Here is a 72,089-nt window from a genome sequence, read left to right as displayed (position 1 = left end):
GTCCGTAGACATGACACGTTACATAGTCCTAGGTTTGCCTTATAAGCCATTTTTTTACCTTTTTCTTAAAGTGACAAGTGCAAAATAAAACGCAACGAAAGTCAACATGAAAGAGTTACTTATACACAGGTAATGCATTTTTTTCTGTTTTTTCTATCTCACAAATAAATATATAAATATATAGATAAATATACATATATAAATATAGATGTTTTTTAAACATCTTTCATCAAGAGTTTGCCTGTGTTTTGCATTTACCAAACGGGACATTTCAGTGATAGACATGAATCACTTATTAATAGCTATGCTTTGCTGTTATCAACGTAGACAGATTTGGAAAGCAGAGCTGATTTGAAGACATCCTGGTATGAATATCCAACTGCTAGCAATAAAATTGTGACCTGTCCTATTTCTGGAGAGACATCTTTGCTTAAATGCTTAATTGCAACTGATGTATTTTCGCTATAGTTGTTATGCTAAGTGGTCCTCATCTTCCACCCTTAGATATGTTGAACTTGTGGTTATCCCAGTTTGGTAAAATATGTATGACAAGCCTTTGCGTTGTTCTGTGAAAAAGTGCAAGTGCAAAAGAGTAAATTTAAGAAAATTATGTCTTTGAGCCACCTTTGTGTGGAAAAAGCTAACATTGATTTACAATCCAACTATGATGGACATATAGGGAGGCCAGTAGGTAGTTATAGTTAGGGCCAAGTTTCCATAGGAAGAGCATTTTTTGTTTTGCTTATTACTTTGTAGTCTTTTGATGAATCTTCATCAAATTTTCAAAACTAATTCTTTGTTCATATCAGGTCCTATGTTGAAAGTGTGGGGGGATTCATCAAGGGAGGCCTGGGGGTGATTCATCAAGGGAGGCCGAGATAAAATGGGGTCTCAAATCATGTTTTCTCCATGTTAATTTCAATAGGAAACGTTAGACAAGGCTACAGGTCCAATGGCTGAACGGAATTACCCCAAATTTGGCAGGTAGAAGGGTATTGGTTTAGAAAGCATGCTTTTGTTTATTTGGTGTAAATCCATTCAGTAGTTTTGGAGAAATATCATAATTTACAGATATCGATATTTGGGAATTCTGCCATCTGATTGGCTGAGGCATTACGAGCACGAGCTTGCTGCTTTTTGCCCCTTTTCTGAATCGTTTTGTCCACCATAAGCGTGGAAGGTTATACTCAGATGTGAGTCCCTTGCTTATTGCACCATCAGGATTCAAGCAAGCCGGGCCAAAGACGGCTGTAATGCACACACCGGTCCCCGGATGCTTGTTTCCTTCCCAGTATAAGAATTGGCTTGGTAGTTTGGTCTGCCCTGTTCCCATGATGCACTGGGCCAGGGACAGACTAATTTGCAAGTAGCCAGGTTCTGAGCTGGGATGGTGCAGTGAGCTAAAAAATGGTGATGGATCAAGCCCTGATCTGTTGACTGGGTACAAGTGTTCTGTTTAATTCAGATACTCTGTCCATCACCACCCCCTTTTCTGAATCGTTTTGTCCACCATAAGCGTGGAAGGGTATACTCAGATGTGAGTCCCTTGCTCATTGCACCATCAGGATTCAAGCAAGCCGGGTCGAAGACGGCTGTAATGCCAGGAACCGGTCCCCGGAAGCTTGTTTCCTTCTCAGTCTAAGAATTGGCTTGGTAGTTTGGTCTGCCCTGTTCCCATGATGCACTGGGCCAGGGAAAGACTAATTTGCATGTAGCCAGGTTCTGAGCTGGGATGGTGCAGTGAACTAAAAAACGGTGATGGATCAAGCCCTGATCTGTTGACTGGGTACGAGTGTTCTGTTTAATTCAGATACTCTGTCCATCACCACCCCCTTTTCTGAATCGTTTTGTCCACCATAAGCGTGGAAGGGTATACTCAGATGTGAGTCCCTTGCTCATTGCACCATCAGGATTCAAGCAAGCCGGGCCGAAGACGGCTGTAATGCCAGAAACCGGTCCCCGGAAGCTTGTTTCCTTCCCAGTATAAGAATTGGCTTGGTAGTTTGGTCTGCCCTGTTCCCATGATGCACTGGGCCAGGGACAGACTCATTTGCATGTAGCCAAGTTCTGAGCTGGGATGGTGCAGTGAGCTAAAAAACTGTGATGTATCAAGCCCTGATCTGTTGACTGGGTACGAGTGTTCTGTTTAATTCAGATACTCTGTCCATCACCACCCCCTTTTCTGAATCGTTTTGTCCACCATAAGCGTGGAAGTGTATACTCAGATGTGAGTCCCTTGCTCATTGCACCATCAGGATTCAAGCAAGCCGGGCCGAAGACGGCTGTAATGCCAGAAACCGGTCCCCGGAAGCTTGTTTCCTTCCCAGTATAAGAATTGGCTTGGTAGTTTGGTCTGCCCTGTTCCCATGATGCACTGGACCAGGGACAGACTAATTTGCATGTAGCCAGGTTCTGAGCTGGGATGGTGCAGTGAGCTAAAAAACGGTGATGGATCAAGCCCTGATCTGTTGACTGGGTACGAGTGTTCTGTTTAATTCAGATACTCTGTCCATCACCACCCCCTTTTCTGAATTGTTTTGTCCACCATAAGCGTGGAAGGGTATACTCAGATGTGAGTCCCTTGCTCATTGCACCATCAGGATTCAAGCAAGCCGGACCAAAGACGGCTGTAATGCCAGAAACCGGTCCCCGGAAGCTTGTTTCCTTCCCAGTATAAGAATTGGCTTGGTAGTTTGGTCTGCCCTGTTCCCATGATGCACTGGGCCAGGGACAGAATAATTTGCATGTAGCCAGGTTGTGAGCTGGGATGGTGCAGTGAGCTAAAAAACGGTGATGGATCAAGCCCTGATCTGTTGTCTGGGTACGAGTGTTCTGTTTAATTCAGATACTCTGTCCATCACCACCCCCTTTTCTGAATCGTTTTGTCCACCATAAGCGTGGAAGGGTATACTCAGTTGTGAGTCCCTTGCTCATTGCACCATCAGGATTCAAGCAAGCCGGACCTAAGATGGCTGTAATGCCAGAAACCGGTCCCCGGAAGCTTGTTTCCTTCCCAGTATAAGAATTGGCTTGGTAGTTTGGTCTGCCCTGTTCCCATGATGCACTGGGCCAGGGACAGACTAATTTGCATGTAGCCAGGTTCTGAGCTGGGATGGTGCAGTGAGCTAAAAAACGGTGATGGATCAAGCCCTGATCTGTTGACTGGGCACGAGTGTTCTGTTTAATTCAGATACTCTGTCCATCACCACCCCCTTTTCTGAATCGCTTATTGGTTGCAAGCGCTGCGAGCGGTTGCAACTAGGATGTGTTGGCCACCATTTTGTGATTCCGTTGAAGCAAGTAAGGGGAAAAAAGGGAGTAAAAAGTAGGAAAGGACGGTAGGAGCACTGTAAGCTCTGTGGGGGAGTGCAAAGCAAAGTAGTCACTCCTACAGGTCTGAAAGTGCAGTGTTGCTCAAAGTGAAATGGTGATGTGATGATATGCTGCTACACTCAGGTATGAAACCGAGAGCCTAAACTGTGAGCTCATTACTGTAAAGTGATGTGCTCTGGTCTGTGTAGCGTAATTGTGCAACTAGTGTTAATAGGCGTTTATACCATACAGGGAGTGGGAAGTGAACTACTGACGGCTATTGTGCGTTTATACTATACCGGAAGTGGGAAGCAATGTACTCACACCTACCAGTGTGAAGACTTGGGGATCAAACTGAGGTGAATGCTGTAAAGGAATGGGCTCTGGGGGCTGTAGTATACATGTGCAAGTAGTGTTAGTAGGCATTTATACCATACAGGGATTGGGAAGCAAACTACTGACCGCTACCGTGTGTTTATACTATACCGGAAGCAAAGTACTCATGCCTACCTGTATGAAGACTCAGCGATGAAACCGAGCTGATAGCTGTACGGTGATGGGCTCTGGGCACTGCAGTATACTAGCCATTGTAGTATAACTGTAAGTAGTGTTTGTATGTGTTTATAGCATATAGGGAGTGGGTCGCAAACTACTTTCTCCTACTGGTCTGAAGACTCTGGGATTAAAGCGTGAGTCTAAATCGGGAGCTCATTGCTGTAAAGTTATGTGCTCTAGGCACTGTGGTATACCTGTGGAAGTAGTGTTAGTTTGCGTTTATATAATACAGGGAGTGGGAAGCAAACTACTGACCCCTACCTGTCTGAAGACTCCTGGATTAAACCATGAGCTCATTGCTGTAAAGTCATGTGCTTGTGCAGTATTCCAATGTAAGACATAGTAGAGTGTTAGTATTCAATTTTACTAGAATGTAAGTATGTAATGTTAGAATGTAAGGCTATCATGAGGGAAACCTTGGGGAGTTTGTACACGGTGCTGGAGAAGACGGTTGCCTTGCTGTCTGCTCCTGTTGGTGGGTGTTTAAGGTGTCTTATTTTCCTGCAATAAATCTACTTATTGGATCCACTGCTGTCTGCCTCTTCACTACATAAATTTGGTGTCAAGAGGAAGAAGGTAAAAAGAACACAGCACTCACCAATATTTCAAAGTTGTTTGCGTTGTGCTGAAGACCTGTTTTCTTCGTGCAGCTGTTTCTACTCATCCCAGGGTTGTCGGCTCATTGAACTATGTCATCCGACCTCTGGTAGGATTTATATTTTGAGATTTTGTGCTTCCTCTGCCTCTTCACTACACTCTGGTTGCTGTACTACACATGTGTAAGTAGTGTTAGTATGCTTTTATACTAACAAATGCATCGTGGTCCTAGGGAGCACAGCTTCCCAGGCACAGCTCACACAATGTACTGGGGTGTGCATTTGCGGGACATTTATGTTTGCTATTAGAGGGCGGGTGCATGGCTTTCACTCTGTGATAGCAAATTCTTGTTTGACTAGTTGAAACGAGGGGAGGAAAACCTTGTATCGCTGTAATAGAGAGGACCCGGATGATAAAAATGGAGAAAAAAAATCTGGGTCTCACGCGTTGATTTAAATGAGGCTCCTGGTGGGTAATGTTCTGTGGCTAATCCTAATATTATATTGCGGGGTCACTGTAGGGCTGGGGATGTTAATGTCACATGTAAATTAGGCGCGGAAGGGCACAGAGACGTTTTGCAGCCTAGGTGACCGCCATCTTTGAGGGTATTGTTTACTAATTGCTCGGGGGCCTTCGAGGCCAACTGAAGTCCGGGGATCGCCGCCCTCCAAGGCTTTACTTAAAAATGCAGGGTGGGCCTTGCCAGTCCCTGAAGCCTCTATGGCCCTAGGCAGTGCCTTATTGGTTCTGTAATGACACGGACAGTACTGTTGGCAATATAACTTGATACACTCATAGAACCCTTGTAGTTGTAGAATTATCCAGGCTTCATTTTGTAATAGTCTGTTTGTTTACATCTGGTAGGTGCACCGCAAATTTACAAATGTTTTCCTTTATAACCTCCTATAAACAGACGAGTTTCCCAATAAACTACAGACAAGTGTTGTCAAAAAAAGAAGACGTATACACTCACTTATTTATTGGAAAAAAAGAACCTTTATTAAAACAACACAAATAAATGGAAACGTAGGTATATTAGAACAAACAACAGTATAACAGGAAATACGTGGGTGGGACTCCTCCGGAAGCAGCATGCAAAACCTGAAAGACAAAAATAAACATAAGTATGTGTGCAATGTGGAAGAGGAAAAGAAAAGTAGTCTGAATGAAGGAAAGATAGCGAGAATGGGAGGGAGAGGGTTTGGGTGGAAGGGAAATGGGGAAGGAGAGTCAAAAGAACAGAGGGAGGAGGAGACAGACCGTCGGCCTACTGCACCCAGGCCTCAGTGTTTACGTCCCATGAACGGTTTGTCTAGGATGCTGGGGTCCGCGAGAAAGAGTATGGTCCAGCAAGTCCTTAAAATGAAACATATGAATGAGGCCAGAGATTACATTATTAGCTACGGGAACATCGCTTGTCTGCACCTGTGCATCCAGGGTGCTGAACCCCAGCACCTCCCCCCCAATGTGCTCAATTGTACGTCCTGCACACCGAGGCTTTACTGCTCACCTGACACCACCAGTGTGTCCAACGAAGTGCCGGTGCAAGCTCAGACTCCGGGGTACGTTTGTAGGGTAGGAGAGCGGGTCTCCGGTCGGGGACAATGTCTTAATACCACGATGGAAGGCGCCAGAATGCCGAGGGCATCATGACAGGGTGAGCACCCACTCTGCCCATTTTGGCTCAATAAATTCAGTGTCTAAAAGGGAGAAATAATTTAATGGTGGAAATATCTGGAGGTAAATGAGGGTTTATTTCAAGGTTAATAGAAAGCACCAGTTGAGTGCATCCTTCGTTTTTGAAGTACGATCTACCAACTGTTAGTGGTAATCGTGGTTTAAAGAGGAGTTGGAGTGCACGACAATACACAAGGTTCAATAATAATATGTTATGCCAACATTTACCTACAAATGAACAGAGCGCATGCAAGAAGCATAATATGCTCGTGTAATACAGTGGCGGAAGCCTGTGTGCATGTACACTTAGTAATGAGCTCACTACAGTGCCCTAAAAGCCAATGCCACGTGTCTGTAGTGCAGCTCTGCCCACTGGCTCAGGCCTACAGTACGGTCTAGCGGGTCCTTAAAATTAGACAGAGATGAGAACTAAATCAGGTCAGAGATCACATCATTATGCACAGAAACATCGCTTGTACGCACCTGCTCACCCAGGGTGATGCACCCTACCCCTCCTGCAGCACCGCGCTCTACACATGTCTGTAGGGTAGAGCTGCCCGCTGGTTCAGGCCTTCAGTCCAGTCCAGCAGGTCATTAAAATGACACAGAAATGTAAGTGAATGAGGTCAGAGATCACATCATTACGGACGGCCACATCGCTTGTTCACATTTACGCACCCAGGCTGATGCACATAAGCCCTTCTGCAGTATGGCCAGAGATTAGATTATTAGCTATAGGAACATCACATGTCTGCACCTGTGCCCCAGCGAGATGCACCCCAGCACCTTCTCCCGCACTTGGCTCAATTGTAGGGCCAGCTCAATTGCCAACATCGGTGTGTCCACCGACGTGCCGGTGCAAGCTCCGAGCCCTGACTACTTTTGTATGGTGGGAGAGCAGGTCTCCGGTCGGGGACGGTGTCTTGGTTCCACGATGGAAGGCATCAATTAATTCAGTGTCTGAAAAGGGAGAAATTATATAATGGTGGAAACGTAGGGAGGTAATTGAAGGTTCATTTCTGAAGGTTTATTTCAAGCTTAATAGAAAACACCAGTTGAGTGCATCTTTCGGTTTTTAAGTACAATCTACCACCTGTTAGTGGTAATCGTGGTTCTGAGAGGAGTTGGAGTGCACAACAATACACAAGGTTAAATAATAATATGTTATACCAAGTTTCACATACAAAGGAACAGAGCGCATTCTAGAAGCAGAATGTGCGTGTGTAATGCAGTGGCAGTAGCCTGTGTGTATGTACACTTAGTAATGAGCTCACTACAATGCCCTAAAAGCCAACACCACGTGTCTGTAGGGCAGCGCTTGCCTGCTGGCTCAGGCCTATAGTATGGTCCAGGAGGTCCTTCAAATGAGACAGACAATGGACTGAATGAGGTCAGAGATCACATCATTACGCACAGAAACGTTGCTTTTTCGCATCTACGCACCCATGCTGATGCAGCCCACCCCTACCGCAGCACTCCGCTCAAAACGTGTCTGTAGGGCAGCGCTGCCCACTGGCTCAGGCCTACAGTACGGTCCAGCAGGTCTTTAAAATGAGACAGAGATGTGACCGAATAAGGTCAGTGATCACAACATTACACAGGACAACTTCGCTTGTTCGCATGGGTGAACGGGGAACTCCCTATAGTACTTTGAGGTCTAGAGGAGGGAGTGACAGTCTACAACAAGAAAAAGGGGGGGAACCTCTATACTGACCTATATTTCTTTACGTCTGAGCATTAAAGTCTCTACAGTCAGTGGCAGTGACATCGGCCGAAGGCGCCCGTGGATACGAGTGAAATCTCTGCGCACAGGTCCCAAAGAAATAACGACCGACCAGTTGGTGCCAGAGAAATCACATTACAGCTTCTAATTCTAACCACAGATGCACCCTGTGCATCCATAACTCTGCGGAATTTATTTTTATTATTATTATTATAGGAGCTTATAGAGCGCCTGGTGACGTCTCTCGACGTGTCCCCGCGCTATGGAGAAGAGTGTTGCTTGTATGGAGCAGAGCATCAGACAGTTTAAGTGGTGAAGAGATATGTTTTTAGATGTTTCCTAAAGAATGTTTCACTTTTTTCCTGTCTGATATTCATAGGAAGGGTATTCCATTCCTTGGCTGCGAGAATTCGAAAGGATCTACCTCCAAGTCTGGCTTTTTTTGGGCGCATGATCTTAAGCAAACCTGTTCCCTTCGAGCGAAGGGATCTGGAAGGTTCATAGGGTGAGGCTAAGTCAAGCAAATAGGAGGGGGCTCTGTGGTGAACAATTCTGTGGCACCAGAGAAGGGCCTTGAATATTATTCTCTTTTTTATGGGCAGCCAATGTAGAGCATCCAAGGAAGGTTTGGAAGGAGCTCTTCGCGGAAGTCGTAGCACAAGGCGTGCTGCTGAATTTTGTAGGACCTATCCACACAGAGAGTCAAAAAAAAGATTGCCCACAAAGTCTATATCGCTAAAAGGGTCTAAATAGTGTCATCATAGATACAGATAATGAGAACCCCTTGGTTTTAACTGTATGTATGCACCTGTCTGTTGTCCAGTTTCATGCTGGCCCTGAAGAAGGTGAAGCAAATTAATGACATCACCGAAACGTATGTAGGCCGTACGCATCAGAGACCCTCACATTAAATTAAAAATCAAAATTTGAAGAAAGAGAGGAAATGAGTACTAAAGACTGCTAACCCTCAAAATAAAAAGGAAGACTTAATACAACGGGTTCTAGCCACATTCTGAGGAGTCTTTCGGAGGACATTATACATGTTTTTCACTTTTTTCACTGTTGTGTGTTGTTGTTAGCAATGTTAGGACAATTAGTATGAAAGTTTGAGTATGTATGAATGATGGTATGAGTGAAAGTCATTTTATATGTATTGTTTAGGGGTTTCTGTTAAGACATGATTCAACCTTGCATTTTTTAAAATTATATTTACATTTATTACCATGTCACTGTTTTGTAATTTTGATAAAACGATCACCAGAAAATGAGAAAAATAAACTGTTATGAAAAAGATATAAAATAAATGAAAGAAATCAAATACAAATTCTATGTCTAAATTAATTACTTTATGTTTTATGTAGCATCCTATATGTCATTTTGTAGAGACTTTAATGCTCAGACGTAAAGAAATATAGTTCAGTATAGAGGTTCCCCCCCTTTTTCTTGTTGTAAACTTCGCTTGTTCGCACCTGCGCACTCAGGCTGATGCAGCCCACCCCTCCCGCACCACCTGCACCACCCGCACCACTACAATTCTATTTTCAATGTTCTGCTGTTTTGCACTGTTTTGAAATGAGCTGTAGTGCTGCTGGAGGTAAGACAAGTAGTTGCAGTGCAGGTGCATGGAGTTCAATATAGGGACTGCATGGAGTTCAATATAGGGACTGAGCCTGCCTTACAATCACAGATGCAGTATCTGAAACTGATAGGAAAAAGCGCTACTACGGTCCAAGGTATTGGACCTATTAAAGGACTGTGTTTTTGGTGAGCCTTTACTGCCTTTGACCTAACGTGTAGACTATATTAACCCTTTCCTAAGCCTGACAGAATTTGCTTCCCCTATATGTTTGAGATGTTTCCATTTGGTCTATTTATGAAATACCGATCTCGAGATATTAAATTCTAAGTACCAATTTAATGCAAACCTAAAACACTGCTTTTGCCAGTTACCAATTTGAACCAGAGAATCCTGTGAATCCCTGAGGTCGCATGGATGCTCTCATCACTTGAAAATGTTATCATGACCAGAAATTCTTTGAATTTGGGATGCTAATCAATCTTCCAGTTCATGTGACTCTGTACACATTAATTATGGAACTTTTGAATATACTGCTTCCACTGGAATTGTGTGTTGTTCCCGTTCGTTTTTTGCCCCATGATTGGTGCATTTCCAGCAAAGGTACATTGAGCAATCTGTACTGAAGCTGTAGGTGTGTCTGAAACATAGCCTCAGATGTATCATATCAGCAGCAATACATTATAGAAAACCAATGACTTGATTGATACACACACGTTTTGCAGAGTCAATGGGAACACATTAAGAGAGAACATTGAACCTTTGCTGCTCCGCAATGATTATGCAGGTGATTAAATAATATTACTTTTTCATGTATTGAAAACATTTTAAATAAGCCATCTATACTCTAGGAACCTCTAGTGAGCTATGCCTCAACTACTGATGTTTCTATGATACTCTGGCTTTCTTTGCTGTGGTTAATTGTAACTGTCCAACTTTACATACCTGAAAAAGGAAGAACTCTTACAGGATCCTAAGGGTTTTATGGGGGATTCCTACGTTACCCAGTATCTAAATGTCAAATGTATTACAACCACCTGCAAAAATGCAAGCAGAATGTTTGGCTAACCATTTGGGGTGCTGTAGTACCTATTGAATGGGAGGCCACTTGATAAGAATGCTGGTTGCCACAATCACTACCCTATACCTACTTATTCACTAAGGGCGTAGATAAAAAGCCATACAAGCATCATGGAGAATGAGGAATGTCGAGCTCAGGGCTGTGTTGATACATTGTGTCCAGGATGACAGCATTGGATGGAGCAAGGCATTTTGACTGCACAGTGTTCCATAGAGGATGGAGCTGTTCATGGAAGCTGGTCACATGAGATTGCTTTGGAAGAATATTCCCCTTTCCAACATAAAGGAAACAGCTATAAGAATGGATAAACATATGTAAAGACAGAATGCTCAGTGTGGATTATTAGTTGAAGTTCTATATAATGAATGAGGGCATATTATGGAGGTGCTGGATGTTTAATAACAGGTCAACGTAATGAGTGTGTTGGAATGTTGAACCTAAGATCTAATTTAATGTAGAGTATATAGTTATGATTAGGAGTGCCATGTTTTAGGGCTCAAAGGAATATAGGAATTTCAGTGCACTGAATAGGTGGTTTAGTCTGACATACGTAGTTAAATATCGGGGGATTGGTAGGATAGGATTACTGTTAGTAAGAGTGAACCTTGAGTTCATTGAATCTGAGCAAGGAGAGACAGAGATTGAGGATGATTGTGCATGGTAATTTTAAATTGAGACTAAAACCACTAAATTCTGGGGCCCAATCATTAGGCGCTTACAATGATCAGGGAGACTGAATACTTAAAAGGTTACCAATGAAGGTACATTTCTCATGTATTTAGTTACAAACCACAACAGTGCAAATTCACAGATCATGCTTTTGTCAGGGTTGCATTCCTCCAAAGTGTATCAGACCACAAAGTTTGCTGGAGCAAGGGTGTTGCAGTTCACTATTTCTTAACCCTGAGCTCTCATTAGGAATTAAACAGGAGCCACACTAGTATAACAGTAACGAAGGGGATTGAAAGTTGCCATATAGATGAGGGTTTCAGGGTGAGTGGGACAGATACCATTTACTGCCATTAGTTCATTTACTATGGTATAAAAATGCAGAGTTGGAGAATGATTGGTATATTTAATATATGGTGAGGTTCCTATAATTCACATTAATGGTACACTTTTCATATACACAAGAGCAACTGTTAAGAAGTAGGCCTGCAGACACTGCTTACCACTTGGGGCCCAATTCAGATTATGGCAGTCCACGAACCGCCAGATTAATGGGGACGTGGCAGTGGTGGTCTCCTCATCGCCCTATTATGATTTGGGCAGTCAGACAGCCACGCCACAGCAGTGCCACAGCCGACACGGAACCGCAGTTCAGTGGCAGTCTTGCAGCAGTCAGGAGGCTGTAATATGCTTGGCATAGCCTGCATGGTTCTGTCAAGCATGTAATAAGTTTCCTCCCTACCAGCGGTGTCAGGTAGGTTCTTACTCTATGAACACCATGGCAGGGAGGAAACCAAAGGGGCCCTGGAGGGTACCCTGTGCCTATTCCTCAGGTAGATGAACACAAGGGGACACAACATGTGCCCGTCTGCATGCATGCACACTTGTTCGTTCACGGCATGGGCTTTTCAGTCCATGCCGTACAGGAACTGTTTTTGATATTCTCATTGATGTGCCCATTTTCTGATGCACCACCGGGGGGACGTCAAAAATCCAGGCCGCCAGACATGGGAAAATGCCTAATCTGGCAGGCGGTCTGTCCACGGCTTTGGGTGTGCTACGAAGGGGCAGACCCGGCGCTGCATGCCAAAATTGTAATCAGGCCCTCAGTGTTGTTAGAGCTCTGTGGAACAGTACACTAAACCGACTTGATCTACATTCTTCAGTGAGGGAACGTTGGCAGTGATCAAGGTCTGCAAACACTGTTTGGACTGAGCCTGGCAGTTCCAAGAATGTATTATAGAGCAACATACTAACAATGAACCACAGTTCCCAACAGGCCACAAACTCTTCAGAATTCTTGAGAAATGGCAGCCATCTTGGATTATCAGGTTTAACTTCCTGTGTGTTTCACAGCAGCCTTTGCTAAGCAGTCTTGCTCCAGCAGAACCTTAATACATTAGTCTTGGAATTCCTTTGACAAGTCCTGTGCCTCCTAAGAATTTGTATTGATTGACATTCGAAAATACTGAGAAGTATTCTGAAAAGTCATGTTGTTGGTGAAATAACTATTTTCTTGAACATTTACCTGAACTTTTCTAAAGACTATTTTAGCAATATACTATGGGTTTTGTGACGTAACAGGAAGTGTTCTTAGAAGGCTACATATGCATGCATGACGTTCATTACACGGTAGTAGAGTCCTATTATACTCATATGAACTGCAAAGAATAGACACATGATAAATTGTTTACATTGTCAAGTACAGAATCCACAAGATGGCATAAAGTGGCAAAGCTTGATGTACTTATTTCCATCATAAAGTGAACTGCTAGTGTATATGTATATTTATAGAGGATACAAAATGAACAACCTTGTAGTATGATCCAGTATGTCCGAAGATGGATTCTGATGACATCATAAAAAATTTACGCCAGGACCCTGAGACAGCAAATTAGTATGATGATATTACAACCAGTTACCCATATGTGTTTTTATATTACATGTTTATTTTGGAGCAGTGAAATTAAACAATATGATTCCTTCAAAGTGCAGTCAGCAATGGACACTGATAGGTATTACAATACTTAGGTTTACCTTTCCTGAATACACAAAGCCAGTGTATGTATTCTTCTCTGTGAATTTATACCATTTGCCACATTATTTGCTGATTCCAAAAATAAATAAATCTAGCTGAATAGATGAAAATAATGCTGTCAGAGAATGTGCTTCACAATTTACCTTTTTGCTGAACAATTGAAGGATCCTTGCCACATAACTCTAGTGGCCCTGGCAATGGCACAGCTCTGCAGAGTGTTATGGGTGATACCATTACAATGATGAAACCTATATTTAACAGGGGACCATTAAATATTTCCTATATTTCATGGTTCCCAGTGAAATATGGATTTTTATTACACTGCATTCTGTACAATACATTCAGTCAAACATGACAAATTACATAAAAATATCTTTTGTCTTGTAGAAATCTGCCACATCATGTAGACATTCTTGACTAAGAGAAGAGACAAGTCAGGGCATTGTAAACCTGATTTTCTGTTTTCTCTCTTACCCTATTCCACTTTCACAGTTCCTAGCACTGACTCTCATGTTGTCATGTATGTGGTTGCTGGTGTAGGCGGTGAGAAATGAGAGAGACATTTGCTCCTATTAAATCCTTCACACAAGATCAGTGCATCATGCCAGCATCAGTTAGAGAAATTGTGTTTTTCACATTGTTGCATGGAGTTCTCTTTGTACATATTGCATATTTCATACAATGCGCACACAGAACCATTTGAACAAATGCCACAGACAAAACTGGGGTCGCTTTTGGCTTGTTTTGAGAGTTTGTGATGTGGTCTCCTTAGTATTGGAGGACCAATGTGGTGACACGAGACCATGAAATGACACAGTCAAATGGTGTAATAGCATGGCACTTTGCATGCTTTTATAATTTCCCACATCATTATGATGTTATGCAGTACAAAACCATATGCAGGTCATTTGGGGCATGCACATATGTCAGCAAACCATTGATTCCTGCTCGGGATGACTGTTGTTTGGTGCTTCTTCCAAGTTTACTGTCCACCATAACTTGGTCATTGCTGTAAAGAAGCTCCAGAGTGCTGACATACCTGAAACTGACTGCTTTCTCATGCACACATGCGAATTTCTAATCTTTACACCCTTAAAAACACCTTATTCCTGGTATAATTGTTGCATTAGAGCTTCATGAAGTTGCTGGGATTGCCTTCATCAAAATTTTCGATATTTCAAAAACAAATTAATGGACTACAAACCCCAGAAAAAAGGTCTGGAGGGAAAGAAAACTGGAATAAATTGCCACACATATTTTGTGGACTCCCTTTCTAAGATGCTTCCAAGTTCAGTGTTTGTTTCAACTTGAAGTACAATTCAATATGGGAGCTGTAATATTTATTAGCCAGTATACTGACCATCCCTGGAACTTCCTTCTAGACCATGGACTTTACTGCTTTCCTTGTTTCCGAGGGTGGTGTAGCACCTTTTCAGTATTTACAAGGTGGCGCTATGCCACTTATCGTGGCTTAATGTCACCTTGTAAATATGCCACTTTCTGCTGCAGTCCTCTGCGATAAAGGGGTGTGCAATGGGTGTTGCGCCTGGTGTTCCTCCGCCCCAGATTTACAAGGAGGTGTAACTCAATGGCAGCGCCAAAAACTAACACCATGCAAGAGCAGTCATTAGAATGGTGCATAAGGAGAGGCATGGATTGACGCCCGCGGGGAATGGCTGCGTCTGAGTGAGATAGGAGTTCCGCTTTTCTAAGAAGGCTCAGGCGAATTTCTATGACAGCACAGGATGTTGGAATATGTGGTGAGCGCTTTAACTGCTGCGGCGCTCATGTAAGCAGCATGAAAATCCCTCTTTTCTTCAAATAAGCCCCTAGGGTGGAGATGCAATAGCGCGGCCGCCATTTTGTGATCCCTATGATCGGCAGTTTCTCTGGAAATAACGCGCTGCTCCCTGTATTGTCGACCCAGCTTTTCCTTCTATGAAATACTCCTCATCACTGCAGTCTGCTGATACAAACAATATGAAGCATTTGAACTACAGCGCTCATTCTTTAACTGGTATTTGTGAAGAAAACTCTGTCAGCCTATCTGTCTCATGTGATTAGCAGCTTCACATAACTGCTGTGCTTTCGCTTCTCTTGCTGCTCAGGTCCTCCTGTATATTTCCCCTGAACATTTACTATGTTTTTGCATTTTGCTGCAAATACTGTGGATTAATTTGAATATGTTGTTTAATTGGCCTGCATTACTGAAGGATTCCTTTGGCAGTCATTCTGGTGACCTTATAGACAGCAGCTTTCATCAGGACCATAGCGCTACTGCCTTTTCTGTCACTCAAGGTCGCCTGTATATTCCTCATATTTACATTTGGGTGCAAACAGTATGGAATGTCTTGAGCTGGAAGCTGTTTGCTCTATTCATGTGACTGCAAAGGAACTTTGGCTCCCGTTTTGTGTATCCCTCTATACACCTATGACGTATTTATCTTCTCAGTACATTCGAACTGTTAAACATTTGGGTGATTCACACATTACAGCCTCCTTTCTCAAAGTTTGAACTAAGCGAATTCTTTCCCTCTATGTTTTTGACTATGCATTTTTAGGATTGCAGTTTGTTTCCAGTTTGACTTTGTTTTCCATTGTGCACTATGGATTTGTCTCAACTGCCATACCTATGCATTGAATATGCCTCTCATATAATTAATCTTCTTTTTTTGAATTTTACATCATTATGAAATATTTCACACCTATTTTTATTTGGTGGCCGCGTTGGTATATCTATGGGCACAACGAAAGGTGCTCTATCTATGAAACTGCAACAAAACAAGTGTTTGTTAAAAACTCTAAGGTTTTTACTGCTTATTCAAAGTTGGAATATTCTATGCAGTCTACACTACAAATCCAGGTCATAGATATGGATCCTATACCGACACCATCTGGGAAGGTGCTCCTTCTCCTCCTAAGCCAACCTCACCAGTTTCCATGGAAATACTGTTGGAACGAATAAGGGCCCTTCAACCCTTTATGGAGGAAACTAATTCTAAGCTTCAGATCCTCTCGGATAGTAGGACTCAACTTGACACAAGAGTTACTGCAGTTGAACAGAGTCTCTCTTCCTTCAAGGATACAAGTGCAAATGTTTCACAACTCCAGTCTCAAGTCTCAATGCTCGAAAAGCAGGTAGAGGACCATGAAAATCACAATAGAAGAAATAATCTACGTATTTACAGGCTGGCAGAGGGAGTCGGGGGATCTGACCCTCTTACCTTCTTTACATCTTTTCTCCCCAAAGTGTTACACCTAGCAGAAGGCACAAAACTCAACATTCAAAGGACACACAGACTTGGTCGCCCTTCTTCTAACATGTCATCTCCACAACGTCCAAGAGGAGTGATTATATGCTTTCTGGAATACACAGATCTACTAATGGTACTATCGGCGATTAAATCTGCTCATCGTATTACTTGGTCTGGTTCAACCTTATTTTTCATGCAAGATTATGCCAAGGCAACTGCCAACAGACGAAAAACTTTTCTTAACACGAGACCAGCTCTCCAATCATTAGGTGCCCGGTACGGTCTTTTTCATCCCTGCCTGTTTAAGGTTACACACAACAACAAAACAACAACTTATGAGGACCCAGTACATTTACAAAGCTTTATTAAGTCATGCAATCCACATGCTATGGATACTCAACGATCTTCCTCATCGAACATTACTTGACAGTGATTTCATTGACACAATATAATGCCCAATTCCTAACGAGTGGATGGTTAAAAATCCTTGTTGATCCTGTGTTCTGAAATGTTAAATTTCTACATATCATTCTCAAATTAATCAGAAGTCAAGTTCTATTTAGTGGACTCATTGCATGCAAGCAATTTGTTTAGTTTACCCAGAATGTGTTTATAATTTTTCCTTCACCTGAATATGCCTGTTTTGTTGATTTACTATGTTTCCACTGTTCTTAATTTCCTTATTTATATTACTTTTTTTTAATTTCCTAGTTAATAGTTGCCCTTCAACTTCACAGGTTGTATGTTGATACTTTATTCTGTCTAGCTTACATGATTGTTGTTGATTTCTGATACTGTTTAACACAATATGCTCTCTAATTGTTTTGTTCTCATGCCTATTCTAATCCTTGTTCTTCATCGCCCTTGCAGAGTTTTTGTTTCCTGTTTCATGGTTTCTCCTGGATCCCCTGTTTAGCTGATCCTAGATGTTCCGCTACCTCCATGTAGTTTCATCCCCCCCTCAAGTACTTCCCTGAGTCCTCCTTGTAGGCATGTTTTTTGTAGATGTGTTGTTTGTTTTGTCTTTTGTTATATGGTCTGCAATACTCTCTTCTATCTCTTTCCGTTATCATCTAATTTTTGTACTACTTTCTTCTAATGTGACTCCATTTTATTTCTATCCTAGGACATAGATCCTGAGGGTAGATGGCTTATTGTTAAATTGTTACTAAAAGGTGTTCCAGTTTCTTTTCTGAATGTTTATGCACCCACAGGTGGTGATACCTCTTTTTGGTCTGACTTAGCCAAGCAAATTTCCCATTGTATTGAGGACAATTTCATTATGGCTGGAGATTGTAATCAAGTATTAGACCCCTTCATAGATAGAAATTCTACCACACCTTTTTATTTCCAATAAAACACATTAATCTTTTGCTCACACTGTTTCTCAACATAAAATGCTGGACGCTTGGCGTCTTTGTAACCCAATCACCAGAGAATACTTATTTTATTCCTCAACATATCATACTCAGTCACGAATTGACTATGTCTTTGTTTCCCACAATATTTGACAATCCCTTACATTTGCAGATATCCGCCCCATTCTCTTATCAGACCACGCACCTGTCTCTATTGGCTTTGATATATTTCCTAGGACTAATGCCCCTAAGAGATGGCGTTTTAATAACGCTCTCCTTTTAGACCCCAAATTTTCTGCATCTTTTACTTCCTTATCTACTGACTACTTTGAGAAAAACCGCACCGAACCTCTATCACTCGCAACAATTTGGGATGCCTTTAAAGCTTCAGCAAGAGATTTCATTATAAGTTATGTTGAAAAAAAAATGGAAATCTGCCCGCAAGATTACTACAGACATCCTTCAAGATATTAAGGCATTAGAACACTCATATTATACGTCTCTCTCAGAAGATTGTTTAAAAGCCCTTATCAATGCTAAATTGAAATTTAATAAACAATCAACGGACGACGCAACCCTCTACTTATTAAAATCTAGCGAGAAATTTAACGGTGGTAAAAATAAAGCCGGAAAAATGTTAGCCAACTATTCAAAGGTACGCCAAAATAAGTTAAACATTGATTCTATCTTTAATGAACATTCAGTCTTAAAGTTTAAAGATACTGAAGTTCTAAACGAGTTTTCTCTTTTTTACAAATCGCTATACTGTTCAGAAACTCAACCTACGGATGACTCATTATTGCAATTTGTCTTGAATATCCAAAAACCTCATAAGACACCTCTTGACCTCTCTCAATTAGAATCTGATCTTTCCCAACAGGAACTCTTAAATGCTATTCAACATCTCAAAAAAGACAAGGCGCCTGGCCCGGATGGCTTTTACTGTTGAATGTTATACTCATTTTTCAAAACTTTTGTTGCCCAAATTTTATTCACTTATACATTTTTTCTCCACCTCTAATAGTTCTTCAGGCTCTTTCTCTGAAGCCCATATCTGTCTTATCCCTAAAGAAGGTAAAGACTCCAAATATTGCAAAAACTAATGGCCTATCTCATTTGTTAATATTGACTATAAAGTCTTTTCTAAAGCCTTACCGTTACGTCTAGATTCCTATTTACCAACTTTACTAGGGAAAGAACAGTCTGGTTTTGTTAAGGGTCGCATCATCACAGATAATACTCTGCTTTTTGTCGATGTTTTATTCAAATCATCGCATCTCAATCATTCTTTGGCAACAGTAGCGCTAGATGCCTAAAAGGCTTTCGACAGAGTTGAGTGGAAATACTTATTTTATACTCTCCAATGGTTTGGATTTGGCCCAATTTTTTTATATTTATTATCTCTCCTATACTCTAACCCTCGTGCAGCAGTATGTGCTAATGGCCTAATATCTCCATTTTTTAACTTAGGCAGAGGAGTACACCAACGATGTCCTCTCTCGCCTTTCCTATTCAACTCAGCCCTTGAACTTTTTTTAACCAAATTACGTCAAAATTCCAACATTTCTGGGTTTCAAACATCGGATGTTCACATCAAACTTGCAGCATATGCCGATTATATTTTACTTTTTTTGTCCAAACCAGAAGAATCAATTCACGCTTTTTTGCAGAGGTAAAATCATACTCTCTTATCTCCAGATACAAGTTAAACAACGATAAATGTGAAATACTACCTTTAACAAAATATACCTTTAGTTCAGAATTTCAAGCTTCCCATTTCAAGTGGAGCCCAAATAACATTAAATATTTAGGCATACATTTCACTTTCTCAATCTCAGAAACGGTAACATCATGTTTAAATAAATGTATTCAGAAGATCTCGGATTTGACCTTTAAATGGCATCCTCTGTATTTGTCGTGGTGGGGCCGTTTGGACACCATAAAGATGATGTTATCGCCTATAGTTTTATACACTATCTCAAATATTCCAGTCCCAATGACCAAACTCTTTAAAAAAGTTAACTCCATTTTATCCTCTTTTTTGTGGAGCAATAAAAATCCCTGAATGTCTTTGCTAAAAATGAATATGTCCCAAATCAGAAGGAGGAGTCAATTTCCGAGATTTTTTTTTTTTTTAAGTTTGAAGTTTATTGAAATATAAAGAAACAATGACAGAGAATGAAAAAACAATCAAGAGTTATGAGAAAATGAGATCAATCTTACATATTAGCGAATTACATTTAGGAAACTGAAGCATAAAATATGAAAAAATAGGTAATGAGTATGAGGAATATAGGAGGATGAGGAGATATCTTAAAATATGAAAACAGATTAAAAATATGATAAAACATTAGCTGTAAATGATAATATGGTAATCGAATAAATTGAGGTAATGCATTTATGGAGGTTTACAAACTTCAACCGTACGTATTGGAAGTGGTGAAGGAGGTTTAGCAACTGTGGATAGATAGTCAGTGAGGGGAAGCCATAAGAGATCACGTTTGATTGCTAAGGAGATAGGAGAAACAAAATTAGTGTCAAGTCGGTGATTAAAGCAAACTGCATTCCACCATGCATTAAAAGAAACATCCTTAGCTTGTTTCCAATGTGATGTGATATGGTGGAAAGCAATGGCTATGCATAAGTCAAGTAATTTGTGGTTGGAGCTGGAATCAACAAGGGTGGGAGATAGGGAACCTAAGAAAATGTGTGAAATGGAGAATGAAACCGTAAATTTGAAAAAATTTTGTAGCTGGGACCAAACTAAGTGCCAGAAACGTAATATAGGGGGACATTCAAATAGCATGTGTTTCAAATCAGCTGAAAGGGATGTGCAGGACCAACAAGTAGATGGAGTGTCTGGGGAAAAGGAGGACAGGAGTAATGGAGTGAATAATATACGATTATAAATAAAGAATAAGGTTTGTGTGGTATTTGCAGCTCTGGATGTACTGTGAATCTTGGACCAGATTTTGTCCCATAAAATAATGGACCATGTGTGAGAAAAATCTTCTTCCCAAGCCAACTCAACCTTAGATTTTGAACGATCAGCAGAGGATTGTAGAGATTTATAAATAAATGACGCAGAAAGAGATTGATCAATAGCATTAGAAATCGACAAATGTGTGGTAGGGATAGAGTTAGAGGTTGGGAGTGAAGAAAGATATTGAGTAAGGGATGGAAGTATCGATAAATATTGTTTACGGGATGAGGCAGGTAGTGAGAATTGAGTTTGAAGGTCTTGGAAAGAAATAGGCTGATTATCTGAGATAAGTTGTGAGATCCATTTTAGACCAAGGGAATGCCAGGATTTCCAATATAAGGACCGGTTGCGAATTTTGAGGAATTTATTATGCCAGATAGGTTGAGCGTGGGTGGAGGAGGCAGATGGGTAGGTGGATACTAAGTATGGACGAAGAAGAGAGCAAGAGTGAGAAATGATGGGGGAACATATGGATGACACCTTAGAGGTAAAGGATAGGACTTCTCGAAAATCGTAAGGATGCAGAAGAGAAGATTCTAATGTGAGCCATAGGGGAGGAATGCGAGGAAGATCTGAAGAGAGCCATCTCATAGATTGTTTTAATGAAAATGCGTTATGATATGACTTAAAGTGGGGGAACTTGACACCACCAAGGGATTTGTCTTTTTTCAGGGAGGAGAGTGCAATCCGAGATTTTTTGCCTTTCCATAAAAATTTTAATAGAAGGGAGTCTATCGATTTGAAGTAATGATCTGGAATACGGATGGGAATCATGGAAACAGAATAGAGGACTAGGGGTGCTAGCATCATTTTGATGGAATCTAGTCGACCCCACCAAGAAAGGAATAGAGGATTCCAACGTGTTATTGATGTATTGATTTTGTTAGAAAGAGATTCGAAATTAAATTTAAGAGTGTCTGGAATACGGGGGGCAAACCAGATACCTAAGTATTTAATCTTTATGGGCTGCCAGGAAAAACCAGAAGAGTCAAAGAGATGTTTTTGGCATAAGGGGTTTAAAGGTAAGATTTCACATTTATCTATGTTAAGACGATATCCTGAGACGGTAGAGAAAGAAGAAACTTGACGAAGGAAGGAAGGGAGAGTTGTTTGAGGATTTGAGCAATAAAATAAAATGTCATCAGCGTATACAGATAGTTTAGCTTGTTGGTGAGGACCATATTGGAAACCAGTAATCGTGTCATCAAGTCTAATCTTAGTTAAAAATGGTTCTAAGGCTATAATAAACAATAAAGGAGATAGTGGGCATCCTTGACGAACCCCTCTTTGGAGAGGAAAGTAATCGGAAATCATACCATTTGCAAAGATTGAAGCATGGGGGCTAGAGTATAGTAGAGATATTAGAGATATGAATTTAGGGGGGAAGCCAAACCATTGGAGAGCTTGGAACATAAAGTCCCAACCAATTCTGTCGAATGCTTTTTCAGCGTCAAGGGAGATAGCAGCAAGGGGGGAGGAAAGGGATGGAGCTTTACTCAAAATATTAAAGAAGACACGAGAATTATCTGATGATAGGCGACCCTTAATGAAACCGGATTGTTCAGGACCTATAAGTTCTGGTAATAAGGGATCTAGTCGGAGAGCTATAATTTTGGCGAAAATTTTATAATCAGTGTTTACTAGTGATATGGGACGATAGTTCTTACAAAGGGTATGATCTTTATCTGGTTTAGGTATTAAACAAATCAATGCTTCTTGGAAAGTTCCTTGAGAGGATCCGGAGGCCGCAAAAGATTGGAATAGGGAATGCAATTTTGGGAGAAGAAGGGAGGAGAAGTGATTATAGAATTCAATGGTGAAACCATCGGGCCCTGGGGCTTTACCTCGACGAAGAATAGAAATTGCATGAGAAATTTCCGATTGGCTAATGTCCAAGTCTAATGAGTGAAAGTCAAGATGGGAAGCTTCTGGAGGAGGGATGTTTTGAAAATATGAAATAAGATCTTGAGGGTCGGGAATAGATTCGGGGGTGTAGAGATTTTGGTAAAAGGAAACAAATTGAGCAAGTATGTCTTTATCTTTAAAGAAAGATACTCCATTTGGGTTTTGCAAGGATTCAATTTTTGTACGTTCTTTACGTATCTTAAGGTAATTGGCTAGGAGCTTGCCCATCTTGTTTTGTCCGCCGTAATAGCGGGAATTGCATTTTAGAAGAGAGTTAGAGGCGGCGTTGGTGGTGAATTTATTGAAGTCAAATTTGGCTGCGATTAATTCACGTAAAGAAGATTCAGAATTTGAGTTATAGTATGCATATTCCAATTTCTTAATTTTATCCAAGAGTTGAGTTGACTTGGAAATTGATTGTTTTTTCTTTTGGGAAACAAAATTAATGATAAAACCTCGTGCAGCTGCCTTAAACGAGTCCCAAATCATAACAAAGGGGGATTCAGGAAGATGGTTATGTGTAAAAAATTCAGTGGAAAATTGCTTAAATTGGGTGCAAAACTTAGAATCAAGAAGTAAAGAATTGTTAAATCTCCAACGGCCTGAATGAGGGGAGTAGGGAATAAGATCAATGTCTACAAAAACGGGAGCATGGTCTGAAATTAGAATGGAGCCTATATCTGAGTGAATGGCAAGTTGAGCCAATGGTTTGCTAAGAAAAAGGTAATCAATTCGTGATTGGGAGTGATGTGTAGGGGAGTAAAAAGAGTATTCTCTAAGGTCAGGGTGACAAAGCCTCCAAATGTCAACTAATGCATTATTCTGTATAGAGGAGATAAACTGGGTGTGCATCTTGGAAGGAACAAATTTAACTTTTGAATTTCTATCAATAAAGGGGTCATAAACTTGGTTACAGTCACCGCCAAGAATAACATATTGGTCATTGAGGGTAACAAGTTTGTCCGAAATAGCAGGCCAGAACAGTTTATCAACACCAGTTGGGGCATAAACATTGAAAATAACTAGAGGTATTTTATCTATAAGCAGATTAACAATTACCCAACGACCACCATCGTCGCACTCTTGAGATACAATTGAAACATTTAACTTTTTATGACAGAGTATAACTGTACCATTTTTCTTACCTACAGCAGGTGAATAGAGAACATGACCCACCCAACATCGTTTAAGTTTAGAAGCCTCTGAATCTGTAAGGTGGGATTCTTGAAGGAGGGCTACATCTGCTTTAAGTCTGGTTAAATGCGTTAAAACTCGTTGACGTTTAATGGGGTTATTTAACCCCTTAACATTCCAGGTGACTACTCGGAATGTACATTAGCATGAGAATGATATAAGAGAAAAGATGAAGTGGAATAGAAAGGTAGTTGAGGAGTGTTGAGAGAAGTAGTAAGATTGCAAGAACAGATGTATGAGAGAGATAGAGAGAAAAGGTGAGAGTAAGAAAAAGAAGAGAGAAAGAAAAGAGTATAAAAGAAGATAAGAGAACAAGGCAAGAGAAGAGACATAACAACAAATACAAATGAGAACTGGGGGGGTGACGACGCCAGAAGAGGACGACATCAACAACAGAAACTCACGTCATCGAACACCGGAGGAACCAGCTTAGGATCAATTGAAGGGAGCAGAAACTACACCGGGATGGGGAACAGAAGGAGAGAATCTGTGATGAGACAAAAATGGAGAAGAGAAGTTAGGAGTACATAAGAACGCCAAATGTAGGAACTACGCAACATTATAACGAAGTAAACAAGAGATATGTGTAAACAATAGGATAAGGGAAGTCGATACTAGGCACAGTAGGGAAACAAAAGGATAAATAATTAGTCAATCAGGAAAACACATAAATTATTAAACTGGTCTTGCAGTGTCCATGTTGATGGTTTCATGGTGACGGAGGAATTCTTCAAGGACTCGTGGATCTTCAAAAGTCGTTGTCTTTTCTTTATACGTAACCTTGAAGAGGCAAGGATGTAGGAGACCGAATCTGGCACCAAGGTCTCGCAATCGTGGTCGTAGATCAAGAAATTGTTTCCTGCGGTCAGCTGTCACTTTGGCTACATCTTGAGATAGATACAGACGGTGACCTTCCCATATAATCTGTTTCTTTGCTTTGGCTGCCGAAAGTACCTGAAGTAGATCGGTATATTGTAGGAAGAGCATGATGACTCCGCGTGGTTTGGAGGAAACTCTCGGACCCAGTCTATGAGCACGTTGAATGTTAAGAGTGACAGAAGATGGAAGATCTAAAATTTTTGGTAAAAAGGTTTGGAAGAAGGAGGTTGGATTGGACCCTTCTGTGAGCTCTGGAAGATTATAAAGGCGTAGGTTATTGCGACGATTTCTATTTTCCAATTCTTCTGTCTGTCGTCTTAAGAGAGAGACATCCTTCTCCAATGTAGAAATTCTAGAACAAGAAGATTGTAGAGCCTCCGTTGATTGTTCCACTAACAGGACTCTGGATTCGAGAGTGGACCATTTATCATGAAGAAATTGCAGTGTTTTAGTAGTTTCAGCCATGAAGGGTTTAAGTGCTCGGAGTTCTTCAAGAATGAGATCCATGGATGCGGATGATGACTCAGAACCTGGAGATGGAGGATCTTTCTTGTGACGTTTCGTGGAGCCAGGTTGTGGAAGTTTACTGGTGACAGTAGCCTTAGGAATTGCCCCACGAGTGATATCCGCTTTAGAAGGAATAGTGTCCTCCATGGCCTGCGTCGTCGAGTCAGAGTCAGAGGAAAGAGGCAGTTTGGTTTTGGAGGCCGTGAGCTTGAGAGTGCGCAGTTTCCCCATATATGGTATGGGAAATAAATAATAACGTTCCTGTAGACTCCGTAGATATAAGTTGTGTGAAGAAGGCACCCCTCAAACTGACAAAATAGCAGTGTTGTGGAAGGTAGAGCTCAACACATTGATGTCAGGACCGTGTACGCAGATGAAAGAAAAATGCGTCACACAAAAGAAATCAATAAAATAAAGGTGCACGCAAAACTGGAATTACACTGCATATGGTGAACATGAGAAGGGAAACCGTCTGCATCATGTGGAGGAACAGATAGAAATTGTTAAGGGTAGCCAGAAACAGATGGTATCCTGTTCGGTGAATTTCATTGAAGAGCGGCGCCCAAATGATGAATTCAGCTTGAAAATAGCATTAGCGTGAAGAAAGCGTGAGGAAAAAGGGCATCAAAGGCTGAAAAAACGCCAACAGGAGGAATCAGCTAATAAGGAACAGCAACATTGCGTATTTCATCTTTGCTGCATTAATTGCGTATCACAAGGAGAGCAACGCACCGTGGCGCAGGTTCTCCGCTGACAGAGATCGGAGACGCGGCAGAGTTGAAAGAAAATGGCGGCCGCTGGAAAGCGCGCCGCGTCAGTCACTGAGAAAATGCATTTAAACGGAGTAGAGGGTCGCAGGCGATATCAGTCTGCTCACCTCATGCTCCGATGCAGGAAAATGAATTCGGCGTCTAGAAAGGTGCAGTAGAAGAGGAGAAAGCCGCTGGTTTCGGCGCTCGATGTCCGGAGCTCCGCAGTCAAGTCGCCATCTTGTGCGGCGCTCAAGCCACGCCCCCAATTTCCGAGATTTTCAGGCCTATCACAAAGCCTTCCTATTGCGTCACGCTTCTATTTGACTGCTTGATTCTGTAGATGATTGGCCTCTCTGGACTTCAACGGAACGCCTCTTCCTAGCCCATTTTTCATTTCATGAGTACCTTTCCTTTTCTCGCAAACCACAATCTGTCTCAACTCCCATAATTAGGCACACTTCTAAACTACTTGACTTACCTTCACATTTTACTCATGATTCCAGAGACTCCTTTTTGAATTCAACAATTTGGCACAATAAAAAGTTGCTGACCCAAAATAGACCTTTTTATTGGAAGACTTGGAGGCAAAGAGGATTAATATTGACATATCAATTATTTTCAGATTCACAATTCATACCTTTTGCTACACTCTCGTATTTATTTAACTTGCCAACATAATTTACCAACAAATATAACTTACTCAAAAAAACTGTGTTAGAAACTCTATCCCACCTTCCTTCCGTATCAGACACTTCTAATAGTTTACACCCTCATACTAGTCTAGAAGAAATGTTAAGCACCACACCCACGGCTTCCACTATTTACAGATTTCTCCAAGGCAACGGTACTAACAGACAAAAGCCAGATATTGAAGAGACTTGGGAACGAGACTTAAATACATGTTGGCCATTATTATTGTAGGAAGGAATATGGACCAAACTACGCAAGGCCACTAGGCCAGCAAGCATCACCCAAATGTTATTTTTTGTTTACAATAGACTTTTTGTTACGCCAGTTACCTTATTTAAACGTTTCTCATCCACTCCCAATACTTGTTGGACATGCTCTTCTCCTAACGTTGACTTACTTCATATGTTATTTACTTGCTCATATGTACATAACTTTTGGATACAAGTGTGGTCCCAAATTAATTTAATTCACAATACTAAATTTCCATTCTCTTTTATTCACATCTATTTAGGCAGTCTCTCTTCCATTTGGGAAGGTGTTTCACTTAATGTCAATATTATTGATTTATTGGTGGTGGTTGCCTTTTAACAAATTACTGTCAATTGGAAAGACTTTTCGAAAATTTCATTGAGGGCTTGGTGGATTACTGTCTGCCATAATCACAGATTGGGTACTGCTTTTGTCTATCCTCTTCGCATGGCTGCGAAACGCACAGATTTATGGTTACCTATCACAACATTTATTGAGACCAGTGCTAGACAGGGATCATTACCAGATCCCTTTCAACAAGAGGTTCCTCAACCACCTTGACTCCCTAATTGTTTCATAACTTTTTTCTGTATATCTGATGGCTTTATAGTTAATTTAATCTGTACTCTATTGTTTAATTTTTCTATTATTGGTCCGATGCTTTTATCTTTATGTATTGAGCTTGGAATGTAACTTAGAATGCATAATGTGTTTAGTCACTTTATTTCTTTTCAATAAACTTTCTTTGAACTAAAAAGCTTGGTGCACAAGGAGAAATGTTTTTATTTCTCCTCGTTTTTGCTTTTTCTATGTGTGGCGGATTCTGCAGCACACGTTGCAAGAACAAAAAGCCATTAAAGATTGTTTAAGTGCAGGAAGGTTTCCCTACCTGCACATAAACAATCATTAAATAATGATGATTTGCAACTTCTATGGGTCCTGCAGAATGCAGAACACATAGAAGTAACAAATAGCTGTTATGGATTGTGTATATGCAGGAAGAGACACCTTCCTGCACTTCAACAATCATTCCCTGCAACACAGGCACCCTTGCGCTATGGTGCAAGGGTGACTGTTGTGGCTCTAGGCAACTAAATTTAGCCCCAGAACTAGGAAAACACAGTGGTGCGCCATATTTTAGTAAATACTGTGCATCCCTGCGTTATAAAAATGTCAGAGCGTGGTGCTGCCAAATTTGGCGCAGACCCACGCTCCAACATTTACTAGTAAATATGCCTCTATGTTTTTATAGTTTCAAATGGTACTAAACAGAGTATAATTTTGGCTCCGGTAGGTCTTCAGGAGCTGTTGGAGGGCTGACCTGCATCCAGACTCCTGGCGTCGACCACCACATAAAGTGGGAATACTTATTCAAAGTGGCTGATATTACTCGATTCTTACAACCCAAAATGTGATAAACAAAAGTGTTGGTAAGAGGGTTTGGGAAACTCCAAACACCCAACCCACGAAATGTAAATCACCAGGAAACATGCATTTAATTTTAGACATTGACTTTGATTGCACAATTAAAAAAGGCTGAAACACTAATTGAGCAGCTGGTAAAGTGCAAGAATTAATAGAGCTCTTTAAAATAATGAACGCCTGGTAAGAAGCTAAAGGAGTAAGATGGATTATTATTGCATTCCAATGTACAAAACTGTACACTTATGTTCAAGGGCAGAGTATACATTCAAAGCAGTGGAGACCAAGGGGCGAATAAAAAATATTATTTCTAGCCCCACGATTAGTCATATCATTCTCCCTTAAAGTGAAGTCTTTTGATCTAGCACTGACTCAGGCACACAGGCAATTGCATTTTAAACAACGCCCTGGGAGCTGAAACTGGCCAGAAATTGATTATGTGTTCTAATAAAAGTACTCTTTTGCTGAACTAGAACACGAAATAGAAAACTGAGATAAAGAGTTAGGGGTAGATAATGCAGCGACCTGGTGAGCTCTATTGACTGCTTGCCTGGCTGGTTGATGGGGCAAAGGGAAAGAGAAGGAATGCTCAGTGGCCTCCCCCGGGGGCAAAAGCAAATATGATAAGTGAGCAGATTGTGGATGTGCATACACACAACACCTGAGGGAGACATCATCAGAGAACCTGGATTTTGAGTTATCTCTATTAGTGTCTGAAAGATTACTTTAGCAATTTGAGTCAAACATAAAACAATGTTGCATTTTCCTGAGAGTTGTCATGTTAATTGACCACAAACAGATGTCACAGCTCTGGATGTTAGTTGTAGAACATTAGTTTCTCCCCGGGGGTGGGAGAGAGATCCCATAAAGTGAACATAGTTAGCTTCTTAACAAGAACTCGTTTTGCCGAGCACGTCCAGGCTAGACGGTTCCTGTGAGTAGCAAAGCCTTCTTTAGAGAAAATTGCATGTGGTAATGTGAAACAAAATCCAAATAACACTGTAGTTAAGAAATATATTGATAGTAATGGGGGACTCTAGTTGGCAATGGTTTACAACTTTCCTCCAAGTAGGGAGCCTCACGTCTAGTCAGGTTTAGGGAGTTAAGCCCATAGACATCCCCTGCTCACCTTTTGGTAGCTTGGCATGAGCAGATAGGCTTCCCTCAGAGAAAGAGCGTGTAAAGCATTTGTGCACACATACAGTGATACAGTGAAAATACTGCAAATGGACATCACACCTGTGTACAACAAAGATCCAACATACAGTTATCAAGATATGACTTTTCAAAGGTAAAAATAGTTCTGTCCATAGCAAACTATAGATGCAACATTTTCAACACAGAGTACCTTGGATGCCTCAAAATAAAAAACTGCAGGGAAGGCGATGTGTCGGTTCCTTACACGCAGGGAAGGTGATGCTTCAGTTCCTTTCTCCAGGGGAGGTGATGTCCCGGTTCCTTACTGCCGTGCAGGGGAGGTGATGCATCAGTTCCTTACTGAAGAGGAGGTGATGCGTCAGTTTCTTACTGTGGGGGCGCATTTGAAAATGTACTTGCTGTGTCCGGGCCCATTGTTGTGCCGCCTGCACTGTCACCGTGAACAGCAGAATTCCGACTTCCTGGCCGTGAGGGGAACAGCCGAACTAATCCACATCCCCTAGAGGGCTTAGCAAACCTGCAGCTGCGTTGTTGTGCAGCCTCCGCTGCGCCAGAGGTAAACAGCAAAATTCCCCACTTCCCGGCCGTGAGGGGAACGGCCCAACAAAACTACATCCCCCAGAGGGCTTAGCAAACCGACACCTGCGTTACTGCGCCGGGGGGAACGATAAAAGCACAGCGGCCCTCACGAAGTGCGGGATGCGAGCGGGTGTGCTCGGGCCATGGGCCGGCCCGTCTGCGCCCGTCAGTGACCGAAGGAGGCCAGGCTGGGCCAGACACCCTGGTTGTTGAACATTTGCGCTCCAGTACCGCAGTCAGCCAAATATAGCAAGGTAACTTTTAAACCTATTTTAACTACTTCGCTCCGCTAAACTCATCAACATTTTCAAGCCCCACGTAGAATACCTTGAACTAAGATAGGGGCTCCATGCAAACTACGTTGATATGGGCAAAAGGAAAACACTTGCTACTCAAGGGGGAGCGCAGGGCGGAGGCATTGCTGGAAAAATTGACTCCTTTTTGACTAAAGCAGCCCACGCTATTACGAAAGAAATAGCCCTGACTGAGCAGAGACTATCAATTGAGGCCACAAAATGTCTCCAAAGTGAAGAGAGAGCACAAGGGGACTCTGTGGCAAATATGGGCCCCTCAGAATGCCCTGCAGTACTATACCTAGTGAGACACCCATTCTCGGTGAGCCAGACATACTTTGTAAAAACCAAACCGAAAATACATCAGAAGGCACTGAAGCGCCCCCGCACTTACCACCATCAAAAAGAAAACAAACGGCTCCTAATAAGTTTATAAGGAAATCCCCACATCTGCAAACACTGACTCAGTTATCTTCAGAAACAGATCTAGGCCAGGGGCAGCTATTGGATTTTTTATTTTTTTAAATTGGAACATTTGACGAAGACTCTTTTAGAGCCCATTATATTGAAAGTAGAAAAAATAGAGGATTTGGTCTCAAATCTAATAATCAATTGAAATAATGGGTCAATTGTGATAAACCCAGTAAGGGCTGGGGGTGGAAATGTACCGCAAAATAAACCTCAAATCCACACTGATCCTATTCCACTGCTTCAAAGTACAAGTTTCCATACTAACCCAGGGAATATTGGTACTATAAGTAGTCAGTTAAATACACCTGAAGTAGCAGAATCTGTACCTAAGATTGTTGAGACAGCCCAGGCCAAATGACCCCAGGCTTTACATAGGTTATCCCTACCCACACGTAGTCAGCCCACTCATTCCCCACCTAAAGTCACGAATAGAAGAATTCTTGACTTACCGCCCAAATCTACTCCATTAGTAGGAGTCCTACTAGAGGTCCCTCCCCGCTCCCAAGAAACCAGGGAAACAACCCAGGACTTAATTCATAAAGTGACCCATTAGTGTACAAAATATGTTATACATAGCCAGTATTTATCACCTGATATTATAATGGCCAGAAGAGTGGGATGGATAGGCCATCAAAGTAATAAGATTGGTATAGGAGATTGTAAGGTCGTCAATTTTAAGGATTCAGAGAAAGCCAAGATGCTAATAGATAGTGCATCCCAGAGCAATTTAACTCTCAAATAAATCCAGTCTCACTACAGTACTTGTACCCACCAAGACAGCAAGGAGGTTTTATGCAAGGACAATGGCAAATACCACGAAAGTCAGGGAACCCAATAATTAAAAGTAAGATTGGAAATGAGCTGCCAATATATATTAGATTCGAAGCTCTGGCAGATTGTCAAAATTTGGAAGAAAATGACTGACTAGAGCAAGGTGAAAAATCTGAACAGGCCTTCTCCCAAATTAATAGGAACACAAATGCACTAACAGCAATACCGGAGGCTTTTTATGCAAAACCAACTGTAGCCTTAGAAGTATCCCAGCCCCAAAACATTACGGGGGCTAAATATGGGAGTGTTGCTTCATAGAAAATAGCGAGTATAAGGTCTAGAAGAGGCAATTCATGTTGGAATTTTTTTTTTAGCCCTACATCTTATTGTTGCTCTACAGGAAACAATGCAAATTACAGTTTTTATTTAGACCGCTCTATTTCATTTCATAAATGTGCCATTCTGTCAAGTATGGGCAGAGGGCGAGGAGGGCTATTTCAAATGTTTTCACTCAAACTTTCCTGTAAGACATGTTTGGTTAACTGTAACTCTCAGAATACTTTGGCAGGGGAAATTTCTTTTAAGGATCGCCCCATGGTGTTAGTGTTAAACTTCTATAATTCCTTCAATAGAGGACATGAGCTGGACCATATGCAAGACTTAAAAGATTTTTTGGAACACTATGAGGAGGGCAATTCAGTCTATTTTGAAATAATAATTTTTGGGGATTTTAACATTCATCAATGTCTTTCCAACTGTTTCCCAAATAAGGATCAGGGGAACTTTTTTGATCACTTTGAGCATACATCTGCAGGTAATTTTCTTGAGAGCATTTTAGTGAGCCAAAATGTATGCTGCCTCTCACAATCGGAAAATGTGTCCCCAGTACCCACTTACATAGGAAATGGCAGAGCTAGCACTATCAACTACATTCTAATGTCTGCGCCTTTAGTCCCATTCACTGAGGATCTACTGGTTATGTGGTCAAGTTTGAGTGACCATAACCCACTTCTGGTGAACATACTACTTCCTACCACCAAAGTGGGAGAATCAGCTTCCTGCCTGACAAACACTAACAGTAGTACCAAGGATAAGGCTTGCAGGCTAAAATGGACAAGGATAATCCCAGAACTTTTTTTAAACTAACCTCTAACCTATATACAGTTTGTGCCCCTGAAATTGAGCTTTGCCTAGACCCTGTTATGCAGGATAGCGCCAATATAAAAGCCTTTGCGAAATTAACAAAACAGATCCAATCAGATCTTACAACTACTGGTGAGTCTATATCCCCGAAGGCTGTAAAATGGTTCAATGGAACATGCTCAGCAAAACACACGGAGCTTATATTAGCCCTAAAAATGTCTCCAAGAGATAAAATAGAAATTAGGTTTAAAAGAAAGGCTAATAAGTTAGCACTCGAAAATAGGAAGAAGGAGTTAAAAGAACAAGCCTGGGATGCATTACAACAAGCAAGTATTTTGAAAGATAGTGCACATTTTTGGTCAGTAGTTAATAGCCCCTTGCTCGCTGAAACTCCAAATTCAAACATTTACTACCTGGTCCCAGCAGATTACTGGGTATCGCATTTTGGAAACATCTTCAGTGAAGCAAATCTGACGGTAATAGAGGAGCCAAGGGAGGGTGGACAAATTAACATACCACTCTCTTTTAAGGTAGAAGAGGTTTATGATGCTATTGTAACTACAGCTGGTGGCAAGGACCCAGGCCCGGACTGGGTACCGGCTGATTTATATAAAGCTGACTCAAATGTACGGGCAAGCATCTTAACCAATGTTTTAATGTTGGGTTTCTACAAGGATATCCATTGTCTTGGGGGCAAGCAGTTATAGGTCCCAGTTTGAAAAAGGGTGCTAGGGATGATACTATAAGCTATAGGCCAATTTCACTTTTAGATTCCGCGTGGGAAAAGTCATATTAAATCGTATAACGACATGGCTGGATGATCGAAATGTCATCTCTGAGCTGCAATATGGCTTTATGCCAGGCAAAGGGACCTTGGATCATTTCTTAAATTTACATCTTGGGATAAGCAAATATACTATCGCAAAAAAAGGGACAATCTATTTGGCATTTATGGACTTAACACAAGCGTTTGACTGTGTTAACAGATCAAAGTTGTGACCAATCCTGAGCGATATGGGCCTCGAACCAGAGCTGGTGGACTTTTTATATGCTATTCAAAAAAATAATTCTGCAGCTGCTAGGTACAATCGTAAATGGGATCTAACATCGACCTGGGATGTGTAAAGAGGGGCACACCAAGGTTGTATCCTGGCCCCTCTCCTATTCACATTATACATAAATAAATTGGGAGATTCCTTAATAGCTAACTGTAGAGACATCCCTAGATTTGACAATAAGATGATTCCTGCATTATTATATGCAGACAATACTGTTATTCTAGCAAGAACTGCAATGGGCCTCCAATCACTTTTAAATGCTTTTATAGTTTTTATGGATTCCTTAGATTTATCAATACATTTTAAAAAATCACACACCATGTCCAATGGCCCTGAAAAGTCCCAAAGAAAGAAAGAAATCCATTGTAAGGGGATAGAGATAATAAAGATTCCAACATTCCCTTACTTAGGAGTACTCTTTAATGAAAATGTGTCATGGTGTCCACAAATTGTGCAAAAAAAGAATATCCTTGCAAGAGCGACAGGGGCCACATTACATTTTGCAAAAAAAAAAGTAGGGGTTAAACTGATTGGGGCCCTGATGAAGATATAAAAAAAAAATGTGTCCCAATGGCCACATATGGCAGCGACATCTGGGGATACATAAAGGGGAGGGGCATTCAACAGGAGGAAAATACATTTTTATGTAAGGTTATGGCAGTCCCTTTTTCAACCGCCACCTACATAACACACAAGGAACTAGGGATGGGATACATTACAGACCCTAAACCATTTGAATTGGATTCTTTGATGAGATTGATGAGAATCTGGGCAAGTCCCATTACAAATTTAAATCAAATAATATTCACTGATTGTTTGGCACTAGATAGAGCCAAACATATCCCCTGGTTTAGATACCTAAAGGATTTGACAGCCTGGTAAGGTCGTCCTGACTTATTTTTAAGCTCCAAACCCATGGACATCTACTATTGAAAACATAAGACTGCTGTTTTTGTCTAAGCGTCAGGGTCTGAGAGAAGAAGAGGAGCTGCAAAAAGCATCTGTAAAACGGTACGCTACATCTTCTTTGAACAACCAAGTCCAACCCTATTTATTAAGTGTTGGTAAACCTTTCCATCATTTTATTTTAACAAGAGTCCATCTGCAGATGGCACATTGGCTCCTATCTGTCCCTCTGGGTTTCTCGAAACCCGGCACCTTGAAACCCTGTCAGTGTGACGATTTCTCAGAGCACTTTGTCTTCTTCTGTGATTATTATGTCCCCCTACGTAGGAAATGTGTCTTACCACAGCTTAGATACTGCAATTTTGCACAAGTTAGGCCAGCCACATCGTATCTTCAGATGCTATTGTCCCCCATGGTTTGTTTTGGAATGGCTAGCTTCCTAATTGTGGCCATTAGGTGTAGGAAAAAATGGTCTTTTTAAATTGATTATATGGTGTTTAGTATGTTTTTATTAGGAGGCCCAAAATATGTTACATTTTCAAGATCATCTTAGCTCTTGAAACTCTCCTATTGCACTCAGTATTTTATCAAATGATTTTACTTGTAGGTAGAACAGGCCTTGGTACCTTATATGGTTGTTAAAAAATTATGTGTTTGTAGTCCACTTTGTTTGGAGTATATTGGGGAATACATTTTGTAGTCTTATTTTTTAATACATTTGCTCTTTTGTATTGCAAACTTCCTAATCGTGAGGGTAAATATGTTACCTTAATATACGAGCTAACCTGACTTCACTCTGCACTTTATATAAAGCATGTACTGTATGTTTAGCAAATTTTTTATGCACTTTAATACTGCTTGCATATTTGCAATTTGAATCCCGTTCACAAAGTTTCCTTTTTTTTTATTGGATTCTCATGAGCTGGCCATAAAGTTAATACCATGACAGGCTTCTTTTTATAAATGAAATGTAGTTTTGAATGTAATGTTTTCTTTCATGACATTAAGTTGCCGAATAAGCATTCTTGACTGACTGACTACTGTGGGGGCAGTAATGCGTCAGCTTCTTACTATATTGTAGGCTTGGCTCCCAGGTTCCATGCGTGAGGATTTTGGGATGCAGCGGTTCTCAATGCACGACAACGCCGCTGTATTGATCTTTCCAGCCAAGTAATGCAATGTGATGTAAATTGGTACTTATAGAGTGCACAGCTACTCAACAGAGTTTCCCGGTGCTGAAAGACCTCAAGACAAAAACGGACACTATATCTGCAAGGATTGAAGAGCTTTTCCCACGATGCACTGGTTCTTGCAAATGCACAGCAGGGCCTGCATTGGAGTCAGTGCAGTGATCTCAAACTTCGGAGATTGGTGCACGAGACACGGCATGCGGCTATTCCTCCAGCCGCGGGCAGGCGCTGTGTCAGTTTCTTTAGTGGTGCGATGGCGGCTGGGAATTCTACCCGAACTGCGTGTTGCATCAGAAACTAGTGCAGATGCGTCACTCTTCTTTAGTTGCTTCTCTTTTCCCAGCTCACAGCAGCAGGAACAACCTCCAGAGGCCCAACAAAGGAACAGGCACCTCTTGGCAGGTCAGAACTCCCAGCTAGGAAGTTTTCGGGAGATGGTGGTGAAGTCTTTGTGTGCCTGAGACTTCAGAACAGGAGATACACTCTACTTCAAACCCTTGGAGATCTTCTTGAAGCAGGATACACAGCACACAGCAAAGTCTTTGTCCTCTCCTTGGCAGAAACAGCAACTGCAGGTCAACCACAGACAGCATACAGCAAAGAGGCAGTACTTCTTCAGCTTTCTCAGCTCTTCTCCTTGGCAGAGGTTCCTCTTGAGTCCAGAAGTATTCTAAAGTTCTGGGGTCTATGCCCCAATATTTATACTCTATTTCTCTAGTGGCAGAGAAGCTGACCAGGCCTATTCAGGTGCAAGGAAATCTCCTCCGCCTACTCTAAATGCAGCCCAGGTATATTCAGCCCAGCTCTGACTAATCCTGGAAAGGCAGGACACACATCCCCAGCCCCTGTCACTCCAAATCCAGACACTCAATCCAAAAACCAGCAGAGGCACTAGATGGCTAAGCAAGAAAATACCCACTTTCTAAATGTGGTATTTTCATTCCCACATTAGAAAAATCATCTTTACTAAAAGATGCATGTTTATATTCTGAGTTCAGGCAATCTAAAATCCATCTTTCTATCATGTCCCTAAGGGAAGTTATACTTGTAAGATGTTACAAAGTATTCCCCATTCTATCCTCAGGGACAGATTGCCTTACCATAGTGAAAAACGAAATGTACTGTATTTCACTATTAGGGCATGTCACACACACCAGTACATGTCCTACTTTTCACATAGGGTTATCTTTGTCCTACCTGAGGGTGACTCACATGTCATATAAGGGAACGTTAGGGCCTAGCAAGTGGGTGCACTTGCCTGGTTGGCATGGCAGTAGAGACTGCACGCAGACACTGAAGTGACAGATCTGAGAACCCTTTGAAAGGCTGCTTTTGGGGGTGGCACAATTATTGCTGCAGGCCCACTAGCAGCATTTGTTTTACAGGCCCTAGGCACACACAGTGGACTGTACTAGGGACTTAGTAGTAAATAAAATAAGCCAATCATGGAAACGCTAATTCGAATGCACAATTTATTATGGCGACAAGGATGACGAAGAACCTACACCTACAAGAGGATCTCAGGTACCTGATGAAGAAGAGGACCATGAGATGGCAATATCTTCTGAAATCACAGTGGCAACAAACAAAATGTACACAAGAGGAGGTATCTACAGGAAAAGAATACCTGCGAATAAGAAGCATGCGGGTTCTACACTGTACACTACAACATCATCAAAGTCTTTCTCATGAAACCAAAGAAGACAACAAGAAACAAGTAAGGATGAAGCATTACGCCTTTCAACCCCACCAGTGGCCTCACCATCGGCCAGCCCTTGACCAGGCGTGCTGTGCGCATCTGCCTTACACTTTTTGGACTATGGTGAAACATCTACTGTTTGTGCCTTTTAGTCCCTCTACTTTAATAGCAGAACATTAATCTCTATCACATTGGTGCAATTCCTGGCACATACTCTAGGACCCTGATGCTTAAAACTACAATGCGGCATGTACTGGAGACATTTTACTGCCTACGCTGTGTGACCTTGTGGACATCTACTCTACGTTATTTGGACCTTGATTCCTTCTACAGTGTTTGTTCAACAAGTCCACCACTACGTTGCCGAACAACATGAATAGGAATTGCCTCTACGGTGCTTTGACTTTTGAGGAGATGTGTTGCAGCATTAAGCCTAATGGGGAAATTGCTTTACATCCTAAGCTATTCATCGCATTCTGTGTCACAATGGTTCTATCTCCTACCCAGGACATTTTGTGTACCAAACCAGAGCATGACTGGTGACATCGCTTAGCGGTAATTTACACGTTTTTACAATGTTGTAGTCTTTTTTGTCAAAATAAGCACATTCTCTGTGGTGTGTCGGCCAGTGTTGCTTTTCTGATCATGTGAATGTAGGTTGTGTTTCTGCTGACTTTGCGCCTCAAAACGTGGTAGGTTTTGGTGTTTTGTTGTATTTCTGCAGTGGATTTTACTCATTTGGTGGCATATCCCTCATTTTGTCAGAGCCCCCATGGCAGTTAAACCACCGCATTGTGGACAGTAATTATAACGGTCCAACGATCTTAATGGGCGCATCTCACCTCTCTCTTCAGTCAGCGCGGCTCTTCTGTTCAACGAGATCCCTCTGTGACATCATGCCTTTACTTTCTGAGGGACAGCGTGTGGCGCATTTGCATGCCGTTAGCCACCGGTGCGTCGTGCTGTGCGTGCCGTTATCTTTTGGTTTGTTATCCATTCGCCTGATTACTGTGGTTTCTGCTGCATGCAAACCATTTACCCTGGTTGACGTCTGAAGTGGTCATGGGATCCTAGCGCTTTGCGGTCTGGTTTAGAGCATTTCAGCTCAGGACTCTGGATGGGGATATCCTCGTCATCATGGGATTCCTGACACATTCACGCTGAACCGCTTGCTGAGCGGTGAAGGGTTCTTCCAAATGACTATAGTGGTTGGTCTTTTTACTGCGTTCCGCGCAAGGCGAACTTGGGAGTGAGGTAGAATTTTCTCCTTATGTAATTACTGGAACTTTTCATTCCATATGAACATGAACATATTAACTTTTCCTAACGGATGGTGTGTCTGCTCATGCACTCCGCTATACCCCAGGAACATCTTCAAGCTTGTGTTACATTACGCTTTATTATGTTCCTCCGCCACATGTTAATCAATTTGTGTCTTTTCCTAACAGCTTACAATCATACATTTTATTATGGTCAGTAATGTATTTAATGTTTCTGCCACATGTTTACTTATGTCAGTACATCCTGAGGTTATTTCTTTGAATTGTGGCTTGCCACTTTCACACACTTTGTCTTTTGGTGCACACCTCCTAGGGTTCTCCTTTTCACTATTTTGTTACACTACATTTCCCTACATTGGGATGGCAATGGGTTCTAGTCCCATTAGGTAATGCACATATTTGTCTACTAGGTATGTGTTCATTATACTTTACGTTTCCTTACACAGGGATGGGAATGGGAATGGGTACCAGCCCCATTAGCCCACATACACTTGCCTCCATAGGCCACTCACAGTTCCCACCGTTTCACAGGGCACCGTTACATAGGTTACAGTCCCATCTACCCTCACATTGCTACCCTCACACAGGGTGCATCTTATTGGTCTTATTCTACATGTGACCTCTACACTGGGGTTGTTCTTTCATGGGCTTTCACACTATGGGTCACAGTCCCATTTACAGTGTTCCTCATACTCTTGCATAGGAGTAGAGGACGGTCATGGGTCCTAGTCCCATCGGCTGATATTGTCTTTCTAAAGTAAGTCACATTGCTGTTTCTTCATCGCAATGTTACTTTCATTATTGTTTTGAATTGTCTTTTTGAAAATTGGGAGAAGATTAGCTGCACTATTGTATGTCTTTTCCTCTTCTCTGTTTTCTCTTGTCCAGCTGTCCTCGTCATGTTATTCACAAATTTTCATCCTTGGCTTCTGGAATTACACTGATTGTTGTCGTCCTTTGTCTCCAGCCTTCCCTCTTATGTATTTTCATTGCTATTCTTCCATGTTCAGGAGGAGATCCGTTATTCCCACTTCTTTGTATTTGTGCAGGCTGGTGTCCAGTTTGTGTCATGCCTTGTTCTTCCTTCCTTCCCTTCCTGCCTTCCTGGCCAGTGAGTGCGCTCAGGGTTAGTCTTTGGCGCGTCTGTGTCCCTCTGCCCCTTGTTGTTTCTGTCTTCTAGTTACTCACTTTCTTCTCTCACCTTTGCTATGTCCGTGAGTCTGGGTTATCTCCCTCAGTTTTTGATTAACCCTTTGCTTCCTCCTCATCTTCTTCCTCCTCATCTTCTTCCACTTGTCTCTTCGCGCTGCTTTGCTTACTCCTTTCCTTGACGTTGTTTCTGTTCCTCTGCTGTTCTTCCTCGTTATCTCTTCCTAGGTTCTCTCTTGCTATTTGTTATTCACATATTGGATTTATGCTTCTGTGAAAACGAAAGCGGATATGTAGTATCCTGCATCTGTTTGGTTATGTAGTTTACTCCTCCTATCCTGGAGATATTTATATCCCAGCACATTGTTAATGTACTCTTCCTGCTCAGCCAGTGTGTTTGTGCTGAGTGCTTCTTAGAATGTTGGTGATTGATGATGCACCTCGGAATGTTGGGAGCTGGTGTGCTGTGGAGCGACAGTTGAGAATGGGCTGAGCAGCACACAGGCTGCTCCTGGTGGGGCTCCTTGATAGATCTTACCTACATGATCTTATCTACAATAAAGACTTCTTGAATTACATCCTTCCTGCGTGGACCTTTATTACTAGAGAGCACTTGAACTTTGGCACTGATCAGCAGTGCCCAAAGCTTCTCGACCAGCAAAAAAGAAATCCATCACACAGCAAAAACACAAGAGGCAGAGACAAAAAGACAGGGCAAACCACACCAAGGAGGCCAGGTCTAACATATTTTAGTGAACATTTTCTTTTAAATTGTCAAAAAAGACAAAACTACTGAAGAAAAGGACACAAAAATGAAGAATATAATATGAAGGAATCAGGAACTATTGCGAATAAAAAACTGAAGGATTTCAGCCTGGGAACATCTGGTAGGCCCAAAGCCATGTTTTACAGGCTCAGTGTGTGGGTGGCACAATAGGTGCTGCAGTCCACAGGTCTCATTTAAATTGAAGTCGATGCACAGTGTCCGCTCCTCCGCTATGGTGGAGAAGCGTCGCCCCAAAACGGCAGGAAAGGAAAAATAAAATGAGGCTCATTTTATTTTGCCATTCCTGTCTAGTCTTGGGGGCTGGACCTGGGGTTTGTCAGCACTGAGGCGAATGTTAGTGCACTCCTTTCACTGCGTATGATGGTTTGGCCAGCAGTCTCAATCCAGCCAAATAAATATGGGCAGTTAAGCTCTCTCTAATCCCAGCTGCATTGCTGGGGGTTGAAGAGAGCAGGCACAGACTCCCAGTCTATACTGGAACGCTAATCGAAGATACTCAGGCCAATTTTGAAGCTGCTCTCATGTGAGAGCAGCTTCAGGATTGTCCACAGGGCATTCAGGAGCCTGTGCCTAAAGCAGAGGAGCAGAGGAGTGCAACACAGGATGCGGGACGCAGCCAGCTAAAGGTAGGTTTCTTTTTTTATTATTATTTTTAATTTGGCCTCCCTCCCATGGCGACACCTATGTCCCCTCACCCCCTGCCCGCCCACCCCACCAATCATCTCAAACACTAGCGCTACAGTCCCTGGCTGCATTTTCTATACCATGTTTTAGGGTCCTATTGACAAGGTAAATATGTCCATCACTGGGTAAGCCAATTTAACCATGTTTAAACAGGGCCACTCCTGTTTAGCAGGGATAATGTTAGCAGATTTTTAAGTTCAGCAAAACCAAAATGGAAGAAATTGGGAGGAATTCATGCCAAAGATGGTAAATTCCAACATCATCTTTACTGACTTTTCGGTCGAAACAGTAATTTCTTGTGCCTTCATCAGGACATTATATAAGTTACTATCTACTTTCAAATGGAAAAAGGGGGAGTTACCAATCTTTGAACAAAGAAATGCTAGAATCATGTGGATAAAGCAAAACCAAAGGGGATGATGGACTTAGTGTTGAACAATGCGAGCACGCACCCCCAGTCAACTGATCTGAGTTTAATTCATCATCATCATCATTCTTTAGCTCACTCCGCCACCCCAGTTCAGACATGGCCATATGCAAATCAGTCTGATACTGTGCCTGATGGGAACAGTCCAGCCCGAACTGCCAGGCCATGTCTTCCCTGAACCAGAAACAAGCCTCCTGGGACCAGTTTCTGGCTAATCAGCTGTCATCAGCCAGGCTGGCTTGAATCCAGTTACAAAGTGAGCAAGGGACCCACATCTGGCCATCCCCTGCCAACTTAGAGCGAACAAAGCAAAACCGAAGGGGATGATGGACAGAGTGTTGAATAATACAAGCACTCACCCCGAGTCAACTGATCTTGGTTTAATCCATCATCTTTCTTTAGCTCACTCCGCCACCCCAGTTCAGACATGGCCATATGCAAATCAGTCTGACCCTGTGCCTTATGGGAACAGTCCAGCCCAAACTGCCAAGCCATGTCTTCCCTGGACTGAAAACAAGCATCCTAGGCCCGGTTTCTGGCTAATCCGCCATCATCAGCCAGGCTAGCTTGAATGCAGTGGCAAAGCGAGCAAGGGACCCATGTCTGGGCATACCCTGCCATTTTATGGCGAACAAAGCCAAACCAAAGGGGATGATGGAGGGGGTGTTGAACAATGCAAGCACTCACCCCCAGTCAACTGATCTTGGTTTAATCCATCATCATTCTTTAGCTCACTCGGCCACCCCAGTTCAGACATGGCCATATGCAAATCAGTCTCACCCTGTGCCTCATGGGAAAAGTCCAGCCCGAACTGCCAAGCAATGCCTTCCTTGGACCAAAAGCATGCATCCTGGGACCGGTTTCTGGCTAATCAGCCATCATCAGCCAGGCCAGCTTAAATCCAGTGGCAAAGTGAGCAAGGTACCCATGTCTGGGAATACCCTGCCAACTTATGGCGAACAAAGCAAAACCAAAGGGGATGATGGACGGGGTGTTGAACAATGCAAGCACTCACCCCCCAGTCAACTGATCTTGCTTTAATCTATCATCATTCTTTAGCTCACTCCGCCACCCCATTTCACACATGGCCATATGCAAATCAGTCTGACCCTGTGCTGTATGGGAACAGTCCAGCCCGAACTGCCAAGCCATGTCTTCCCTGGACTGGAAACAAGCATCCTGGGACCGGTTTCTGGCTAATCAGCATTCATCAGCCAGGCTAGCTTAATTTAACTGGCAAAGTGAGCAAGGGACCCATGTCTGGGCATACCCTGCCAACTTATCACGAACAAATCAAAACCAAAGGGGATGATGGACGAGGTGTTGAACAATGCAAGCACTCACCCCAGTCAACTGATCTTGGTTTAATCCATCATCATTCTTTAGCTCACTCGCCCACCCCAGTTCAGACATGGCCATATGCAAATCAATCTGACCCTGTGCCTCATGGAAACAGTCCAGCCCGAACTGCCAAGCCATGTCTTCCCTGGACTGGAAACAAGCATCCTGGGACCGGTTTCTGGCTAATCAGCATTCATCAGCCAGGCTAGCTTAAATTAACTGGCAAAGTGAGCAAGGGACCCATGTCTGGGCATACCCTGCCAACTTATAACGAACAAAGCAAAACCAAAGGGGATGATGGACGAGGTGTTGAACAATGCAAGCACTCACCCCCAGTCAACTGATCTTGGTTTAATCCATCATCATTCTTTAGCTCACTCGGCCACCCCAGTTCAGACATGGCCATATGCAAATCAGTCTGACCATGTGCCTCATGGGAACAGTCCAGCCCAAACTGCCAAGCCATGTCTTCCCTGGACTGGAAACAAGCATCCTGGACCGGTTTCTGGCTGTTCATCCGACATAAGCCAAGCTAGCTTGAATCCAGTGGCAAAGTGAGCAAGTGACCCACGTCTGGGCATACCCTGCCAACTTAGGGCAAACAAAGCAAACCCAAAGGCTTATTTTCATATGGCTGGGATGGGTATGCTCAGACGTGGGTCCCATGCTCAATGTGCCACTGGATTCAATCTAGCCTGGCTGAAGAAGGGTGACATACCCTGAAACCGGTCCCAGGATGCTTGTTTCTGGTCCAGTGAGGACCTGGCCTGGTAGTTCGGTCTGGACTGTTATAGCAGGGGCACAGGGTCAAGACTGATTTGCATATGGATGGGTCCAAACTAGGGTGGCGTAGTGGGCAAAAGAACAATGGATTTAACCCAGATCTTTTGACTGTGGGAAAATGTTTGCATTGTCAGCATTCCATCAATCATTTGTTTCCTGTATCACTTTTCGCCCTAAGTGGGATGGGTATGCCCAGACCTGGGTCCCTTGCTCACTGTGCCACTGGATTCAGGCTAGCCTGGCTGAAGAAGGGTGATATACCCTTAAACCAGTCGCAGGATGCTTGTTTCCGTTCCAGGGAGGACCTGGCCTGGTAGTTCGGTCTGGACTGTTCCCATGGGGCACAGGGTCAGTCCTGGTTGGCGTATGGCTGGGACCAAACTGGGGTGGGGTAGTGGGCAAAAGAACTATGGATTTAACCCAGATCTTTTGACAGGTGGTGATCGTTTGCAGTGTCAGCATTCCTTCGATCATTTGTTTGCTGTAACACTTTTCACCTTAAGTGGGATGGGTATGCTCAGACGTGGGCCTCTTGCTCACTGTGTGACTGGACTCAAACTAGCCTGGCTGAAGAAGGGTGACATACTCTGAAACCAGTCCCATGATGCTTGTTTCTGAACCAGGGAGGACCTCGCCTGGTAGTTCGGTCTGGCCTATTCCCATTGGGCACAGGGTCAAGACTGATTTGTGTAAGGCTGGGTCCAAACTGGGGTGGCGTAGTGGGCAAAAGAATAATGGATTTAACCCAGATCTTTTGACTGGATGAGAATGTTTGGATTTTTTGCCCTAAGTGGGATGGGTATGCCGAAACCTGGGCCCTTTGCTCCCTTTGCCACTGGATTCAAACTAGCTTGGCGGAAGAAGGGTGACATATCCTGAAACCAGTCCTAGGATGCTGTTTTTTATCATCCAGGGAGGACCTGGCCTGGTAGTTCGGTCTGGACTGTTCCCATGGGCCACAGGGTCAAGACTGATTTACATATTGCTGGGTCCAAACTGGGGTGGTGTAGTGGGCAAATGAACAATGGATTTAACCCAGATCTTTTGACTGGGGGAGAATGTTTGCATTGTCAGCATTCCGTCCATCATTTGTTTGCTGTAACACTTTTCGCCCTAAGTAGGATGGGTATGCCCAGATGTGGGTCCCTTGCTCACTGTGCCACTTGATTCAAGATAGCCTGGCTGAAGAAGGGTCATATACCCTTGATCCGGTCCCAGGATGCTTTTTTCCGGTCCAGGGAGGACCTGGCCTGGTAGCTCAGTCTGAACTGTTCCCATGGGGCACAGGGTCAAGGCTGATTTGCATACGGCTGGGTCCAAACCGGGGTGGCGTAGTGGGCAAAAGAACGATGGATTGAACCCAGTTTTTTTGACTGGGGGAGAATGTTTGCATTGTCAGCATTCCATCCATCATTTGTTTGCTGTAACAGAATCATGTGGATGGCAAAAATAATACCCAAGTTGAACAACATAATCAAAGCAACTTCCTGTATTATTCATGATGAAAATAATGTTTCTATAATTTTCTCTAGTCTGATGATGCCTGAGGTGTAGGTATTCTCAATTTTGAGAAACCATATTAAACAATTACAGTAATATGCCACCTTCCTTGTGCTTTTATTAAATAGAGTGTCAGCTAGAGTTTTCTCAGATGTGCTGTCCACTTCTGTTTCATAGGCTCAGTTTAGAGTTAGGGTAATCACCATGTGCCTGACGATGGAACCTCCACCGTCTCCACCTGCTGAAACTTTTGACTGACAGCTCATCTGCCACAAGGCCATCAGGCAATTTACAACAGAACATTCACTTTAACGAAAGCAGCCATTTTGTTTTTTTCATTTTGCCTGTTTAGCGCCTCCAGGTAAAGCCTGGCTGTCCGAAACTGGAAAATACTGAAATTACCTGCATAAGTAAATGTAGAAAATTGCCAGCATGTCTGGTAAATTTCTTGTTTGTTCTTCAAAGACATACACCTTCTTTGGGAGTTTTTGTTTTTGAAAAAAAAAATACTTAAAAAAAAACTTTGCTGAGATATCTCTAAGTATGGCGGGCAGCCTTCCACCAAGTAAGAGGATGAGGTGTCTCCACTGAACAGGCGAATTGACAGACAGCTCACTATATTCTAAATGAGTCTGTAATTAATTGGAAGGGGGAGGTTGTTACTTTTCTGCTACCTTTCCTTTGTGACATCCACAGCTTCCCATTGTCTATATTTCAACTCACAATATCACTTGTGAATTCCAGGTATGGTAGCGCGTTGCTAACTGGTGCTTTGGACTTGCAAAGCAAGCTGCTTTCACTTAGGAACATTGAATTATGTGTGTGCGTGATACCTGCTGTGCTTCCCATATATGACTATACATATCCTCTGTGTATGTCCGTTGTTTGTCCTCGAAAGAAGAAAACTACTGAGGGGTCTCTTTATTCAAGTCAGAATATGAGCTGCAGGCAAGCACTCATCCAAGTCCTCAATCCAGTAAACACTGGTCTGAACACATGGGTTCTCAAATTTGTACAGCTATTTGAGGTGAAAGTAAAGGGCTATAATGGTGAGAGCAACTCAGAACGCTATCCATGAAATGAACTAATTTGACTATAGGAACTTAGAGCTCTTTTTTAATATATATGCAGGAACAGGACACTACAGTTCTCTGCCGACCTGATGTAAAAAAATGTGGCTCAATATGCAAGTTGTTTTAATGTGTTATTTGTATGTATAATGGTCCAACTAATTATTCACTTTATAGATGAAAATTGAACTCAAACCATATTTTATGTTTGTTTAGATCTATTTTGAAGTCTTCAGAAACCTCATCCTTAGGAATTAGGACATGCATTAATGCAAAAGAAACAGTGTCCCAGAATAACATTTAAGCCCCCTCATGGGCTGGTACTGAATGCATATAAGAAGGAGGGATTGCTAACGGCAAAGCCATGTTGCGACAAGAGCAACCTCACTAAATATCCTATTGTTAAATCAAAAACCAGTATACCAGAGACAGGCTTTTCAGAAACGTTGTCCTTTAAAATTCTTAAGAAATTGAAATGGTGGTGGAAAACTAACACTCCTGTCATTTGGAGAAGGGTGGATGATTAATGCATTTCTATGATTCTGGTAAATATGGCAGCACAGCTGCTAATCAAAAACATTTGGCAAATGTAGATAAACATTGTGAATATTACCATTGGCATAATTTAGGGGTAACAATAGGTTGCAGCTGTGATCCCTGGATTAACCCATGTGACCACTTTTGTCCCTGGATTAACCCTTGTACCCTCTGACCTCAGAGGTGACACAGTTGGTGCCAACAACACAGGGGTGGTTCACACTCCTTATTTTTTGCTAATTTGTTACTATACTAAGAGTACATAATCTTCTAGAATTCCCTAACAGTGTAATAACAATGGAGGATACTGGAGCAAGAATTTGGTGGCAGCTGTGGCAGCTAAAGTAGGTACACATGCCTTTAAATGTATGTTGAGGATGTGTTTGTTATGTCATACGTTTCTTTTAAGGCTCGTGTGTGCTTGTTGGAATGCCATGATGTTTAGAATGTATGTTTGTGGAGCTGTGGATGACATGAACAGTTGGAGAGCTGTGGCGTAGATTGTGGAGGCTCCCTGGCTCTCACCTGTATTTACTTGTTTCACTCATTAAAGTGCTTTCCTACAACCTCGCCTGGACCTTCATTACAATTGGCGACGATTGGACTGCTAAAGAACCCGTGAATGCAGAAATCTTCAAGCACTTGGTAGGCGTTGGAAAGCCTAGGCTGTGATTTTTAACCATTTAACGAACATTAATGGACAATTGCACTCCGTGATGAAGCTCGGACCCCTCGGGTAAGCGACTCTTCAAAGAGCCATACCGTACATTGTTTTATGGAGAAAAATCGACCTTACTTGTTGGTTTAAACACGGAGCATTTTTCAAATCGCTCCGCAGTTCGGTGAAGGCGCGAGAAACAGACGGTGAAGGCGCGAGAGACAGACGCGCATTGCAACCACCATCAGGGAGTTCACGAGTGCGTTCTACCGGCGCACTGCACTGGAAGTGACGTGATCACGTGGGTCACGCAGCGTAACCCTACGTGGCGGCCATCTTAGTTTGGTAAAGATCGAGTGGAAATTACTTAGCAGTTTGGAATTAAATCATACGGCGATACGAAGATAAAGAGGAATACTGGCACCGAGGCGTGCACTGTGGAATACATTATTGGCATTAAGAAGAATACAGGTGAGAAGGTCGGGGAACACAATAAAGAAGTTATTTTAACTAGTTTTAACTTTCAAAATATTTTTGTGCAAAATATATGGAAAGTGGTGATTCAGGGGAGAACAGCACTAGTGGAGACAGTAGAAACAGCGCACATACTGAACACAGGATGGCACAACAAAATTTTACAATAAGTGCCCCACAACCATTTTGGGCTACTGGTACTCAACCGGAAATTAAGTGGATTGAGTGGAAGGAATACTTTGTTAATTACATTGAGGCAGTTGATGAGGAAAAGAAGATGAAACCTGAACAGAAGAAAAGAATCTTATTACATTCTTTAGGAGCTATTGGTTTAAAAACGCATTCCCGCATGAATAAGGTTGAAGATGCGAACTTCGATGTCTTTGAAAATTGTATAAAAAACATGGACAAATATTTCGCACCCAAAGTGTGTATGGGGGTAATGAGACACACATTCTTCCAAAGAAAACAAAGTAAAACAGAGACAGTTGATTAATGGGTGAATGAACTGAAGAAGCTAGCAATTGACTGTAAATTTGGAACTTTAAATGATGAATTGATTCGGGACCAACTGGTGATGCATAATAATAACTCTACGTTACAAGATAGACTTTGGGTAAATGGCGATGCACCATTGGAAGATGTGTTAGCTATTATGAGGAAGGCGGAAATGTCGGGAAGATGTTCTTCTGTGGTAAAAGAATCTGAATAGGATAAAACATCTAGTGCGGTTTGTAAGATTTTACCACACATTAAGACTCAAACAAGATTTCAGCCGAGTTCGCAGTCAAGATGGAATGCTCAACCAACTAGATTTAAAAAAAAAGACATAAAAGGAGAAGAAAGAAGATGTTATCGATGTGATAGCAGAGCCTGCCCGGCCATTAATAAGAAATGTGGTATTTGTGGAATGTTAGGTCATTTCTCTAAAATGTGCCGCAAACTCAGTAATGTGAAGTATGTTTGGGATGAAGAGAATGCAGTGGTGGAGGATGAGGAAGAAAGTTTGGAATGGGTAAAGAATGTGAGAGGTAATTATGTCATCAATATATCTGATGAAGCCTTGGAAGGGAAACCTTTGTGTAAGGTATCCTTAGGAGGTGTGGTGGTAGAAGTTTACGCAGACTCAGGATCACCTTACACGATTGTAAATGAAGATGTTTGGAAGAAATATTTTGTGGGAAAGATTGGTAATCAATTAAAGGACTCAGACATTTGTCCTGTAGGTTACACCGGGAAAAAAATTGAGATGCTCGGTTACAGATGGCTCACATTTGTTTTTAAAGGAAGAACCACAAGAGGCAAATTGTACGTATCCAAAACTGGACCATTTGTATTGGGATGGTGGGATCAGAAGAGTTTAAGCATAATTTTAGACCCAAATAGTGAAGAAAAAGTATTGGTAGTTGATGACGAGAGCAAGTTAAGTGATATTTTGGCTAAGGAATTTCCAGGAGTTTTTGGAAAATTGAAGGGGTTTGAACATAGGATACTACTTAAGGCAAATGCTGAGCCAAAGGTTCACAAGGTTAGACCTATTCCAATGTTGATAAGAGACGAGGTTAAAGGTGAATTACAGGGACTGCTTGCTAAGGGGATAATTGAGGAAGTCGAAGCCTCAGAATGGATCAGTCTCATCGTTGTGGCGCGGAAACCCAACGGAAAAATCCGTTTATGCATTGACCTGCGCCATCTCAATAACAACATTATTGTTGATAAATTCCCTTTACCTAAAATCAATGAGATGGTTGCTTCTTTTAAAGGTGCTGCATGGTTTTCAACCATAGATTTATCTGGTGCATATCATCAGCTTGAGTTAGAAAGGAAATCAAGGTATCTAACTGCTTTTGTCACACCTTTTGGGTGTTATTAATTTAGACGGATGCCTTTTGGATTGGCATCAGCTGCGGCTGTATTTCAGAAGTTAATGTATAAACTACTAGGTGATTTAGACATGATTGCTCTTTTCAAGATGATATTTTGGTTGCTGCAAAAGACAAAGTGGAGCATGATAGTAAATTGAGACAGGTTTTGAAAGTTCTGGAAGATGCTGGACTTACTGTGGAATTGTCAAAGTGCAAATTTTGCAAAAGAAGTGTGTCATATTTGGGGCATATTATTAGTGAGGAGGGGGTGAAACCCAAACCAGCTTTGATAGAAAATATTGTGAATTCAAGTACACCTAGCACCAACGAGGAGATAAGAACTTTTCTGGGAATGGCAGAGTACTGTGCCAAATTTGTAAAAGATTTTGCATCAAAGGTGTTTAACATTCGCAGCCTATTAAAAAAGAATGTCAAGTTTGTGTGGACGAAAGAGTGTCAGGATGAGTTTGATAGGATCAAAGTCGATTTACAAAATGTTAATGCCTTATCAAGTTTTGACCGCAACGCTGAATGTTTGTTAACTACAGATGCGAGTGACAAAGGCATTGGTGCTGTGTTGTCCCAAGTAAATGAAAGTGGTAAAGAGACTATAATTCTGTTTGAGTCTAGAGCACTTTCCCCGTCTGAAACTAGATACCCTATCATTGAAAGAGAGGCGTTAGCCTGTGCATGGGCTCTTGAGCATTTTAGGGCCTTTGTGTGGGGGAAACCTGTAACCATTAGAACGGATCATCGTCCTTTAGTAAAGATTTTATCATCGGAGGGCATTTCTGGGGCTTCAGCTAGGATGGCAAGGTTGTCAATGCGCATGTGTGAATTCATTTATAAAAATGATTTATTTGCCTGGAAGAGATAACATAATTGCTGATTGCCTGTCTAGATTGCCGTCTCCGTTAGAAGAGTGTGCTGATGACCCATGGGGGAACGTTAGTATTGCTTTAATTCATGATTCTGGAGCCCCAGCCATTAGCAATAAAGTGTGGATGGAAGAACAAGACAAGGATATCGAACTCAAAAAGATTAAGGAGTATATCTTTTCTGGTTGGCCCAAACAAAGTTCCTTGGAAGGGAATTTTAGAGCGTTTTGGGGGGTTAGAATGGAGTTATCCTTAGAAAAGGATTTACTGTTCAGGGGTGACAGGGTTATCCCTCCAACTTCTTTAAGGAAAAAGATTTTAGAACTATGTCACGAGGGGCATTTTGGTATTGGTAGAAATAAAATCACGGTGAAAGGTATGTTTTGGTGGCCTGGTGTGGACAAAGACACTGACATTTTTGTAAGGAATTGTGGCGTTTGCAGTTCTGCTGACAACATTCTCAAAACCCTAAAACCTGGTATGAGTGAAGGATTGATTCCTGAGCTTCCGTGGGAAACAATTGCAGTGGACATTATTGGGCCTATTGGGGAGTCCAAGGAGTTTGGGTTGGTGGCTATCGACTTATTCTCTAAATGGCCTATAGTAAGATTTGTGGACAAAGCGGACACTTCCAATGTTTTAAAATTTTTGGACAAAATATTTATTATGTTGGGTTTACCAGTATGTATACTCACTGACAATGGTGTACAGTTTTTATCACACATAGCTAGCACCTATTTTGAGAAATGTGGCGTGAAACATAAGACAACCGCCTTGTACAATCCTAGCGGTAATGGAACTGTTGAGAGATTCAACAGAGTAATCAAAGGTGTTATCCAGACAGCTGTCAGTAAAAAATTGGATTGGAAAGTCCAAGTACAAAAGGCAATCTGATCCTACAGAACAACAGTACAAAATAGTACAGGGTTATCCCCTTTTGTAATGATGCGGGGGAGGATGCCAAGAAGTAAAGTCAATCCTGGTTGGTTGATGGATGGCAAGGTTATGCAATGGTCACCTATTGTTGTGAAGAATAATTTGGAATTACTTCATTCCAAAAGTAAAGAATTTTATGACAGTCACCATGGTACAAAGGATGTGGAAATCAAAGTTGGTGAATGGGTGCGTGTGAGGAAGCCTTATAAAGTGCCTAAAGGTGAGAGTCGTTTCGAGCCACAAAAACAAGTGGTCGAGGTTTTGAGGAATGCTGTCAGACTGAGTTCGGAAAGGTTTGGAATCTGAAGAGTATAGCTATTAGTCATGATCAGCATGAAGAATTGAGTGGTGAAGCATCCTCTTGTCCTAATATGTATGATTGGATGGAAGATAATTTTGAAAATAGCTACTTGCAAGCACAACTTGCGGGGGTGGCTGGGAACAACAATGAGTTGGCGGTTGACTCTTTTGCTACCGACCAGCCTGTTTGTGAGGAGGGGGGAAGTGTTGGGACTCACTGTACCGGAGGTGTTTCTAACAACGCTTGTGGTGAGTTAATGGGTAAGAGAACTCGTACTTCTCCCACTTGGCTCAAGGATTACGTTACTGAGTTCTAGTGTTATTTATTGTTTTTTTGTGTTGTTCTTTTTGTTTTTTTATTGCCGTTCCTGTTCCTCTTTTCTTTCTTTGAGGAGAGGGGGATGTGTTATTTCGTACTTTTCCTTTAAGGCTCGTGTGTGCTTGTTGGAATGCCATGATGTTTAGAATGTATGTTTGTGGAGCTGTGGATGGCATGAGCAGTTGGAGAGCTGTGGCGTAGATTGTGGAGGCTCCCTGGCTCTCACCTGTATTTACTTGTTTCACTCATTAAAGTGCTTTCCTACAACCTCGCCTGGACCTTCATTACAGTGCTTGTGGACAATAGTGTGTTTGTTGAGAGGAAACGGTTGTGTGTGTGTGTGTGAGCATATGTGTCTGAATGTAAACATGTGTGTGAGTGAAAATAAATGAGAGTCAGTGACAAGCGATAAAACTCAGTGAGTAAGAATGAGAGTCGCATTTGGAATGAGTGTGTGAGTAAAATTTGGAACGAGTGTAAGAGGTGCAAGAGAGTGTGAACGAGAGTGATTGAGTTAGAGAGAATGAGTCTGTGTGTTAGAATGTGATGGGATGCTTCTTTGTTGATAGCCTTGGCATATTGAAGAAAATTATTGTATTATAGAGGCACCATGGCATAATGCAGGCACACTGGAGATAATTCTGGCCTTGATGAACACCCATGGTTAAATAGTGGTACTGGCACATCAATGGTAATTATTGGCCTATAGGTTAACTGTGGATAAATACTGGCATACTTGAGGACATGTTTAGCATGTGGACACCAGTGGCAGAATGCTAAAACAAGTACATTTTTAGCATGATGTCACCTTGGTGCAAAGACAAGCTGCCTTATGGAAGAGTGACATCTATGACAAATGCTGTCTCTGACATACTTAGGTAATTTATCATATAATGGACACCTATTGTACTGTATTGTAATTGTATTTATATAGCGCCTACTACCCCTGACGAGGCGTCAAAGCGCCTTTTCGGCGAGTAGCACGCTACTCTGGGACCCATAGAGGATTAGTGTTGAATTAGTATAGTGAAACATGCAAGTACATTTTAAGTGGTGGATAGGTTAGTCAGTTATTTGGATTTGCAATGATAGCAGAAGGATAGAGAAGGACAAAGGTTTGTATTTATATAGCGCTTGTTGACGCACGCTATTCAGGAAGCCTACAAAGGATTAGTGGTGAATTAATATGGTGAAATATGAAGTAATTTCAGTGGTGGATATTAGTCAGTTACTTGGAGTGAGAAGGATAGTGGAGGGATAAAAGGGTAAGAAAGAGTTGCATTCATATAGCACTTGTTACCCCTGATGGGTGTTGAATCGCTTTTCTGGTGAGTAGCACGCCACTCCGGAACCCATAAAGGATTACTGTTGAAAATTAGCATAGTAAAAAAATATGAAGTAATTTGAGTAGTGGATATGTTATTCAGTTATTTGGGTAGTATATTAGTATAGTTTTATACGGAATTTGACAAGTGAACATGTTAGTCTGTTTATTTCAATTGAAATGGATAGTGGAGGGATTTTTTAGGTCTTAGCAATAGGAGGAGGCTTTTGGATGAGTAAAAAGGAGTTTTGGAGGAGAGGACTCAGAGAAAAGAGTTTAGAAATCTTTGTTTTAGGGGATCGTTATAGTAAAAGAGGTGTCAGATGATACCTGGAGGGGTAGAGTAGGAGAGAGTCTAGAAAGGGTTATTTTGGCAATCATAGTAGTGGTTTGGGGTTTGGGATAAATGAGAGAGCTGATGTAGAGATATATTGATAGATGTATAGGACGGGAAATAGGGTAGTGCATTGGAAAGGAGTAGTAGAAGAAGTTTGAGATGAGTAAGAAGGTTGGGCTAGAAGATATATTGAATGAAGTATAGTCTGAGAAATAGGATAGTGCATTGGAAATGCTAAATTAGAAGAACGTGACAAATATGTAGATCCATAATTACATTGAAAGTATATGTGTTGCAGGAGTTACAAAGTGTGGTGGTTGCAGTGTGTGTGTTGTGCTTTAGTGTTATTATGGTAAAAGGGAGAGGAGGATGTTTATACGTTTGTTAGTGATAAAAGGTGGTCTGGTAGGTGTAATTACAGCAGGGAGAGTGTGTCTGAATGGGATGTAGTTTTGTGTGGTGTTGATTGGTGTTGTGTTAGTGATGAGTGTATTGGTTAGTGGTTTATGATAGAGTTATGTACTGTTTGTAGGTGATGGTGGATATGTGTGGTAGTTGGGATAGTAGGGTGTGTGGATGTGAGTTGGTTGGGTTTGTACATTATTCTGTGCATAGTGTTGTGCATGGTGTACATTTGGTGTTAGTGTGTTGTTCTGTTTATAGATGTGGGTGGTGTGGGCTGGGTATTGCTAAATGAGAAAAAGGGCACAGGCTCAAACAGGCAACTGCCCTTGTCCTCTCTGCCCATAACAGGCTCAAACAGGCAACTGCCCTTGTCCCCTCTGCCCTTAACGGGCTCAAACAGGCCACCTGCCCTTGTCCTCTCTGCCCTTAACAGGCTCAAACAGGCAAATGCCCTTGTCCTCTATGCCCTTCACCTCGATGCCCAGGCTGAGACGCCCTAAGCCTGGCCTTTTTTATAGCCCTAGTAATCAGGTGACTCCTTCAGCCAATGGGAACCCTAGACCTAACACTATCCAATCACAACACTAGCCCTAAAATCTAGGAACCAATAGGAGACCAGGACCTTACAGCCAATCTTAGTCCTAGTCCAAGCACCCAATCAGTTCAGAAACCCTGATCTCCACGTCCAATAAAGGCCCTAGCCCTACCTGTAGTCCCACACCTAATCCAGCAACCAATCACACCAGAAGCCCTAATCGTTACTTCCAATTAAATGTCTAACCCTAGCCCTAGTCCCACCCTACTCCCAACAACCAATAACATAGGAAGCCCTAGTCCCTACTTTCAATAGAAAGCCTAACCCTAGCCCTAGTCCCAACCCTACAATGATTGAATCACAGACCCAGAAACCAATCACAACCCTCAAATAACCAACCAATGAGGACATTAACTCTAATCCAATAGAAACACCAGATACAACCACCAATCAGTGTAGACATGCACCAACCACTAGCAAACTTACTAATAGTCCATCCGGCACTCTTATTTCAATATTATTGCTCGAGTTTTTCTCTTCACTTTTTTTGCGTGCCTCTCCCACCTAGTGTTTTGTCTGGAAACACTGTTCTGGTACTTTGGTTAGGGGAAAGCGGTGTTACCACTTTCAAAGGTGGTGTGAACTGTAATACATAGACCATGGAGGTCTTACTCCATTTTGTTTTTATCAATACAGAATTCTCCAAATTGAAGTAGTTTCAAACCATAGTGTTTATTTATTGATTTTATCTCTTTTCATTCTTCGAAACATTCGTTTTCTGATTCTCACATCATCATAATTCACATTTTATATCCACCCAATGCATTTCGGGTCATAATGGACCATTCCTCAGGGGTCTAAATGAAAACAAACAAACAAGGAAATATTATGAGCCGTCCGGCCTGATAATGTCACACAAGGTGCGTTGCATTTAAAATATTAACATACTGAACCCAATACTACTGCCAATACAAAACTGATATAACTGTAAACGTGATATCTCACATTCATGGCCAATGATTGAAACATGAATCAAACATGACCAAAAGCTCATTCATTTTTGCATGACGCTATGTTAAGCTGCTGATGTTACAAATAACTGTCCAGTTGGAATTTTGCATTTTCGTAAGTAAAATGTCCTCGCGTTAACTTGATATTTAGCGTTATGTGCCAAAAACCCAGCGCGCTGCAATCATGCCACTTTACATGAGCAAAATGTTAGCTTTTTTTAAATTAAGCGTCAGAGTTTAGACCTTAGAGTTGATATTCACAAGTGTCGGAGTGATTCGTACTGGACAGTTATTTGTAACCTCAGCAGCTTAACATAGCGTCATGCAAAAATGAATGAGCTTTTATATTTATATATTTATATATTTAAGTTTTTCGCTCAACCATGAGTTTTATAGCACTGGTCATGTTTGATTCATGTTTCAATCATTGGGCAGAGATCTCAGTTGGCCATGAATGTGAGATATCACGTTTACAGTTATATCAGTTTTGTATCAGCAGTAGTATTGGGTTGAGTATGTTAATAATTTAAATGCAACCAACCACTAGCAAACCATATAAGGTCCCAGCGACCTCAGACAAGATTTGCTGGCCAGGGAGTTGGAAGCTGCTTCTCCTGTTCAGAATCTCCTAGGAGACAGACAGGCTCAATCCACACTTTGGACTTCAGCAGGTAAAGGGCCTCACTAACTTGAAATCTAACAATACTGTTTTAATAAAACTTTACTTCCCCTGCTGGCCAAAAAAACGAAGTGCACATGCCCTAGTAAAACACAGTTTTTTAAAAATGTTTTCATTGGTATTAACAAATTACATTATGCAAAAGTAACAATGACATATAGCAGTTTTCGCAGTTGGTCATTTAGGACAACAGTGATTGTCTTGTCAGTCTATGCTTGTCCGCCCGCAAAGTCTAGCTCACACAAAACATAAAACACATTGAATTTTGCAGTTCGGCGCTTACTAAGTTGGAACATGTAACATAAAGGTAAATGGTGGTGACAGAATGCCGGAGGATGTGTTGAGCTGGTTTGGCTTGTGTTGTCTATGAGGGTTTATAGGTGTTTAGGAATTTGTCTAGTTTCGACCACATCCCTCTGTCAGCGTGCCTCCCGGGTGTGTGTCTGAGTGCAGTGTTATTGGCTCCTCTCAGGAAGGTCACCCAGTTCAGCCAACCTTTGAATGTGGCTTTGGAGGTGTCCTTTCATTTGGTTAGTACTGTTTTGACTGCAGTCGTAAGGATGAAGTCCAGGAGGTTTCTGTCCTCTTTGGTGGTGATGTCTGGCATGATGTGTGCTGTGATAGTTGTGGCAAATGTTTCTTTTATGCTGCTGCCTAGGGTTTTGTTTGTGAAGTTGATCACCTTTTTCCAGGAGTTTTTGACCTTAGTGCAGCGATAGATGAGGTGCTCTAGGTCTCCCTTGACCATGCCACAGTTCCAGCAGGTGTCGGTGTCTCTTATGCCTATCGAAGCGAGGCGGGCTTGAGTCCAGTATGCTTGGTGCAGAAGCCAGAATTTAGTTTGAGCCAACACTGGGGATATCATATTTTTTGATGGAGTCGCCCAGGGTTTGTAGTTCCTGTTCCGTGAGTTTGGAGCCTATTTAGGTTTCCCGGTAGCTGGTGTTTTTAGTGTTGAGTTTGGTGGAGACTGGTCGGAGGAGTTTGTAGAGGAGTGAGATTTTGTGCCCTGTTTTGTTTATGGTTTCCATATACTGGAAGATTGATGGTTTGTGTTTGCCTAATTTTGACTTTGTTAATGCAGTTTCTATTGCTAGGAAATTGTATAGTTCTATGTCTGGTAGGTCGTATCTTGTTTTCAAGCTGTTAATGGTATGGGGTTCTCCTACAGCTTCTAGTTGAGCTGGGAACGAGATTCCTAGTTTTCCCCATGGCTTTAGAGAGAGCGGTTTCTCTCTGTATTTAATCTTGGGGTTTGCCCAGAGCGTTTCCCACTGTGAGTACTTGATGCTTTTTTCGAGTTTCTGATCTACTTTGAGCAGCGTGTGTTTTTTGATCTTAAAGATCTGGTTTTTCTTAAGTGCTTGTTTGTTAGATGTGAGTAGTGTTAGTGGGTTTGTGTTATTTAGAATTTCTTTCTCTATGGCGAGCCATGTCGGTGTGTATTGCTGTTTCGGGAGCACCCAGTGCATCCCCTGTCTGGCTGTGAAGGCTAGTTGAAATGTTCTCAGGTCCGCTACGTTGAGTCCGCCCAGTTTCTTCTCTAGTCTGAGTTTTTGGAGGCCTATTCTGGGTTTCTTTTCTCTCCATATAAATTTGTTTAGCCTTCTGTTTATTTTCCTGTGGAAATCGTCTGTGAGTGCTAGGGGAAGCATACCTGCTAGATAATTAACTATGGGGTGATCTTCATCTTTACAGTGTCTATTCTGCCCCACCAGGTGATGAATTTCTGTGACCAGGTCTCTAGTGGTTCCTTAATCCCCTCCAGAGTTGTTTTCCCATTTTGTTCTAAGGTGCTTTTTAGACTTTTACCAAATTGGATACCCAGGTATTTGACAAACCCAGGTTGCCAAGCTAATCTTGAGGTCCGCATTACCTCTCTCGTTGTGTGTATGTTGAGGGGCATGCATTCTGATTTGTCTCTGTTAAGTTTGTATCCTGAGTGGTTTGCGTATGTTTCGATTGTTTGCCTGAGTTCTGGTATGGATCGGCCTGGTTTTTCCGTTATAACGAGTAAGTCATCCCCATAGGCAGCAAGTTTGGCTGTGGTGTTGTTGAGTGTTACACCTGCTATGTCTCTGTTAGCCAAAGAGTCTCTAATAAGGGTTTGAGTGCTAAAAGGAACAGTAGCGGTGATAACGGGCATCCTTGTCTAGTCTCTCTCTCAAGTTTAAATTGAGCCAAGGAACTTCCGTTAATAGCTATCTGAGCTTTGGGGTTTTTGCAAAGTGCCATGACTTTCTTTGTGTAGCTGTCTCCTAGGTTGTGTGCTTGCATGCACTTCTCTAGGAAATGCCAGGATACTCAGTCGAAGGCCTTTTTTGCATCAACTTTGATTGCTACTACAGAGTTGAGTGATTTTGAGGAGTGCTCTATGACTTGACTGAGGAGTCTTGCATTATCGTGAGACATGCGTGTTTTCATGTAGCCTACCTGTGTGTTTCCTATCAGTTCTGGTAGTAGTTTGTTTAGTCTTGTGGCTAGCACTTTGGCGTATAGCTTGCAGTCTAAGTTTATGAGTGATATGGAGTGGTAGTTTTTGGGCCTTTGCGAGTCTTTCCCTTCCTTGGGTATTACAATTATGTTGGCTTGTGTCATAGTTTCTGTTACTATACCCTCTGTGGTGCAGTGGTTGAAGGTTTTGGTCAGGACTGGTAGAAGATGTTCTTGGAACGTTTTGTAGAAGAGTGCTGTGTACCCATCTGGGCCTGGGGCTTTGTTGTCTTTTAGTGATCCTATAGCTAACGCAACCTCGCCCTTTTTTATGTCTTGGCCAAGAGTTTTGGCCACTTCTTCTGTTATCTTGGGTAGGTTTAGTCTGTCTAGGTAGGCAGAGCACCCTTCTTGGTCAATGTTGTTGTCTCTTGTGTAGAGATCCTTGTAGAATTCCATGAATGTGTGTAGGAAATCCTTGTGTCTGGTGTGTGTCTTGTTGTTTGAATCTGTGATTGAGGAGATGCAGTGTTGTCTTTGCTTGAGTTTGAGATATGATGCTAGTATTTTTCATGCCTTATTAGCTTCGCAGAGGTTGTTTTGCTTGTATTTTCTTATCCACAGGCCTGCCTGTTAAATTCGTATTTATTCCCTGTAAGTTCTACCAGGACAGCTGTGTTTGAGGTGTCTCCGATATGTTTGGTTTCCAGTTGCTTGATGTCTGTTTCTAGCTGTTCTAGCTGCTTTTTGGCTTCTCTGTCTCTCTGGCCTTGATTTCTATCAGCGTTCCCCTGATGGTCACCTTGAGGGCGTCCCATAGGCTTTTTGGATCTATGTCTGGTGTGTGATTCTCTTTTAAGTAGTCCTTGATGGCTTGCTCTAGTTTGTCTTTGTACTCTTGTCGCGCTATCGTTATGTTGTTGAACCGCCATTTGCGGGTGGTGTGATCATTATGTCGGCCTGTTAGCTGTAGACTGATGCAAGAGTGATCTGAGATTGTTCTTGCTGCAATGTCTGTGTGTTCTATGAGGTGTGTGTGTGTGTGTGAGCCTGAGATGAGGATGTGGTCGATTCTACTGTAGGAGTTGTGTGGGTTGGAATAGAAGGTGTAATCTCTGTTGTCTGGGTGTTGTAGGCGCCATGGATCTTGAAGGTTGAATCTATTACATATGTTTTTCAGAGTGTTGTCGGAGGCAAGGGGACGTGTTTAGGAGCCCAACTGTCTGTCCGGGGTTTGGTCTAGGATTAGGTTGAAGTCCCCGGCCACTATGTACATGTTGTTCGCCTGGTTTGCTTCTAATTCTCTTGACACCCCCTCCCAGTATGTTGTGTCATCTATGTTTGGTGCGTATATGTTAGTTACTAGTATGGTGTCTTCACCTCTTTTGAGTTGGGTGATCAGAAGCCTGACTTCATCGTCGTGCTGGACACTCTCATTGGTTAACTTGGACTTAGTGTTCAATAGTGTGATTACTCCTCGTTTTTTTCCTACCGCAGCCGAGCAGGCTAGTTGGCCTATCCACCTTGCCCTGAGCTTATTCACTTCTTCCATGGAGAGTTTGGTTTTTTGTAGGAGAATAATATCGCCCTTGGTCTTTGCCAGGTAGTCTAATGTTTTTTCCCTTTTTATTGGAAGACTGAGACCTTTGACGTTGAGGGAAATAATCTTTAGGTCGGACACCAATGTGTTGTTGTTATTCAATGTATCGGCCTGTTGATCGTTGTCTTGCGAGCGAGCATTTACTGAGACCTTTTGTTGCCTGCCTTTTGTCTGTGTGCGTCCTATTTGTTGTTATTAGATTGTGCATTGCTCCATGCTTCCTGTCTAAGGTCGTGGTGTTGACAAGGACATGACATACTGGACAAACATGACATAAAGAACAAACATGACGGACGGAAAAAGCCCACTCCTCCCTTTCCCCTCCGCATCCCTCCCCTACCACTGTGTCGAACTGTCGACTGCAAGGACCCTCCCGCCCCACTTCTCCCCTGGGATAGCCAGTTACTTTACATCGGTACGGCCCTCCCCATCAGTAGCCGATACTTGCATGGAGTCTCAAAGTGTACCCTTGTTTGAAGTGGATATAAAAGGATACAAAAGTGCTGTTCCCTTGGCTGGTCTGGGCTGATTTTTCTTCTTCAAGTGCTTGTTTTTGTATCCCTTCTTGTATTTCAATGGGGTAGGTACTGCAGTACAGCTTCCGAGCTCTCAAGGTGGTTTATTTACTATAATGTCTGTAATGGCTTTTAGTTTCTTTAAAACTTGTCTCTCAGTGAGGTAGTTCAAATAGTTTTCTGTGAGGTAGGTTCCATTGTAAGCTTTGGTCTAGCTTTCGTGTTCTTTGATGGAACTCTTTAGCTTAGTGTCATCGGCGACCTTTTACTTTGTCTCTCCGTGAGGTGGAATTTTGTGGTTTGTTGGATGTTTTCTTTACTGTTGTTGCCAGTATAGTAGTGTTCTTCTCTAGTCCGTTTCGTTGTGAAGGTCCGGCGAGGCGCTCCTTTTGCTTGACATGGTTTGACATTCCATTACTTGCGGAGTAGGCCCTGCTAGGTATTGTGATAGTTCAGCTGGGTCTTCGAAAGTTAACATGGTTCCTTTGTTGTTTATCCTGAACCTTGTGGTCCTGTGAAGGAGAAGGTGATGTTTTCTTTTCTCAGCTTTTCTCTTTGGGCCAAGAAGCCTTGGCTGATGTCTCCTGTTGCTTTAGAGTAGCCTTGCATGAGGATGATCTTGTGTCCGTTCCATTGTAGATTTGGGGTCTTCCTTGCCACTCCGAAGATGGCATCTGTTTGGTGTGAGCGTAGTGGTTTGCATATTATCAGCCTTGGCCCTGATCTGTTTGTTTGTTTGAAAGCCGGAACTCTGTAGGCATTGTCCAACTCAAAGGGGTTTTTGTATTTGAGATTTGTTAGCTTTGGTATAGGATTCTGTATCATTGCCACGCACCTGCCAGCTTTGTCTTCTTCACCTTCTGGTACCCCTAGAATTCTTATGTTCCCCTTCCTTTGTCTGTCTTCAAATTTTGCTGCATGTTTTCGGAGGTCTGTTGTTACTTTAGCACTGTTGCCGATCGCCTTGCCTGTTAGCTGTGACCTGTCTTCTATGTCACTGACCCTTTGTTCCACTGCTGATATTCAGTTGTTTGCCGTGTGGATGTCTGCCCTGACTGCTGGTAGTTCGAGTTGTATGGCATCAGTGGGTTTTTTCGTAGATTTGGCCAAGTCGTGTACTTTAGCTAGCTTTTTGAGAATGCTATCTAGCGTGCTGCTAATGTCTGATTTCTGTTTGAAGGGGGATTCTGGGTGTCCTTCGGGTTTGGTTTTCTTTGGCTGTTGTGACAGCTTTCCGTCGTTTCCTGCCATCTTGTCTAGACCTCTTTTAGCTAGTAGGAGTTAAAATCTCTTGCTACTGCACGTTGGTGTTTGCTGGGTTGCCTGCTCCTGCTGTCTGGATTTGTTCTCCTCGTCTGACCTTGGAGCGGTTCCTGGAATTAGACACTTCAGCTTGCTTTCTTTTGTTCCTCCTGGTCTGTTGCTCTTTTGTGCCCCACGTTTTTTTGGGGGTCTGGTCTCCGCCGTGATTATATTTGTTATTTTGTGGTTAGCTTTTTTTGTTGTTCGCCTTGATTTTTGCTCTCTTTCTTTGCTCTTTGGCCTACTTCTTGGTTTCTCAGTGGTGTTGTCAGAGTCCAGGGGTGGCTGTTTCTTTCCTCTTACCACTACTGCGATCGTGTGAACCTGCCTACTCAACTGGTGAGATCTCAGTTAGCCCCCTTCGTCTTCTGGTTGCTGTGTGTTATTGTCCTTTGTTTCTGTTCTTCTTTTGTTCCTTTCTCGTTCTGCTCTTTATGCTCAAGACAGTGGTTTTGTTTGACTAATTGCTTCCCTACGAGCTCTGCCCGAGAGACCTTTGCTGTGCCTTCTTGTTCACCTCCCTCAACTGACTTTTCTTCTGTGAGCTCTGTTCGCTTTCTCTCTGGGCACCATATATACTTTCTTTTTCCCTTTGTTGTGTCCTACTCGTTCTGTCCTCTTGTGCGCAGGGCGGTGCTTTGCAGTAACGCTAGACTGACTGATGTTCTTTCCTTTTCTGTCTCCTGCCCTGAGGTCAGATGGCTGCCTCCATAGGACAGTTTTGCTTTAACTTGCACCGTCGTCCCGGCGGTTCTCTCGATCCTCTCTCGTCGGCTGGCTCTCGTCTTGGGTGCGGGAGCGCTGCGCAGGGGGTGCAAGCACTGACCTCGTTGGTGTGCTGGTCTAGGTCTATTGCTCTCTTCTTTTCTGTTCGCTTTGACTTCTTTACTTTTTTTTTTGTCCCTCGCCCTGCTCCCTGTGCTAGGATGGCCAGCTCCGTAGGGCAGTTTTGCTTTCACTTACACATCCGCCCCGGCTCTCGTCTTGGATGTGGGAGCGCTGCGCAGTGGGTGCAAGCACTGACCTCGTAGGTGTGCAGGTCTAGGTCTGTTGCTCTGTTGCTCTCTTCTTTGCTGTTCGCTTTGATTTCTTTCCTTTTCTATCCCCCGCCCTAAGCTAAGATGGCCGCCTCCATAGGACAGTTTTGCTTTCACTTTCACCGCCTCCCCGGCGGGGTACTCGATTGTCTCTCACTGGTTGGCTCTCGTGGTGCAAGCACTGATCTTGTAGGTGTGCTGAACTAGGTCTGTTGCTCTGTTGCTCTCTTCTTTTCTGTTCGCTTTGACTTCTTTCCTTTTCTGTCCCCCGCCCTGCGCTAAGATGGACGCCTCTGTAGGGCAGTTTCCCTTTCACTTGCACAGCCACCCCGGCTCACGTCTTGGATGCGGGAGCGCCACACAGGAGATGCAAACACCGACCTCGTAGGTGTGCTGGGTATCCTGGGTGTGTTAGGTTCACAATCCGGTCTCGCTCTCTTTCTTCCTGGTGCCTCTCTGTCGGGGTCTGGATCCCATCTCATCTTGTCGCCGCCATCTTGGTTGCACAGGTCTTCGGCTGCGATGCTGCTAACTTTCTTTTTGTCCGTTGTCTTGCTGGTTCTAATTTTACTTTTGGTTGCCTCACCCGGTTCTGCTCAGTTTCCGATTTATGAAGCGATGGTTGTTTCTTAATTTAAATCGTAATATCACGCTGTTTTCTTTCTGAGGTGTTGCGGAGCTCTGGGCTCAGGCAACCCTTCCCATTGCCGTCCAAGCCACGCCCCCCTAAAACACAGTTTAAACAGCTCACAGAAGCACCCTCTGATGTAGAAAAAACCCTGTTGCTGGGGGGGAGGCAGGCGGGCTGGTTTCACTGGCGTGTGAACACAAAATGGTGGCTGGGAGTGCACTATTTTACATACAGGTCTTAGCACAGAGCAAAGGACAAATTTGGAGGGAAAACAGAATTGTCACCAAGGAATGAGAGGGACAAACTACAGAGATTGGACTACAAACCCCACAATTCAACACGCTAAATGGAGGCAATCATGGGCAGGTAAAACCACAAATTTAAAACACAACACAGTTGATAAAATATGCAATTACAGGCAGGCTAAAACTACAATTTTTAACTGTAACAACCACAAGCATAGACAGTAAACACAGAAAGTGAAAATCGTTTTTTAAACAACTTTTTGTCTTGGGAAGAGACATCACTAGTCTGTCTCCTTACCACTTCCTGGACTCTGCTCACTGCAATCTGGGGCACAGGTAGGCTGCACTGACACATTTTATGTCATTGTGGATATTGGAAACATTCTGGCACTGACACATGTTATATCATTGTTGATATTAGGGGGCATGTGTGAACAAAATGCTTGCCTGAAACAATGGACATCATTTTAGTCAAGGGGTGCCCACAGCACATTTCCAACAAAATTAGTTCAACTTCTGAGGAATGTCAGGTTTCATTGGCTTTGAACACCTCTTTGTGTGCTTATGGCATTTTAGTAAATGTATGTGAAAATTGTGCTCTACAATGCACTATTTCTCCTCATTCTTTTCAAGTTTTTCTTAGGAGGAGAAAACCCCTAACAAAGGTCTGCCTGACTCTCTTTGCACACTCACTAGAATTGAGGGCAGGTATTATGCCCTAGAACTTTTCAAGATGAAATCAGCACCTTAATATAGATAGTTCTTAAATAGAGATTTGTCTTTGATTTGTTGTGCTAGACCTGACACCCCTGGTTTTTGCCTACACCATGACTGTTTTGCTGAATTTGTGTTTTTTTGGCTTTACTACTCCTCAAACGTTATCACTGCTAACCAGCGTAAAATATCTTATGCTCTGTCTCTTAAAATTGGCACAATCGCCTACACCTAATCAACACATTTAATATTTCTGTCCCTGGGAAACGGTACTCCATGTACTCGGGGTCTGTAAATTAAATGCTACCAGTGGACCTGCAGCGCTCATTGTGCCACCCACCAAAGTAGCATTCTAAAACACGTCTGTGGCCTGCCACTGCAACCGCTATTAAAGTTTTAAACTGCCATTTTGACCTGGCAAAACAAACCTTTTGCCAGGTCCAAACCTTCTTTTTAATGCTTATAAGTCACCCCCAAGGTTGGCTCTAAACAGCCCATAGGGATGGGTGCAGTGCATTTAAAAAGTATGACAGTGGGTTCAAGTTTTACATTTCCTAGTGAGGTAAATTACAAAAAGCAATTTTTCACTATTGTAAGACTGCGTACTCTTCCATAGGATTACGTTGGTTTAGCTTATTACACCTAATGATGATAATTTAAGTGTGGGAGCAGATAGGACAATGAGGAAAGCACCAAAATTAATTGTATTTTGAAACCCTCTTTAGAGGGAAAGTCAGATTGTAAGTCACAATTCTGAAAAGGGTACTTTTCGAAAGTTGGCTTTTTCTTGTCCTAACCATATGGTGCCTGCAACCTGTGTCCTGTTCACATGACTCGGTGTAGTTGGCAGTTGACCTTTCTGTATTCCTCCAACCCAGACAGTGAACAAAGGCGTATTAGGTGCTGGTAGGATGGACATCCTGGCAGGATGGTGAAGTCAGAGCTGTTCTCTGTCCTAATTAAACACAAAGGAACTTAAATCAGTCAATTGTCATCCTAGATCATTTGGAGCCTGAGCATGAAAGGAAGGGAGTTTCACCCCACTTGAGATGATTACAACACCTATACGTATTTTACCTCTTTAACCACTCATCAGATCACTTCTGGACTTGTGAAAGGCTCACAAGAAAGACTGATCTTTATCCTTGCTTCTTGAAGGACTGCCTTGCTACACTGCCCTTTTATCTACCTGAGGGGATGAAATCTGGACCTGCTCCTTGAATCCAGAACACCAGAGTGACTACAAATGCCAGCTGAGTGGCCTCCTGTTTTGAGCTACATTGACACAAAAAACTCCAGAGGCCTCCCTGCAACTGCCTAGCTACCTGCTACACTGGATCTCCTGGACCTGCAACTGGATCTAACTGCAGCCTGATGGCCTCTGCTGTAGGTAGTCCCTGATCCCAGAGAAGCACCTTCCCAGATAATGAACTCTTGGTTGGCATAAGAGAGAACACCTCCTGGTCTAACTGAAGGTGCCAGCAATCCAATACCAGGGATTTCCCAAAACATCAATAGTCGCTTGAAGGAATGGTATGACTTAATCTTGATGAATGAGGACGAGTTCAGGTACCTAACAGTCGATCATCCAAGGTTCCTGTGCCTCTATACTTTACTAAGGGTGCACAAAAAGCTACCCTTTTCCCCTGGCAGACCGATTATTATGGGAATCGGGGGCCAACAGAAAAACGTTCAGAAAATGTGGACATCTACTTGAGACCTTTCATATCATATCTACCTTCCTATATAAGGGATACAATAATCTGCTTAACATGCTATGTTATGTGAAGTGGGAACCAGATATGATTTTAATGCCATTTGATGTAGTTTCACTCTTCACCAATATCAAACATGTGGATGGTATATATGCCTAGGGATATTTTCTTGATAAGGGGCAGATTGGCTTTATGCAGACTCTATGAATGAAGGTGATTGAGATGGCACAATTAATACTCAATAAGAATGATTTTCTCTTTAACTGTGATTGGTATAGACAGCTCTGCAGGACCGCAATGGTTTCCAGGTTTGCACTTATCTTTGCCAACCTTTTCATGGGGTGGTTTGAGGAGTTGCATATCTGACACTATTGGGGTCGATTTATCAACAATTATATTATGATTTGGACCGGTTCTACTCTTAGGCGGAATTAGTTTTTTGACTTTTTAAATGACAATGAATACAACATGTCGTTCACGATTTTATTTAATTTATTTTATTTGAAATGTTTTACATAGCGCTGGCTAGACGTGGAGGTATCAGAGCGCTTTACATGATGTTGGACATAGGAGTAGCCCTTAAAACTATACACCAATCTCCCTTTTGGATTTAACCACCAAATTTAGGGGTCGGTTGTTGCTATCTAGATTGGAGGAGTGGGCCCAGGAACGCAATATTTTAATGTTGGCACAATATGGTTTTTAAAAGGGCAAGGGGACAGTGGACAGTGGACCAAGGCTTGAATGTTTCTTTATTAATAGACAAATGCCTAAAATGGGAAAATCTATATGGCATTCATGGACCTCTCAGCCGCATTTGACTGTGTGTCATATTCAAAATTGTGGTTCATAATGGAAGGATTGGAAATGGATCCCCTGATCATCCGCTTGATTCGTCAGCTATATTCCAATGCCTCTGCTTCGGTGATATATGGCAGAAATGGGGAATGTACATGCTCATTTAAAATAGAAAAGGGCATCAGACAGGGTTGCGTCCTCGCCCCATTTCTTTTTTCCATCTACACTAACAGGGTGGAGGCAACCCTGTCTGAACTTTCTTTAGATGTCCCGAAATTTGAAAACAACTCACTCCCCATACTGGCATACACAGATGACCATTGTGACCATTGATGACCAACTCAATATAATAGTAGTATAGATATATATATGTGTATAAATAAATATATATATATATATATATATATATATATATATATATATATATATATATATATATATATATATATATATATATATATATATATATACCAATAACATAAAATCTGTTAAAAAACATTCCATTATAAATTAAAACATTACATTATTTATAAAAATGTACACTTACATTTACCACTCCAGTCAGTGCAACAGTAGGAAAAGTGTTGGATAGCGGAGGCATAAAAATGGCTATTCCCACTCCAGTGAGTGTAACAATAGGGAAAGTGTTGGCTAGCGGAGGGGTAAAAATTACTATTTCCACTCCAATAAGTGTAACAGTAGGTAACGTGTTGGATAGTGGTGGGGTAACAATCACTATTCCCACTCCAGTGAGTGCAACAATAGGGAAAGTGTTGGAAAGCGGAGGGGAAAAAATTACTATTTCCACTCCAATAAGTGTAACAGTGTAGCAGTAGTGTAACAGTAGGGAATCTATGGAATAGCAGCGGGGTACAAAGTATTATTCCCACTCCAATGAGTGCAACAGGAGGGAAAGTGTTGGATAGTGGTATGGTAAAAATTACTGTTCCCACTCCAGTCAGTGCAACATTGGGTAAATTGTTGGGTTGCGGATGGATACAATTTACTATTCCCACTCCAATAATTGTAACAGTAGGGAAAGTGTGGGTTAACGGAAGGGTAAACATGACTATTCCCACTCCAATGAGTGCAACAGGAGGGAAAGTGTTGGATAGCGGAGGGGTAAAACTACTATTCCCACTCCAGTGAGTGCAACAGTAGCGGAAGTGTTGGATAGTGGCAGGATAACATTTACTATTCCCACTTTAATCAGTGCAACAGTAGGGAAATTGTTGGATTGTGGAGCGGTAACAATTAATATTCTCATTCCAGTTAGTTAAAAATTAAAAACAAACAAAATATTAACAACAAAATATTTAAAAAAGAAAATAAACAAAAAAATATATAAATATGTTAAAAATGTAAATACAAATATATTTAATAATAAAAAATGTAAAAAACATATTATAATGTTAAATACATATCACAAATACCTGCACATATTTATATTAAATATAATAAAAAAACATTTCAAACAAATAAATATGTTTCAGTAGAAATTATTTTGAAACGTAAAACATTAATTATTACATAAAAGTACTTTTTAATATTTCCTACAATATAACACCACAAAATTCAGAACCCACATCAATTTTTTTGTTTACTTCCATAAAGAACATAATTAATTATCCATTAAAGAAATATTATTAATTAAAAAAACTAATTTAAACTAAAAAAAACATACATCACATACATATAAACATAGACTAAAATACATATCACTAATTAAAAAATCGATATCTTAAACAACTACAATTTTGCAAACGATATTAATGACTTCTATATTTTTCAACAACAATAATTCTTACCTTAAATTAGATATTCTTGACCACGATATTCTTGTTGTTGTTAATTCTTTGTCACAATATTTCAAACTCAATTTTTCTGTAAGTCAACATCTCCAACTCGATATTCTGTCTGAATACCTTTCCATTCGCATTGAGTAAGCTGTCGCTCAAGTACAACATCCACACAATTGAAAGAAAGACGCATCGCCCTCTTGCAATGACAATAGTGCTATTCGCGCTGATTTTCCAGTCCGTTGAAATCACCCCAGCTAAAAATCGGGGCAAACAGCATGACCTAATGCACTCCGCCGCTTGTGGAACTCCACATAGCGTGGCAGAGAATTTTTTGTCACTTTGTTAAGTTGTGTTCACCCTCTTTCAGTTGATTTGGTCATGTTAAATAAATAGAAATAATCACAAACTCAAACACTTTTCTTGTATTTATTTCCTCATTTTTCCTTCACTTTTCCACCATCACACATTTTAAAATGTCAACAATTGAACTGTTTCTCAATTCCCCAGAACATTCATTATAGGTAATTTACTAACATTTGCCATAAATGACAGAAACACACCAGAAATAAACAACTATTACTTTTATTAAACGACAGTAAAGAAATATTTGTCATGCTGTCCCAAAAACATTACAACATATGAACTCAGGAAGAGTGAGACGACAATAGTCCTAATGTTGCAGGCCATTTCCAGACCTTGCCACCATAGAAGAAAGGGTAATCATAGGAAAGGAAATGATTCCATTACAAACTATCCTTCATGTATTTCTTCAGCTGGAGCCTGCTCTTGTTGCTCCCAAGAGGAATCCCATATAAATAACACCTCTAGTCATGATGATCATGGCAGTACTCAGTTTTATGGCCAGGGGATCATTCAAGTACACTGTAGCAGTATCTTGTGGAATGCCACAAACAACTTTCTTTGGTGTGCTATAAGATGTCCTTTCCACGGCGATCATACCCATCAACAGCTTCATCTCCATTATACACAATGAGAATTCAGGATTTGTGAAGGGAGATCAGGATGACTTGGCTCCACTTACACATGTTGTACAACCAAAGTCTGTATCAGTCTTTCACAGGATCCACCCATGTTCCCTTTGCACTTCAAAATGGTACCATATAACTGCAAATGTCACAAATGAAGATGGCATGGGGAAGGAACCTAAAACAGATCAAAACACAACAATAACCAATCAAACATAACATAATAGACAAATGGCAAAGTCAACTGTTGGAGGACACAATTTCACAAAACAATAAGAGATAAAATAAGGTAACTGAACACAGTAGTCAATGTGTCAAAACTTTGCTGAACCAACCCCTTTGCCCACATTTTCATTTGGCATTCCCACCTTGCCAAATTACTGGAAGATGTGTGCTAAAAATGGGGAAAAGGAAGACCTTGCAACTGGTCAATAAAGAAGGTTCTTTTAAGACAAACGCTAAAGAATGACAGGAAAGCAATTCACCTCAACTTACAACAAATCCAGTTAACAGCAACTGAATCCGAAAAAGTGAACCCCATTAATTCAGAAAAACCCTTGAATTGCCTTCTACTCAATTGTCGTTCTGCAAACAAACATGCATCAGACATAGCAGCCCTCATCATCAATAAAGAAATTGACCTGGCAATCCTTACGGAAACTTGGCTCAACGAATCATCATCGCCGGTCATTGATCTCTTAGTACCACCTCAATATAACATCATGAGACTGGATAGGCTAAGGCAAGTAGGAGGAGGTATAGCCTGCATCCACCGTTCAGAGATTGAGGTCCACCAAATTCAAGCTGACCCCCTGGAATCCTGTGAATACCTTGGTCTGAATATAAGATCATCAAGTAACCAAAAATGCAACCTGCATGCGTTTTACCATCCACCAGGGGATAACGCAAAGTTCACAGAGCAACTAATAGAGATCATAACGGCCAACTCCAATTCCGAGACCAACAACATTTTCCTGGGAGACTTTAATTTACACTGGAACGACGATAATGATAAAACGGTTAACTCGCTCAAAGAGTTCCTGGCCGAACTAAACCTTACACAAGCATGCACACAACCTACACATGCACAAGGAGCGACCTTAGACTGGATTATCTCAAAAAAGAAAGAGACATCAATCCGCGCTATAGATCCATGTGATTGGTCGGACCATCATACCATAACATTCGTGATTCCCAAAGTGAAAAAGGGTAGGACTGTGCAACCCCCCAAGTCCAAAAAAGCGATCCGAGATACAAAAGAGGCGAATATTGAGCTACTGGTTGCTAACTGCGAAAGAGGCTTAAAGCCACCTAATGACATGCAGAATGTAAACGAGCTGACCG

This window comes from Lissotriton vulgaris, chromosome 12 (genome assembly GCF_964263255.1).
Source record: "Lissotriton vulgaris chromosome 12, aLisVul1.2, whole genome shotgun sequence".
NCBI lineage: Eukaryota > Metazoa > Chordata > Amphibia > Caudata > Salamandridae > Lissotriton > Lissotriton vulgaris.
Note: the sequence above shows the minus strand (reverse complement) of the source record.